Source organism: Larus michahellis, chromosome 4, assembly GCF_964199755.1.
Source record: "Larus michahellis chromosome 4, bLarMic1.1, whole genome shotgun sequence".
NCBI classification, from domain to species: Eukaryota; Metazoa; Chordata; class Aves; order Charadriiformes; family Laridae; genus Larus; species Larus michahellis.
This window is the reverse complement of record NC_133899.1, coordinates 17038427-17110515: the sequence shown is the minus strand read 5'-3', so window position 1 is coordinate 17110515 and position 72089 is coordinate 17038427.

Genomic DNA, 72089 nt, shown 5'->3' with positions numbered 1-72089 from the left:
TCAGAGGAAAAATTGGATGCCCGTTTTCAATATGAATGTTAATTAATCATTGGAATACCCTCGTATGTGGCAATTTCCCATTGCCGTTAAATCAAGATAAAACAGAGCATAACAGTTTTAGAGGGATACAAACTTCGGTAGTAGAATAATGCAAAAATCTAGGAATTGAAGTAACTAATCAAAATAGCTTTACAATTTTAAAACCAGTCGGTTTCACAATTTTAAAATTGCAAACTAGGGCTGCTGGGTCTCTGTTTCTTTATCTCCCTTTTGGTTCAAACACATCCCTAGTAAGCCAGTACATATTGACTGACAACTTGGTATACTGCATCTTTCCTCTGCTTATTGAAATCCTGAACTTCTTAGAAGCCAAGGCTCATCAGTTTAACAACTGTGGATTTTGAGGCTGACATGGATTTCAGTGGATCCTGTGGCCGTCTCTCAGTTTCTTCAAAAGTGTGTATCTGTCCCTCCTCTATCTTTTCCAAGCACAAAAATTAACTATGTGACTAGGCTGTAAAGGAACAATAGCTACACACATAGACAGTACAGGTGTTTGCTGACAAAGAGAGTGGTCCATCTTCCACATCCATCCGTCTCCTTTTTCCCAGTGTGACAGTTCCCTGCTTTCCTTTTACTCACTCTGCTAGCTTTGCTGAGCTGGCTCATCTGCCTGGGCATAAAAAGATATTTTTTTTTTTTCCCCGTACAGTTTAGTTTAGAAAGTTTATCAGTAGAATCTGTTCAGAAGGATGCCAAGACAGGCCAGCACAAGAGAAGAGGCAGAAGCATGCAGCTGAGAGCAGGAAAGGGAAAGGTGGATGGAAGAGACCGTCCTGCAGCACTGAGCCACAAATCAACTCTGAAATCGCCTGTGATTGTGCCCCAGCTGTAGTCACATGGAGTGTGCATGCTGCTTCGTGATAGATTATGTTTTCAGTGCTTATGAAACTCAAGCTACCCGTAGACTTTTTTTGCTACTGCTGCAGCTTTATATAACTGTGGCCATTACTGTTTCTTTTGTCTTTGTTCTCTGGAATGTTTAAGAGAGTTGTGCACATGCTGTTTAACGAGATTTATTTGGCCTGCAAGCTGCAGATGGGCAGAAATCAAAGGAGGTGGAAGTGGACATTGACATGACCTCCAGCATGTTGTTTATGGAGAACATCCTTCTAGTGATGTATGACAAGTCTGAGGTCAATGATTAGTATCTATTAGCTCTTTGAAAAATGGAGAAAGCAATAGTTCCTGATGGTGCATGTTTTAGATCTGGTTAAAATGGAGAAGCCTGATGTGAGAAGAAAAAAATGCCTCAGTGTCTATGTATACAATTACCACATATCACCAGGGCATCTTAACACTCAAAATACTTAGGCACCAAGTTATGTTAGTAGGAAGAACTGTGGTCTAGATTCCTTCTCCCCTATCTCCCCTCTGAAACAGCTGTATTTGATTATTTATTATTATTCACTTCTTCCTCCTTTTTCCTCTAAATTCTCTTCATTTCTTTTTGTTTTTGTTGGAAAGCTAAATCAAAGAGGAGATTTACATTCAATTCTGGACACAGGGAGTGATGCGGTAACTTGCCCTTCTGCAAAAAAGAATTGTAAAGTCTTATGTGAGCCACCTCATGCCAGCTCTCCTCCAGTCCAGCCACATCGTGAAGAAATGGACAGGCTTTCCAAGAATTTGTGGAAATTCCGATATAATATTAGCAAAGTCCCTGTAGTTGTCTAGAGCAGCTGGCAAAGTGATTTCTAACTTTCTAAGCACTAATGTTAAGTGGTACTGCAACGATATTTGCAAGGTTCAGCAGTCTGTTCATAGACCTTTTTTTTCGATGTAATTGCGTATAGAATTGAAGTAAAACAGATTGGTCATATAACACCTAAGGAATTGTGAGCAAATCCATGTGTACTTGAAATGGGGGCAGTCAGAACTGTCAAAAAAATGTCTTTTTTACAGCTTTATTGGTAGGAGAAAAAATGTCTTTTTTCACTTAAAAAGGGTTGCCTATTCTTCAGAAGAAAAAAGATTGAAAACTTAATTTGTAAAATTTCGAAGAAATAACACAAAATATTCCTTTGCTTCTATTATTTATACCAATGATGAGTACTTGTACAGAAAAAGTTAGTACAGAGTCCAAAAGGATCGTTGTCTTTAAAATGAGACAACAGACTCTTTATACCAGCAGATATATCTTCAAAATACTCCACCACACTGTACTTGTTTGAGGAGGTTTGTCTCCAGTGACAGCTACCCTTTGCAGTGTCTAAGAGAAAAATCTTTTAGGAAAAGCGATGATTTGGACTTTGCGTAAAAGATATGAGAGGCTGCATGAGTTGAACAGATGGGAGCCTGCGATGCCTCTGTGTCTCTCCGACAGGCTGTGCTAGAGGACATGGTCTAGCAGAGCAGCTCTCGTAAATTCTTTTGAAATTATTTGAATGCACTTTCAGGAACGGAGGAGGGAGAGCTCTATTGTCTGTGAAACTGAGACTTGCACGGAGAAAACCGTGTTTGTTTACGGCTGGACTGAGACATAAAACGATCCAGGGGCTCCAAGGCAGCTAGTTGCCAATATTTCCTCATGTTGCTTTGGAGATGCAGCTTGATAAACAGAGTACCCAAAGTTTTATGTAACTTTCCATGAATCATTTTCCTGTTACAGAAAAGATTTTAGTTTGTTCCCCAGTGGCTCTACTGCAACAGAGCAGTGACATTTACTCTAGGGAATACTATGCGTGGGGTGCCTCTGTGGGAATGCGTATGTGTGTGGAGAGATGATAGTATCTGTATTTGTATGCTGTCATTCAGGTGTTGGCATCTGCGTTGCCAGCTCACTGCAGTATTCTCTAGGATTAGCCCCTAAATCTTGATGAAGACCTCCTGTCTTCGGAAATCCTCCTCCACAATGGTTTTCAGTGCTTTAGGCAGGCATACAACTTTCCTTTCCCATTCATAACTTGGAGTCTTATCCTCTTTTTTTCTTTTTTCCTTTTTTTTTTTTTTTATCACTCTTCTTTCACAGAAATTAAATGGCAGTGGCTGGCTCCAATCACCACATTCTCTCTCTGCTTAATTTCTGCTACAAAGTTCTCCAGTTCTTTTATCTGCACAGCTGTTTTTAATGGGCTGTTCAGAGAAGGAACTGATAATGGGCACTTTGTGCTGTTTGGATTATCACTAGTTCTAAGGTTGGCAGCCAGCATTGGCAATATGCTCTTCTTTAGGCAGTGTTTTTTTTTAGCTGGACAGCAACCCAATGACACCAGACAAAGCTGCAGCAGCAGCCTGACTAGCAGCAGCCTGCTGTCTACCCGCTCTGCTTCAGCAAATACCCCAGTGGCTGTGGCTATCAACCTGGGAACTGTTTTCCTTCCTTTCCTTCTTTCTTAATTTTTTCCCTTATCCTTTATCCTTGGACTTGTCTTCAAGGGAACCTAAGAGTTAAGTTGAGATTCATGAAGCATCTTGACCTCTAGACAGTTTGGATATCTCTACAGTTCTCTAGAGGAGAAAAGTGAGAATATATGAGAAAAAGAACATGAAACAGAACTTTCTGAAGTAATAATTTTCTTCTCCTGATTGTTAATATTGGCCACCAGCTTAAAACAAGGACACATGACGGAGTTCAGGCTTCTTATTTCAGCCCTGTATGGGTACTATCTTCATTTTAAAAATTACTATGCTCTTAAGGTCAGGCCAGATGTAGAGTTGCTATTGAGTCTGCTTTGTGGCAACATAAAGCAGTTTATTCATCTCCCAGAGTAGCTTAAAATACTAAACCCATTAATTTAGTTACATGAAAAAAAACAGTTAGATACTAGTTTTGGAGCAGTTTCACGGGGTCAGCCACTATACAGTGTGTCTTCAGTTGCCAGGGATTTCTAAGAGCTGTTTCTTTTCTGTAGTGTGTACTCTAGTTCAAGTACCAGGGAATTTTACTCACGCAGAGTTAGTATCTTGTTAGTTTCTGAAAGTGCACTACATTTTATCTGAGATGGCAAGATTTTCTGATTTCTGTATGTGTTTGTATGTATCTAGGTTTCCCTATTGCTTAGTAACTTTATTCTGATTTTTATTATTTTGGAAATAGAATATATGTACATGCAGTGCTGCAGCTGTAAGAAGTATTATATTACTACTTAGTACTAAATACAGAGTTGCAAAAGCCTCTCGTCAGTTTCTAAGAAAAAACTACATCCTCTTGAAAAACAGAAAAAGAAGGTTCTATTTGTTAAAAAAAATATTAAAATTTATTACCAAAAGGGAGAAACACCCACAAATAACTGATGTTACTGCTCGAGAAGTCATTGTTCCCTTCCTGAATTACCAAAAATATTGCAAAAATTTTTCAGGATTTTTCCATAACACTTCTTGGAGAAGCTACCTTTTTCATAATGGGGAAATAGGGAAGTACAAAGTGCAAGTACCTGAAGGAGATTAAATAAACCTAAAATAACACAAAAGGAGTTTGGGGGAAAAGAGAAAATTATAATAAAACTGTTGTAATATCACCATCTAGTACATTTGAGAGAACCTTGTTACCAGTACAACCAGCACATTGCTTTAACTTAAATCCACAAGAAAGTATGCTTATTTTTCCAGAAGAAAAAGATCCGTTCTCAAAACCAGCGTGAAATTATCATGAAACTCAATTTCTGAAAGATTATCTGCATGGTTTTTTGCATGTGCATGGAAACAAAATTTTTGAATATAACAGTAATATTTAGTATTTTCATCACACCTTCCATCTCTTGAATTGCTTTGTATGTATTAATTGTCATGACACCTCTGTGAGTTAGGTAACAATGTTAGAGTGAATTGAATAATTCACAATGAATAATTTATTTGAAGAAGTTAGTCCCTTGGTTTGCTCTCAGAATATCCATGAGCATCTTACTACTGCTAAGACTTTAAGCATTTAAAGGTTGGGTTTTTTTTCCTTTTTGCATTCTAGCAATGTTTATTAATTACAGATACTTCTGTTCAACTTTAAGCTATTTCAGCTACTTTTTGTGTGCTTGATGTGATAAAATAAAACATTAAAATAAAGGTAAGATTAGGAAGATGTAAAAGAGATGAGTACATCCTAGTCACAAATCACATTTTCCTTTTGTTCAGTCTCCACAATTAATTTTTCTGTGATGTGTCGGATCCTCACGCCAAGGCACTCTAGGTCTTGGGACATACTTTTTTGCATCAGAGAGATGGGAGTTTTCCCTCACTGGTTAAACTTGCTTTGCTCTAAAATGGAAGAGCATTAGCTTGAAGTCAGGTAAAATTTGTAAAGCCAGCATGACAGATACAGTGGATATAGTTCAAAGTCCAAATATAATCTGGTAGGCAGGAAGAAGTTGCTGTCTCTAAAACCCTGCTATTTATAGCTGCTGCATGACTGGAACAGGATATTTCCAATCTTGAAGAGCAGTCATCAAATTCAGCTGGTAAAAAAACTCCAGAAATTTTATTTTTGAGGAAGGAAGAATTGAGAAGAGGGAAGGAGGAATTTTATTGCTACAAGCATAGCATTGATCTATTTAAGATTCTCATCATTTTATTAGTAAAGAAAATAGTAGGTTCCCAGATATTCCTTGAAATCAAGGGCCTGATGGAAGCCAATTGAAATCAGTAGGGAAAATGTCTCCAAGTGCTTCAGTAGGACTCAGATCAGGTCTTCAAAGTATGAACAAGCAGTAATCAAGAGTGACTTTCCACTGAAGAACTACAATGAAAACATGAGCCACACTTAACTGTAGTAGGATATAGTAAGAGAAAGTGATTATGATTACTGGATTTCATAATAAGTTTAGAAATCTTTTCCTGCTTTGGTTTAAAAAATGAATAAAAAATGACAAAACTTCAGGTGTTTATAACCCATATTTTATAGTCTGAAGGAAAGTTTTCCACATCAAGTCAAATACAATGCATGTGTTTATATTAATGACACTATATTGTATTGTCAGTTTCAGTAAACCGATGTTATTGTAGACCTAATGTATGGAAAGTGTCATGAATGAGGCTGCACAAGGGCACACACTATCCAAGACTTCTTTTTTTTTTAAAAAAAAGTTATTTAACTTTTAGGAACACTAAAAACACAAACTGTGTCACATAAAATTAGAAATCAGTTCATAAAATAGTAATAACTGACCTGCACAATGTAAATTTCCTGAAATGTGCACTCATGTTGGCAGCAAGTAACAGCTAATGAAGGGAGTTTACAGAGCTGATTAACAAGACCCTATGCTTTTTATTAGACTCATTTTGTTAATCCCTAAAATTAAGGAATTCCAGGTGTATGGAGCCAAGTATGCAAATGATTTCCTTCCGTCTAGCTGCTGATTTCATAAAAGGTCCTCCAAACAGTGAAATAAAACACAACATGCATAATGTGGAAAGCTTTACTACGTATGAGAGAACAGTCTGGCTTTACAGAGTTAAGCACGGTGTGCTGTAAACTCGCCACAGATACAAATTTGAACAAAGCTGTAAAATAAGTATAAATAAGTAAATTAAAGGAATGAGTAAAACGAAAGAAAATAAAAAAGACAAAAGAAAAAAAAACATGCCTTCCGTTTACTGGTTGTCAGTTCAGCTGTTGTTACAGCTGAAAACAATATACCTAAAATTAAGCTTTTCAGAGTAGTGTAAGACATACAGATCTCTGCTGAAGCAGAAACAGATGTAAAATGATAAAGGGAACCATCATAATCTGCTAAAGATGTACCAATTAGCCTGGTGGTGCTACGGTGCTGCCTATGCTTCTCGTGTACAATTATACTTTTAAACTGGCTTATTAGCCTATAAGGTATGCAAATACCTAACTCACTGTTTAATTTTGGGTATACAGGCCCGGCACCATTAAAGTCAATGATAAAACCCCTCTGACTAAAACAAATATACACCCTCGAGCTGCTCATTACTTTCACCTCCTTTCATCTTGTCACAGTTCGGCAAAGTACTTTAGCATGTGAGGAGTCCCAGTAACTCTTAAAATTAACCCTAGCTTTTGAAATTCAACAGGCTATAAAATACTCGCTACCTTTTTGGGGCAGACTGCTCTGCTGCTGTATGACATTATATAGATAATGCATTTCCACATTGAGTTTTAAAAGCTTATAATTTCTGCAAGTTCAACATTATATGTTTCAGGATGCTTTTTTTCTATACAGCCATGGATAGGCACTGTCCATTCATCTGAGAATAGTCCTTATTTACCTCATGGGACGAGTGGGTCTATAAAACATGCAGGAAGGGGAAGAATTTCCAGATTGGCAAGCTGTGGTTTACCTGGAGTCAGCAAAAAGCCATGAGGCCAAATCCTGGAGATTCAAGACTAAACAAGGAGTGAGTTCAGAGGGAGGTAACATGCTGCTACAGAAGCGTACTCTTTATAAGAGACAAAGACTCAAGAGTCTGAGATGCGACTGGCAGTGGCTTTGACAACGTAATGCGAAAGGTCACACAAGTAAGTCAGCTGTTAGTCTCTGGTTTCTGGAGTCCATGATAACAGAAAGAAAAGCCCCTGTACCGCTTCATCACATATCCTATATTCTTGACAATGAACTTACTTTAAGGATTTGGTCCTAAGAAGGCATCCTTACTCAGTTAAATGGAAGAAATCAGTGGGAACATCCTTGTAACCTGAGCTTACTTACAGGCATGTAGGACTGGGTGTTTAGGTAGGTACTGGCTAGTGAACTCATCTTGCGGGGAGTGTGGCAAGGTGAACCGATGGCATCTGATACAGTCAAAACTATCTTCCTGGGAACGTACTGTGTACCGTGTCCTGCAGCTGCTAAAGGCATCTAGGCAATCATCTTGCTTCAGTACCATATCTACATGTTAGACTGGCTATGGATTTTCCACAGAGCAGCCCCAGGAACGTTACCTGTGGGCATGAACTCTCTGATCTTCCAGTTTCATTTTCCTGATTAAATGACATAGAGCTCTCCTCTATGTCCTATCAGTTTAAATACTGCATGTGATGCTCTTGGATTGTTCATCTTGGGTAAACAAATGTCTTCTTTCAAACAGCTTTTTCAAAATCTCTCAGTCTCAGGACACCACTGTTTTATGTACTGGGTTGGGGGAAAAGAAACAAAAATTGGTTTTGTGTCTTACATAATGTGTGTGACTGTGGTTGCTGTATTCCAGCTTTGGCTCTAACGTATTTCAAAATTACATTTCTCTAGTGATACATTGAAAAAAAAAAAAGTATTTACATTCCAGCCAGGCTCACTCAACTTTTTTAAAGGTGCTTAAAAAGAGGAAATAATTACATTTATGGCCCCTTCACCATAACCAAGCAAAATGGCAGTGATGTAAATGACAATATGGCCATGCGTGCTCTTAACACACTTGTACTATTCATGTGCTGTTATATGAGACACTGCTGTTTGCATCCTCAGGAGCTAGCAGAGCTTGCAGTGCATTTCCTTATGACAAGAAAAAAAAAAGATAAAGAAAAATAATTGATAAAGGTAAATATTAAAAGGCTGTTTCAGACTTTTGAGTTTGTTGTATGTTTGTTGACAGAGCAGACAACCATAAACCGTGTGCTGAGGTTTAAAGGTACTGACCTTTATAATCAATCCCAATATCTTAGAGTTAACCACAAGTTGAGTTTGCTGAATGTTCAGATATGGGTCCAACTTTGAGTCAAATAGAAAATATTGTTATAAATCTTATGCAATTAAATTAAGTGCCATTTTTCCAACCTGTTCTTTAATAGCACTTGTGTGCCACTACTACAAATCATGTTAAAAAGGCTCTGGAGCAAACAGTTTGGGTAAAAGTTGGAAGTGTGGCATGTGGTTATTATTACAAATTTTGTCAGGGAAGAGTAGCTGTCAGGACTTGGATTGACAGTGAGTGAGCACACCACGTTAGCACGCAGGGCATCAGTTCACAGTCAGGGTTGCATAGAACATGCCAATGCTTTTTTTGGTCCCCCAGGAAAGCTGTAGGAGGATGTGATGAGAGGCAGTTGTGAGTGAGCATTCTTTGACAAAGGTCAAATGCAATTGTTTGCCATCTGCCCTTTGCCAAGTGGGTTGTATTTAATCTCAGCCATCATCTTTAGCAAGCTGTACCACAGAACTGTATGACATACTGTGATAACAGTATCTTCAGATACACCTCTGACATGCTAGGATATTCTTTCGGGTTGCAAATGAAACATTTTGAATAAAAAACACAGGTAGGAAAAAGCTTCCATTAAATGAAATCGGTAAGTTTATTATTCAGCCTATCATAAATACAAAAGTAATAGCAGATTTCAGCATTCGCCATAAATTCATTGCAAAACTGGTATAAAGAAAACCTTTTACAGCTGCAAGAAATACGTCACTCATCCAACCCAGTGGTAACAAGAGTAAATACAGCTCAGAATCGTATTATCCAATGTGCAAAACAAAGAATTCTTTCATAAACTCACCCAATTAGTCCAACTAATGTACATGTTCAAAGTCTAGGCATTACTCAGACATATATGTACTATTATACTATAAGAATTTTGCAGAATGACAGGAATTATTTTTTTTTTAAAGGAAACTAAACACAAGGCTTGGATACTTACCATTGACATTTTGTTTTTATTTTGAAAAGACTGAAAAAAAAAGCTTGATCCTTTTGTCACTTATACGCTTGTTCTCTGTTGAGAGACATGAAGCCAATGGACTTATTTACGGGAGTATGGAGGATACCAGAAGTTGGCAGCTCTAGTTCCAGTTAAAATATGTTTATCATTGTGTGAACAAAGGCAATGAATTGTGGAGTTCAAACAGATAATCAGATTCCAGTTTATGATTTTGAAAACTTCAGTCAGACCAATATCTAATAAGGAATCTGTGAATAGTATAATCTTAGTAACTATGTGGATAGGTGCTTTTCTATCCTCATGTGAAGCTAAATAAGCATCTTCTGGTGCAGACGTTCCTGGGACTCAGTTTGGACCTCGATAATGAAATGTAGGTCCAAACTTTGCCAAGAGCCGCGATCATTTGCAATCTCAGAAATGCTCAGATCCATTCCTGCCCAGAGTATGCTCCTGTTCCACTCCATCTGGAGGGCAGCAAGGCATCAACTTGCTCAGTGAGTCAAGAGGCCCATTTTAACCTTCTCCCAGTGTCACACCATCATTGCAGTGCCCATCTCTCACAGGCATGATTTTGGGATGGTTTCTAAAGATGTACTTTACTGACAGCAGCCTTTTTATCTATGGTTATATATATACATACATATAGATATATATGGTTATATGGTTTCACGACTGTCATCAGGTTTTCATTGGCAGAGTCGGTGTGTACTAGCTGTCCTCATAAAATACTGGGCTAAGAAGGGGGCTATTTGTGATCAAAGCTGACCTTAAAGATTTCCTTTCAAGAATTTGATTTCACCTAAAAACAGATCAAAGAATTTTTTCTTTATAACAATATTTAGAGGGTAGCAACTTGGCATTCTTCTTGGCTTTCACCTTTCTGCATAAATTTCTGAGTAGATTAAGCCACTACCACTCTCTTGAGAAAAATGCATCCCCAGGAAGCTCAGACTGTGTGCTCTCAGCATCACTTTTCATACCTCTCTAAGGAAGAATTTCAAGGAAAGCCACTGTGACCTGTCCCTTTACTAGTTTCATATATTTCTTTATATCCAACAAAGCCAGACACAGTTATTGGTCTTGGCCACCTTTCCCTGCACCTTATGAGACATGCTATCTAAACGCTGTTCCTAAACCCTGTGTCTGACTCTTCTCCCATCATACAGTCTGCCAGCTTGAATCAGTGAAGATGAGGAAGATTTTGTAAACAAAAGCTGTTTATTTAATAGTTGAATATAGATTTAATATCTTATTCTTGAAGACTTGGGGCCTACAAGAAAGCTGGGGAGGGGCTGTTTGCAAGGGCATGTAGCGACAGGACGAGGGGCAATGGTTTTAAACTAGAGCAGGGCAGGTTTAGATTAGACATTAGGAAGAAGTTCTTTACAACAAGGGTGGTGAGACACTGGAACAGGTTGCCTAGAGCGGTGGTGGAGGCCCCATCCCTGGAGACATTCAAGGCCAGGCTTGATGAGTCTCTGAGCAACCTGATCTAGTTGAAGATGTCCCTGCTTACTGCAGGGGGGTGGGACTAGGTGACCTTTAAAGGTCCCTTCCAACCCAATACATTCTATGATTCTATAACTTGGAAGCAAATTATTAGCTCTTCAAAGCATCCTCTGCCCAGCTTGATGCTTTATTGTGATCAATTTAACATATGAAAATATTGTTGAACCTAGACTCAAGGGGATTATTTCATTTTATAAATTATAAAAACCTCGCTGTATTTCTAACTCCAAATAAGATTGTAGTCTTATAGTCAGACAGTAACAGTTCATGGTAGGATGCATCACGGATAAATAATTTAACAAAGTATCTTTTTACATACACAGAGAATGATAGTCAACATCCGCAATGAGCTACCAGAAGCAGCAATAGTAATAACAACCATTTCAGGAAAGTTACAAAAATATGCGGAAGAATGAAGTAAATCTGCTAGCTCTAAAAATGTTCCAGGCGTGGACTAGGCGCAGACTTTGGTCTCCTTTCATGTTATAATTTTCTGGGTTTGCTTTCTCTGAAAGACTCAAGCATATATTCAATCAAACTCACTGCACTAAATCTGCTATATGGTTATCTTGAGCTTTAACTTCAAAGTGTTTTTACCTATTAAGAAACTGATTGTTCCTCTGTAATTGAAAGAGGAAGAAACTATTTTCAGAGTATGAAGATAACAAAACTGTTTTACTATAACATGACATACATGTTATAATTTATATGCATTGGCTCAGGTTCTCCTTCTGCTTACCTGGTCTGGTGCACTCTTCTCATATACACGTGACCTTCAGATGGTGGAAAAAAATCCCTTTTAGAAGGAGGACAAACTTGCATTATTACCAAAGGAAAAGAATCCATAGATATGGCGGTGTGATTCAGAGGTTAAATTCAGTTTCTGCCTTTCATGTGATATAAGACACTCATCCATAACTCTTGCAGTTCATGAGGATGCTGGAAATTATCTCAAAATGAGTGTTGAGAACAGAAGAAAGGCAAGCTGAAATGAAGCAAATAGTTTAATTCCTCTACCTAAAATTTTAACTTATACTCTATTTGACTTTTCTTGTGTTTTATTGTATTGCTTGAATGGGTAGCAAATCATATTTCAAGATGTTTTAGAACACCTGATTACCTGTGTTCTTGCAAGTTGTGAATCCAGAGATTCAAGCTGTTGCATTGCAGCTTATTTCAGCATTGCATGTCATTGGCAAAATACAACCGCAAACACAGCATGTAGGTGGTAGAGAACCTTTGGTGTGTAAACTGGAGTTCCTGTTTTCAGAACAAGGAGCAGGTTGTTTTTTGGTTAGAAAAGATCTTTATGCCTTCAAAACAGCCCTCGTTAGAATAGGTTTGATTGACTGTGAGCCTCTTTCATTATTTTTTTCTCTAGTTCTCCTATAGGCAAAGATCAATTGATATCACACCTGCCTGTTTAAAAGTCATGAGAAAATCTCTACTGATTGCAGCCAGAATTACAGCCTGACACAAATTACCTTGTATTCAAGAATGCAACGGTTAGTCAGAACCACAGTGTTAATTCTAGCACAAGCTGAATGCAAGCTTCTCAAAACATTTTGTACAGTAGCTAAGAAAGAAACTTGAAGAGTATGGGATTTGCAGAATAGTCTGATCGGTCTAGAAATACTAATGTCTGCTCTGCAGGATGAAAAAAAAAAGTGTTTATGAATAATCATGGTGCAGTAATATTTAAAATATTACTCTATTTCCCTCTTTTTAATAAGGAGAAAATCTCTGTCAAATATTGTTTCGGTAGGTGTTAGCTGCTTAGTAATGCTAAACTGTAGCATTTTGTGTCAGAGGACAAAAACTCCCAGAGTGTACATGAATGCCGGTGATGTTTAGGTGACCTAAAGTTTAACAGCTTTAGCACTAGCCCTGTAAATGAAGGAAAAACAAAACAAAAAATACCTCAGAGTATGCATTAGCTGCCAAATCAGCAGAATTGTAGTTATTTCAGCAGGGTTTTTAAAGTTGTTAAAGTTATTTGTGTACTGAGCATTAATCCTCATGCAAACGAACAACATAAGCCATTCCAGATAGAAAGAAAATGAAGTTGGTGTAAAAACTCTTCCCATGGTGTAGGTCCTGTCAGTGAGTACGGGTGACAGTGCCAGGTAGATTAAGTAAAACCAAACTGACTTCTTGTTAACACTAACAGACATTGCAATGTAAATATGGAGCTATTTTGTGCCTTCTTCAAGCATAACTATTTTTAAAAATGTGTTGAACAACTTGGGGATTATTGTCTCATGTTGAAACTCATTATGAAGTCAAGTGGTAGGAGGTCATCCAAAATCTTTTCTAGCAAAGTACATCGATAGCACAGCATTAACAAATAGGAAATAGATTTAGAAAAAGAAGATTCTCTGGAACAGGAAGAAAAGAAATCCCATTATGCGGCTACACAGCAATAGAGGGCTTCATCCTGAGATGTTGCACGTCCACTTGGTCAGGGTCAGCCCCAGATGTGCTCAGCTCACAGCTTCCCTGCCTGTTAATAGTCTGGTGTTGCACCCCAGAGAAGTATTGAATCAAATCTATTGAATTGTAGCAGCTGTTGAGTAGAAATCCCTTTCAAAGTGTTTTGGGTGGTTTGGTGGCCATACTATGCTATACTAGGCAGATTTTATAGTCTATTAAATAAAAATCAGAACCATGTCTCCCCATTGAAGAATTTGCTCTACTTGCCTCTAGGATACCACACAGAAACTTTTCTCCTTGTCTGTGGGACATCAGGAGTGCAACAGGTGTGTAGAGAGGCAGCTCTGGCTATTAGCAGATATCTGAGAAAAAAAGGAGATTCCTTTTTAAAATTAGGTACAGCTTCAAAGGTTTTGTCTTGTTCCTTTTCTCGCCAGGAATCTGGCTGCAATCCTGTATGTAACTACTCAAGTTATTGGCATGTGTTCCAGGTTACAGAAAGTCTCAGTTGAGGTTACGAAAAATCATTTTAGCACCTACTGTATAAGTGTATGCGACTATTATAAGTAGATAGATGTTAAATTATATTTCAAATTTAGCTGGTTAATACAAAAACTATTATTAACGAACATTTCTTCGTGTTCTAAATGAATGATTGAGTGTGTCATTAATTTATTTTATGGCAGGAACGTGACTAGAGGAAGAAATTCTTGGTGACTGTTTGGATAGTAACTACAGAGATTTAAGATTTGATTGACAATCAAAATTTCTGTTAACCAGAAAGAATTGAAGGAAGAGTCTAATCACTGACAGAGAAAATCCATTTGCTTCAACATATTAAACAAATGTTTCTTTGTTATAAAAAGGAACATCTTGTTGATTTCTAAAGTATTCAAAATAACAGTTTTAGAGAATCTAATGGTTTTTTATATTTAGGCACCATGAAATTGATTGTTCTGAATGCCTTGAAAATTTAGTCATATGAGTAACTATACACACACTGTTTGTTCTATTAATTTTGAAGAATTACTTACATGTGCACAGTTATAATTTTCTTCTGTTATGAAAAGTTACCCTATATCATGCAGCTGGAGCCTGTCAGGCTCTCCTCATTCATGCAAAGACCAGGTAAGACAGTCAGGAGGTTTGGCCTGCAGCGCAGGAAGGCTTTTCTCAAAGCCCGCTTGCTTGAGTTTTGCTGTAGGATCACCTTTGATCGCAGTTTAAGGCCACAGAGAAACCTTCCTCTCCCTCACCTCTGACACCTAAGGGCTAAAGCTTTTCCTCTGAGCAGGCTGGGCTCTGCCCACTGGTATTGCGACTGTCCCCCTGCAGCTGAGCTGGGATGTCCCCCACCCTGGGAGGCTCCTGTTTGCTCTGAAAGCCCTAAGAAAGCACTTTGGTGCTTGATAGTTTGGCCTCCCATGATAATTCCTTTTTGGCTATTTGGTGTTACTATCTGAAGTGAGCTATGTTGCTGGACTTCCTACAGCTTCACTAACCATAATTTAAAATTTTCATAATTAACAAAAAGCTATTTTCTATTATTGTGGAGTCATACTGTATTCTCAAGTAGAGTGGTACTGCACCCTCAGAGTACGTTCACCCTCACGGTTATAATGTATTTTTATCATCCATACAGAGCAAATTGTATTGAAACATGAAAATCTTGTCATAAACATAACTTCAGTTCGAAGGAGAATCCTACCTTTCATTTAAGGCTGAAATATTAGACACATTTTCCTCTGAAAGCGTAATTTAAAAAACGATTGGAACGTTTCCCTCATTGTGCATCTAGGATCCTAAACATTAACCTGTGCCACATCAGCAAGATCACCTTACTTCTTTTCTCTTACAGTAGAGGGAAAGGGGCAAATTTCATTCAAATCTGCAGTCACAGGGACTTCTGAATAATATTACAAAGCTCAGACATTGTACTCAGTAAAAATTCCCGCTGTCTTTAAGACCCATATTGCTCTGAGACCCTTTACAATAAATATATTGTATGTCCAAATGATTCTGAACTAGTTTCTGGTGGTTTCAGGAGGTCCCTGAACCAACCCACAGTATTTGCCAGACACCACTCTTTGAAGCTGCTTTTTAACATGACAGACTTAATTCAGTTTGGCTAATGAGTATCTTGAACTTGTCTTGATCACGAAGGTGATTGCTAAATTTATCCAAACCCATCAGTCAGTGGTAGTTTGCCTGATAGGAGAGTGAAATAACATTCCCTGGTACCAGCACATTTGTTACATAGCAGTAATTTCCTCCCCTGACACTGGACAATAGCACTGCCTGATGTGTTTAGGCTCTAGACAGAGAAAAAATGATCAAAATCCATACTTTTTGCTCAAAACTTCATATTTAAAGTCAAATCACAACAACATCTGATTAAATTTTAGGGTAGTAAATAAAACAAGGGTTCAATATCAACTCCAGCCATCAGAGTATCTAATCACCTTAGCAGATGAATGGATTAATTGAACACGGCATAAAACACTGAACATTTTTTTCTGTTAATCATTCACTGATTCACCTTGAGGGTAGGATAAGTGGTGGATTAACCTAAACTTAATTTGTTCATTCTTAGGCTCCATACTTGGAAAGAGCCTTTACTGTGTTCACCCAGTGATTTACTCACTGGCTGACACCTTATCCTTTCACAGGACAGACAGCTTTTCAGAATTTAGAAAAATATCTGCCATGTTATATAGACATCTATACGCTGGAGGTGTTAACACGTCTAATTATTTTATGATGGTAAACTCACTTTATAGTTTGCTCTTTGATGTCAGACTTCTTAAAACTAACAAAACTATGTTCTACTAGCTGAAGTTTGGGAGTAAATATTTGCAAAATCTGTCTGGTGGTGTATTGTCTCAGCTAAAAGGGAAAGCTCAGCACCAGTGTCTTTGAAGGTAGTTTCCATGAACCTGTTCAGCAGCTAGCAGAGTGCCACAGCTGGCTATCTTATCTCATTTTACGAAACAGTGACTTAACTTTGTCATTTGCTACAGTAGCCAAAGCAAATAAATATCGGTCATGCTGTGAAACGCTAGGGTTTAAAGTCACTGCAACTTCCCACAATGAGTTCCAGAAGGTATACCAACCAATTTCCATGGAATATATGTACTGCCAAGGGTAAAGCCATGGGGGTTTTAATCACCGGGAATCTGTATAATGTACTGGATGTGTGGGAAGTCCCACAGCCTGCCTGAGCTCCTAGGAGAAGCAGGTTTCCTAACTGGTATTTCTGAGGGAATTCACGAGTGTCTTTGGGTAGACAAAGGATTCAAGTGACATCACTATATCTTATCTGATATATATTTTAAGCTATCATTTTAAGGAGATTTGGCTTCGTTGCCAAAGACTGGTCAATAAATAAAACCACATTATGCCGTATCATTCAAATCATAATTAACTGCTCTGTATTCTCTAAGCACGTATGGTAAGTTAACTAGTCTATGCTTTTGCTAGAAATCTCAGTTGATCACTTATTTTATGAAAAAATAATCCATGGCTGAACCTTTTTCTTTTGAAAGTTATAAATTAAAATCAGTGGACCCTGTTAAGTGCAGCTTCACAAATTAATATGAAATATAGTGCTTTTTCATAAGGTTTGAGAACCAGATTTAAAAGCATATTGGTGTTTGTGCACAGCAGGCAATAATGATCCATTACCCTGCAAGCAGAGGAGCTAGCAGCAACACATAAATAAGAAGCAATTGGACCATCTGCTTTGATTTCTGCAGCATCCCCAGAGGATGTGAGCAGGAGCTGACACTTCTCTCCATCTGCCCTTACATTATCAATTACAGTTAAATTATGCTGCATGCTACAAGGCTGGCAGATATGGATTGTAGATTGTGGCACCTGAGAAATATAGAGGAAAATACATATGTTGCAAGCCAGCTGTTTATTTACAAGTTCTTGACGTTTTTCCTCACTTTCTTTGATGCCTTTTTCTAAAGCTTCTAATAGACATCTCTGCTTAGTGATAGAGAAGAAATTAGGCGTAACAGTAAAGCACAGGCACAAGATATTCCAGTTCCCTGTTTTACGGTTGAATCCTGAATGGAGCACAAAGCATCGGGTAGAGCAGATTTTAAATTTCAAAAAAATAAGTTCTGAGTACGTCTGGGTCAGCCACTCTAGCCAGTGTTTATAAAGCACGTTAGAGCAGGAGGGCCAACACACCCTGTACATTTTTTGTAGCTTAGAAATCACGTGTAAAACTGTAACTTTTATGAAATGTTAAGTGTTTATGAAAGCTCTGGGAGTGGTAGAAGCTGGAACTGAGGGCCACGGTTGCTGTGTGCTGCGAGCAAGCGCTCTGTGGAAGTGTCTTACCGCAGCCCATAGGAATGCTGCTCCCTTTCGACTGGGGATAATTTTGTTGTAAGTTCATTCAATTTTCGACCTGTTTGATGGATGGTTGCCAGTCGTGCTGAATTGCATTTTGGTTTTGCGGTGTGGTATTCTGGCCATTGAAGCTGACATATGAACACTACTTAACAACTTTCCTTTTGCCCTGACTGCAATTGGAAGCCTGGCGCATTCATCAATCGCACTACCCACTTAACCAAGGGATGCTCCGAGGCAAACGCACACCAAACTTTGAACATTGTGCCTTTCTCGTAGTTTCTAACACTACTCCTTGCGTTTTCTCAATATCATTAGCGCTCCCATTAAACAAAGCCTTTAGCAAGTGCTACAAAATAATAAAATTGATTACATATGTTTTAATAGCCTCTTGCCAATGTTGCCTGATCAGTACAGGCTATTAGAACACTGCACAAGACAGAAGTTAACAGGGAGGAAAAAAAAGACTCTGAAAAGACCAGAAAGAAAAGCTTGAACACAAACTAGCAAATAGCATGCAGCAAAGAGGAGCTGAAAAAGGGGGATTTATCTGCATTATGACTACCTGTTATAATAAGCAATTTAAAGGTGCTTTCGCTTCCTGAAATTCCAGCAGAGGACTGTCATGGGTGAGCTTTGGGAATCACAGAAAGGAAAGATGGGCTCTCTTGCTATACATGGGCTATATTCTTGTATTCTTACAATTCTATATATTTTACTTGTTTTGCCTTTGCCTATTGGGAGCATTTGGCATTACAGTAGTGCCATCTAAGGAAAGTGTATTGCAGGCTCTGCCTCCTGTGTCTTACTCTATAGGGCTTTCTGGAGGCCACTCCACCCTCTCTGAAGCCAAGGGGTTTTGTTACCTTCACTCTAGAAAGCAAAATATTTTGCTCCTTGGTTCTCTTCCCTGAGTCCTCCGAGGACTGTCCTTTCCTTTTGTCATTGTTTCTTGCAGTTGTGTGTTTTTGTACCTGCCTCACTCTGCTATGGCTTCTTCTCCCTGAATTTGCCTTTTGAGGGTTTTGTTGACAAGTCCCCTTTTCCAGGGGGGGAAATGTGGTTCTTACTGGCTTCACACCTGTTCCTTTCCCTACATGTTAAAATGATATTACTCTCTCTTGCAATGTGATTTGTCATGTGAGGGACATGAGAATTGTCCTTGGATAATGAAAGACAGAACCCTACTCAGGATCCCAAGATACTGGCAAAGTTGCCTTATTTCCTCATTGAAGTGGAATTTATCAATATGTTTGTAACAGGATACGTTGGTATCTGTCTTGAGCCTGCCTGCTCTAGCAATGTTGTTATCCTTGGCATGGACATGTAGGAAATTCTCTCATTACCAGCCCACTGCTACTGAATATGTCCTTGGAGAGGCCAGACCTTCCCTTCACTATCAGTCACAAAGCCCAGACTAAAGCAGCAAGCTCTGGGTCCATTAGTACAGTTGTTTTAAGAGCTTTAAAATTATTGTGAAATGAGATTCTCCCAAACTTCAGTACTGTATTCTGTGTGTTTATGCTGACTTTATGCTAACCTGAGAGTTTCTGTGTGTTCGTCTGTATCTGGCCACTTGTTCATGCAGGCCTACGTAAAAGGTTAAATTGTGCTACTCACCAGTGACTGAAATTCTTGGATGTGAGGTTGTTTTGAACACATTGACCTGCAAGACTTGTACAAACCATATAAAATGATTGTGATGTAAAAGTTTTGATTTTAAATGAAAGTGTCTTAAAATTAATTGAAATTGTCTCAGGCTCCAGACTTAGACCGTTATTACCAAACAATCTTTTTTTTTTCTGCTTTGTTGCCATGAAAGGTCAGTATTTGTTTTCTTCCTTTTTTTTTGGGGGGGGGGGACGGGCAGGAGGAGAGAGGGAGGGAGGAAATCAGAACAGCTCTGTAGTGCTATGTAGTGTCTGAATTCTATAACTAATCACCATCTTGCAATACCTTTGTAGCAAACTGACTTAAAAATGTTGGATTTTTCCAATGGAGCAATGATAAGAGTAAGAAACCTGTAAAATAGAAAGAGCAGCCAAAGAGTCTAAAGTAAATTGAAGGCGTTTCACATTCTGGATATTGCTCACAATAAGCCATTAATAAAAATATCTGTGAAACCACTAAGAAAATTTTTACTTTCTTAGTCATCACTTTAAAATAAAATCTTTTTTTCCTACCGGTTCTATGAAGTAGGCTTTTGATTTGCATGTTTATATACAGCAGATAACTATGTGAAAAACATTAGTTTTCTAGTTTACATATGCGGTCCATAAAACCGGAGTTACTAGCTCAGTGGGTAATTATTTCTATGAAATTATTATAATAGCTTTGAACAAGGATTTACATTACTATGGTAAAATAACTAACAGTTATGTATATTATATTTCATTTTTCAGCAGCAACATTTGTGTTTTGAAAGATTGTCCCTCAGAAATTGTATATCTTTTGGACAGGGAGGGGCAATAAACGAAGCCGCATATTGTTTACACTTGCCTTGTAAAGAACAATGCAAGTTATGGATCTGTTACTTAGCTGAAAACTCACTGAATACAAAAGAATGAATCTGCCATCTTTTTAAAGAGCTTTTGATAAGATATTCGGTTCAGGTTATCAATCAGATAATCTTAAAGTAGGTGTTTTGTTTAAGTAATAAATTAGAAGATGTTTTGTGAATTGTGGAAGGTAAATTCCGTCTGTCTAAGCCTAGAATGGAGGTTCAAATGCTGTGAATATTGTATAATGTCTCTGTCTCACTAATGTCTCTGTGTACGCTATAAATAGAAGTAATAAGAATGTCCATAAGAAAAGCTTCAAAACTGCCTTAATATAAAGCTCAGTAAATATAAGGCTTTTAAGACAAAAGTCATTCCAGGCCTTTTCACACTGCTAACCCTCAACGACAGGAAGTTGGCTAAATCCAAATGCTCTAAGTTCACTTCTGGCATCAAGCTTGGAATCCTTGAACTCAGTAATCAAGTTCCTGCTTTTCACCAGAACTGGCTCCTTGCAAACCAGTGCTGAAGCACCCAAAAAACAGGAAGGGGAATGGTGGTACATCCTTAAAGATGGAACATAAAAGAGTCCAAACTGACAAATGTCAATATAAAAATATTCCATGGTTGATTACAATTAAATAATTCCATTTCTGACAACCCGGGGACCTGTCTGGCTAGCAAAGGAGGGTCAGGCTCCCCACGGACACCGGACCCCTTGGCAGACCAGCTGAATGGGATGTCTGGGTCCTTGGGTATGGTGGGTGGTACCAGACCCACAACTTGTTGGAGCTCTTAGGTTATTTGGCTTCCTGCATTCATCGAGTGCTTTTAGGGTCCTAGCTCATTATAAACTTGGCAGAGCGCTGTAAATCCCTTTCCCAGGCAACTCTGAAATGGTTTTGGTTTTAGATGGAATGTAGCAAAATATCAAAATCTCACATCCTCCATAAAATGGAAATAACTTCGTCCACCTATCTCAGCTCAAGGAGTAAAGGCTTTGTTTTCACTTAAGCTTATCACCTCCCTCCTCCTCCCCCCCCTTTTTTTTACATAAACAGAAATTAATTCAAAGAATGCATGTGTTTCTAATAGCTTTTGATACAATAAATGACAGAAATGGCAGATATTGTCAGTTCTAAACTTGCATATCTAGAAAAGGCATTTAGAGATGCTAATAAACCATTTTATTTCAGTTCAACAAGTGTCCGGTGCATTTTCAGGGGAAGAGTGGAACTGAAAGGTACAGTTTCCAAATCTGTGCTAACGACATTAATAGTGCCTTTTGTATTTCAATTGCTCTGAACTCTGAATTCTCTCTCATGTCAATAGCCTATCTTTTTAAAAGCCTACTGATTAAGTAAATAATTTTGTAGCATGTGAAAGTCCTTGTATTTAATTTGATGGGATGGGAAGCTGCATCTTCCCCTTAAAGTCTAATTAACATGGAGACTATCTTCTCTGATGAGTTCATAAGCTGTTCACAGACAGTTGGGATGTAGCAACTTTGCAAGACACTGTTTAAAGATCTCTGACATCTGAGAAAGCCACAAAATCCAATAATCCTACTTTCAGAACTCCAGGGTGTCCTCTGAGATCAATCTCATATCTAAACATCACATAAAGGGACTGCATTGCGTTATAGACTGGTTTCTATTGAACACAAAGTAAGAAGCAGCATTAGACATTCTTGAAGAAGAGCTTTTATCAGGGGAATAGAAAAGGTTGTCAAATTCTGAAAATTTTACCCATGATTAAAGCCGTACTATGAAAATTGTTACGTTTTTAACAAAGGTCAGCTTATCGTCTGTCGAGGTCTCTTGAGAGTATCCAGCAAATTATTTATTGGGAATAAAGTTGAGCAGCTTTCATGTTTATCTGTGCACATGAACAGAGCTGGCATTAATTCTCTTGTCTCTAATCACTGTGCTGTCATGTCAAATATCCTTTCAAGTAGTCTTGGGTTCTGGTTTCAGTTGTGCTTTTGGTCCACTTACATTTAAATAAAATTTCAAGGCAGTTTTAAATACAGTGCAACTGTCTGAAAAAAGGTTATGTAGGATGCAGAATGTATCGGTGTTCTCATTATCCTTGTATCTGTATTTTCATGTGTAGTCAGGAAAATTTTCAGTTTGCCATGTTGATATTTCACAGTGAATTTTTCATAGCGTTATAAGTGGATCTAAGCATTAAAGATCTTTATACCTGCTCTGAAACAAAAACAGAACTAAAAAGGAACCGGTGCTATAATTTAAATTGGGCTGTTTAACCCAATATACCAGCCATGGTGTGGAGTTATTCCAGAATACCTCAGGGGAACATGCTTCAGGAGCATGTTTTACTTTGCTCCCAACAAGAAAAATTCTCACGCTGTTGGCCACAGCGTAACAGGGCACTGTAACTCAGCCGTACATTTGAACCCGTCCACCTGTGTACCTGTTTGCATGGAAATGAAAATTAAATTTTCTTCATTTGTTAATTCATTGAAAATTTTAAAGACTTTTACACGAAGATTCAATCAAAGTTTCTAACATCTAGCTTCATTCCACTTTTGAGCGGTAACAAAATTAGTTGTTTTTTCTGGATTTTTTTTTTTTTTTTAAATGGCGTGATTCATATGATTTTGTTGCTTTTCTTCCTTTTGTTTTCCAGAGACGAGTTTCTCTGCCTCGAGTCTACATACTAATTTTGGCAAAATTGCTTTTGCAGTTTAAGTTGTTGCATTCACTACATAAAACATTAAAAGACTAAACCATATAGTTTATATATATCTAATGAAGGATTGCAATGGAGCTTTTGAATATTGGCCTTTCAGGTAATCTTACAATATTTAATATAAAGCTCTAAATTCTTAAATGGAAGGTCCAGATGCAGTCATAGACTGAGCAAATGCATTTGTGTGTCCGTATGATCAAACTGTATCTTTTTATATTTCTATGTGCATTAATAACGAATGTAGTGGTGTTCAAATACCACAATAGTGCAGATACGTTGCTGGGATTATTAAAGCAGTCGCGGTTTTCAAATACGCAATAGTGAAAGGCTTCTTGAATGTTAACCTCTGGATTTCTAATATTTACCTCTGAGAAATAAGAGGAGTTTGTCTGGAAACTACATTTGAACATTTGGATTCTGCCTCAAACTTCTAACATTTTAAACGTCCCATGTTGGACTCCTCCCTACTTTCTAGTCCCTGCCTGTTCTCACTGAGAAATATCAGTGTTGAGAGACACAACATTTACGAGCAAAAGGAAAGGAGCAGTAATAGATGCAGTAAATTAAGTAAAAATATTTTGTGTAGAGCTAAGAATGGGTAGGATTGTGTACTAACTGTGCCAGACCTCAAAAAAATACTTGTTTGATGTTTCCTCTGGGAAATATAAGTTGATGTAAATAACGAGTAGAGAATAATCAGAGTAAATAAGTTTTTTTTTTTTCTTAAACTGGCAGTTAGTAGATGATAGCAGTTTCTAATTCCAGTGTAATTCTGCTAGAATACAGAGGAGGGGACATGTGCATACTCTGCATTAAAACCTGTCCAGAAACACTGCGCTGGTAACACAAAACTTCTGATCAGCTGCTGCAAGGTGGCATTTGGCTCATAAATATCATACCTAGATGTCTATTCTGTATTTCTTACAACTGCTAAAAATTTTAGGCAAATCAGGTTTCATAACTCTGAAGATGATTCTCAAAGCACTATGAATTTGCTAGTGGTGAGGATATTCTGCTGAAGCATGTATCTCATTTTAATATCTTTAATATTGATGATACACACATATTTATCTACCTGCACAAACATGGTGCTGGGGCTTAGAGTTCTGAAATGCAAATTCAATATTTGTACTGTTGCATTAGAACATTTGCTAAGAAGTACAGCTCCAGGTACTATGGTTGTGGGGGGTGTTTTGTGGCGTCTGTATTGGAAAACCAAACTGTGACATCCCTTTTTTTGCTTGCAGAGGAGTAGATAGAATCATGTTTCAAGACATTTTAAAATTCTCTTTTAATTCATTGTAATGGCTTACATGTATATTACACTTTCTACTTTATTCTTTGACTTGAGTCAATACGTATCCAATGTAAGTGCAGCTCATTTATAAATAAATTGATATTCTGTCCCTCATTACCTATATTTCTAATGCATTCTGATACATTAGTAAATAGACTTGTCTGATTAATCATTAACACATGAAAAGAATTAGCTGTCTACTGCCAAATGGAACTATTGACAATGATAATAAGACCAGCTACTGTATCATCTGGAAGCTGGTGTTTTACAGGAAGGCTGAAAATGGGTGGTATTCCATTCGTAAACTGAAACTGAATGACAGAAGTCATCTGTCTGTGTAAAAGAAAAATAATAATTTCTCCATATGCCTTCATGTATTCCCACCACTAAAATACAATAATGCCTTTGTACCAAGGGTATTGATTGGACTGCTTTCATGCCATCTTCAGTTTGTTATTCAGACTGAGGAAAAAAAGATAAAATGTATTTTCCTTCAAAGCAACATGGGAAAGTTTCTAGGATAATTATGCACAGAAAAAAAGAAAATCAAAACCCACCATGAATATTGTGTCATCTTGCTACCATAATTTAGCTTAGTGCATCTAGAAGGGTCACCACCCCAGCGTTTGAAACTAGTTGTGTGATTTTGTTTCCTTTTTGTTAGTACCATTTAAAAGCAGGATTTAAAAGCAGGATTTAAAAGCATTCCAGTACAATTGCCATAAATATGCAAGTTAACGAGATGATAAAAGCAGCAATTTAATTTACCAAAATCCTGTGAGTAATTTTATTATGGTTAGTGCAATATCTACACTGTCTCTAAATATTTGTAACAGGTGATGAAAGGCTGCCACTGTCCAGTGCAGGACTCGCGCCTTTCCTCAGACACTCAGAAATTCACATCATGTGGAATGTTTATGAAATGCTGACAAGAAAGCTGAACAGAATTTTATTAAAACATCGTTAGCCTTCCAATATGTTCTAATAATGCACAGTTACCAAAGGTACAAATGTGTTAACCATATTCTGAATATTTTTAATAAGCACTGTATGCACTTAGTTGCATCATAGTACATGCAAGAAAATGCAAATGTCTTGAGCAGGATTGCCTGAGCAGGATTTACCCTGGAAAAGCAAAATGATGCAGAGGCCACTGGGTTCTGCTGTTCCTGTTCATCCTCTGTATGATCCACAGGGACCACAGGCGGATCCAGAGCCTTGTCAGTGTTTGCAGAAGTCTAGCATAGTGGCCTTGGAGGTGCTTGCTTGCTACCCCTGCTTACGAGTGGCTCTTCTGCTCCTCATCCCTTACAAAAGCTCTCTGGGCTTGTTATGGCCACCTACACCTACCCCGACCTACTGTCTGCTACGGCCTCCGGCAGGGCGGTCAGACTGGGGATCTCTTGGTGCCGGCACCAACCTGTCACACATTTTCACCTACCGGTTTCCCAGGTCAGAGCTGCTTTTCTGCAAAAGCCCCTGTAGCCATTCCTGAGCCCTCCTGTTATCTTTTCTCTCAAGCTAGCAAGACATAAAGAGACTCAGGGAGAGCATAAGTAGTCAAAATGAGAGTTGTTCTGTAAATATTTATTTTTTTTCTTGCATTTTTGAAGAACTGGGGACAGCTGTAATTGTTGGAGACTCATTTTACAACACCTTTTGAAAATTTGGACCTTATAGCCATATGATGGAAAGTAGCATCTTCATTTTTTAAAATTTAAAACAACTGTTTCATATGAAGTCCTTTTTCATGTGATGTTGATTAGGCAAGTAAACATGAGTGGTGTGCCAACATAGATATGATAAAATTTTATGTATCCGCGATAGCTAAAAACTGATAGGGACTCCACTAAGAAAGTAAACAATATCAAATGTAGAATGTAAAATATTCAGTCCCTCGATCCTTTTTGAGGGCCTGAGGTGTGATAGTGCGTTTTGGTTCCCCCATTAGGAACAGCAGCTGATACATTACTGCAGTTTAGATTTCTAATTTGTTTTGCAATGTTTTGGGTTAAGAGTGTGCAAAATGCTGCTTAGTTAGCGTACGTATGTGGAAGTAATAATTTTTGGTGTGATTCAGTTGTAGATATGAATGCAGAAGTGGTATGCAGCAGGCAGAAATGGTATAAAAAATAATATTTGTAAATATGTCATGTCTAATATGTGTAGGATTAAAATACAGCTATAGTAATTAATGTATAATCAGACACAAAATACAAATAAAGGACAGGAAGCAACAAAAACCCCGACCTGTGGGGAAAAAATAAAAAATATGACAGCATATATATGTTTGGGATTTTTTGTCTGCGGGAGGAAGTGGCAGACAGAAGAGTCAAATATAATTTGCAAAGGAGCTATTTTCAGATCCTTTTAAAATTCAGTTGAGAAGAATACATCCGTATGTTAAATTTAGGGAAATTGAAAAGACTACCTTTGTTCAGAATAAAGGCCTGATCTGCAATCTCTTTAACTATTGCCTTATTTATACCGAAGCATGACTAAGGCCATTTATATTAATATGGATCCATGGGATGGGGCTGTGAAGTTTGCTGCATTCAGCTTTGTTACTACCATATTTATAGTGTTTAGATTGCACAGTATCAGTGCTTCATAGGTTCGCTTACCAGTGATTTTGCAACTCCGTCCAGGGACCTAATTAGCGCTTGAATTTGCAGTTCTCTTGTAAGAAAAGTGCTACATTTAGCATAAGTCAATGGGACTTTTACTTTTGCAAAGACCCTTGGATCAGGCTGTTACTGTATACAAGAAATATTTCAGCTCGATGACCTTCTCTTTGCCATGTTTGAAAATGAAGCAAAAAGAAGGTCATTGTTTTATGAAAAATATTAAAAATTCATTATATGTTTTGGTTTCTGCACTTGGATTCCTGGAGTAAATAATACTAATGGTATATTTTCAACATGTCTCTTAGCAATTACTGTATATTATGTAAATACTAGCAGGTAGCACATACTGTAAATCTTGCAACTGAAGAAATATTGACTTGAAACAAACTCATTTTAATTGAGAAACAGTGAACTTTTTGTGCCTTTTTACTGGTCTCAGATTCATGGTGTAACAAATCCTTAATTTCCTAAGACGGTACACAGAGAAACCGTAAAATGCCATTCTCAGTGTTCAGGGAATAAAGCAAGCAGAAAGACATTTTTACTAAAATAAACAACTTGACTAAAACGAATGCTGTAAAGTGCAAGTGTGAAAATCCCACTTTAATTGTGAAAGAGAAAAAATGCATCCTCACTATGAATAAAGATACAGCTCCAGCAACACGTACAGAAGGGAATAGAGTAGATAAATACCAATATACTGCAGCAATGTATGTTCATAGAAGGCAATGACAATGGATCATAAGTTTCCATCATGACTACATATTGCCTGTCTTTTCTTACTCAATGCAATAACGTTGCTGAATGCTTTAATGGAATGTGTTTTCCACCAAATTACCTCTTTCCAGTACTATTTTGGAAAAAGAATACTCTGGAGTGCCATTTAGTGTGTCCTAACTCAACACATTACAATAGTATGAGTAAGTATGTCTTGAACACAGCCTGTTCTTGAGCATGACCTCCTCTGTGCACAGACCCAAACACACAGTGTCATAGCTGGTACTTGTTTAGAAATGTGAGCAAGGTCTGTGTTGGGTCGTGGCAGTGGCAAGCAAAGACGAGGGAATAGAAACAAGGAGCGTGTGCAGTTCCAGGGGCTTCGGCAGACTTGGGCACACTTACACACCAGGGAGTCGTACCCCTTTGAGCACCACATGAAACAGTGCACATCAACAACTGGGAAAGTGATGTTTTTTTCTGATATTGTTGCAAGTTGTGACAAATTCCTTATTTTCATCGGTTAGTGACAAAAGGGTCTTGTTGAGCACATTTTGGAAAAAAAAAATCATTTATTATTCTAAAACTAGCAGTTAGATGTCACAAAACCAAAGGTCTTAGTATTTATTTCCATAGAATTATTTATTTCTACTTCCCTTTATCATATATAAATACCCCAAATAATATGCCAGATTCGTGTTTATGTGTATCAGCTCTACATGCTTCTGATATTCTATTTGTGCCAAGGGAAGGAGGCAGAGATAAAGAGAAGAAACTTTTGCAGTCATGTCACCACCAAATTTCCATTTGTTGTAGTGGTGCAGGTACAAGCCCTAATTCACTTCTCCACGTGTTGATCATTATATGACACTGAACTCTCAATGGAATTAGTGAGCAGTAAGGTGCTTGCTCTGTGCTTTCAAACACAGATTTCTGAAGGACATCACATCTAAAAGCTTTTATCCAGCTCTGATATTTATTAGGTTTCTCTGTGTGAAGTTTTAGTTTGAATTTCTCAAAGGGATCTTTGTTAAATATTCCCCTGTCAGCTCACCAGTAAGTCATTAAATCAATCTAAGTAATGTGGGGTTGGGGTTGTTGGTTGGGTTTTTTTACTCCTTTTGGTAATTTTTTCCTTCCTAAGCACAGGAGCTAATTATGGTGCTGAGTACCTTTGTCTTCCAATGGAAGGTGACAACATGGCATACAATAAGATTTTAAGTAATACTAAATGTAACGACTTAAAAACCTGAAGGTTGCCGTAGACAACTGTGTGTCTAAATATGGAACTAAAATATGTCATTGCGTGGTTCAAAATCAGAGTTTCTCCTGCCGCAGAATGTGTAGGGCTACACTTACAGACCAGAGAATGTATCATAATAGGCCAAGTCTTTCTACCTCACTCTTCCACCTTTGCTATCCTTACAGTGGAACAGGAGCTGCCTATTCAGAGCTGAAGTAATTTCCCTTTTGTTTTAAAAGACTGAAATAACCTTGTATTTAGTGAAATGTCCCTTGCTTAAAAAGGTAGCACAGACATTTTTAAATGATGGAGCAGCAACTTGGCATCTCTCTAGATAAACAGTTATTGGAAAATATGATAGTGAAATGTAAAGTGCAATTTATGATTCGGTGTAAATTTTATATGCAAAGTAATTTCATTTACTTGATAAAAGATATTAAATATCTTTATGATTAGATTACGAGCTTCTGTATCAAAGAGAGTAGAATCTTATTTCTGAGGAGTTTGAGGAAATTCAGTGTGGGGAAAAAATCCAGTGGGGGAAAAATACTACCCAGTGTAATAGTATGACAGTCTATTCTCATTTTGCATATAAAGGTGAAAGACAGAATTTCTAAAAGCTGGTGAGGAGGAAGCCTGGAGTTTTAGGCAAAGGGTTTGGGCTCCTCTTTCCACTGGTGGTTCCAAAGGGAGTTAGTAATTTTGCTTGGGAGCTCTGCGTACAACAGGAGAATGAGCTATTCTAAATATTCATCCTCTGAGTATTCTCTATACAAAATGTAGGAACAGTGCAATGGTAAAGGTAGCTATTTAAAGCAGAATAACTTTGTTTTGTGAGATTTTGATTTTATTATATGTCTTGCGTCAACATATGTATGTTATGTGTTTATAGCAAACATTCAGTTGTGCCATTATTCTTCGTCAAAACTACTACAAATATGGTTTTTATTTTAAAGGTTACTCTTTTCATTATAAATGGATTAGTATTTTATTTTATAATCCCTAGCAAATGTTGTATAATGAAAAGGCTAACCCTTAAAATAAACTAAATGCATGTTCAGTGATTAAGTGGTTTGCTTATTTCCATTGATAAGACTATACAAAATACTTAAAAGCCACATGGACATTATTTATGAAGCTTATAGATTGCTTTTCAAAGTTCACCTGAATCTGTCAAAGGACAGGGATCCTTAAAAGTTTTACCAGATTAGGCTAAAGTATTTTAAATTATTTGTCCTATTTTTCTGAGTGATATGTGTAAAATGGGGTAGAATGTTCAGCACACCATGTTTTGTTAGTTTTCTTTCAGTTAGTAATAGTTAGACCATGAAAAAAGCACTTTAAAACTCCTCACGTTCTAATATATTGTATTCTCTGGTATTTTTGAAAATGTAAAAATAAAAAATAAAATAAAAATTAAATACAATGAAAAAATGTACAGTAGGAATATTCTTAATAGTAAAAGTCACATGAGCTTTACATGTATTTTTATAAGTTTATTTAAATACATGAAAGGTGTGACTCAACATAAAAAGATATAAAGTATCTGCAATATTGGATAATACGATTACAGATTTATAGTAACTTTAGGCTTGGTATCATGGAAAAAGATGCAGGAAAAATGTATGCCAGTATCCTTATACCAAATTTCATTCATGACTATCTTCCATACTAGAACCTATGTGACTCATTCACTATTCATCAGGAATATGCTACTGATCAGCAACTGTTTTGTGGAAGTTTGTAAGAAAGCAACTGGCATTATTCAAAGCTGGAATTTTCCTGTAAAATCTTGTAAGAGGCAGTGCCTAAGTTTACTGGAAAAAAAACCTTTTAGTGACTCAGAATTATCCTCCCAATGATCCTTAAAGCAATACTAGAATAAAATGTCAGCAGAATTTATTTCACTACTGGGTGCTGATCATATTCAATTAGATTAATTTCACGTGATTAGTCCTCTCACTTTCAGGTTCACCTCACCCCCAAGAACAGATGAGGTGTGTAAATGTTGTTAAGAAGTTGCTAATGGGGAAAGTTCTGTTCTCAGATGAATGAGCCGAAATTTTGATTCCTAGCTCTGCTAAAGGCAATGACAAATCTCTTATTCACGTAAATACTTTCTTTAAATAGCTGATGGTTTATTTATCTGCATGCGTAGGGGAAGTTTAAATAATGTTCATAATTTTGAACGTGGCATGTAGTATGCAGTTTGGGATGTGCAGTTTCAGTAAAGGTGCTGGTTTAACTCATCTAATAAATTTGGAAAAAGATTCTAGTTTTGAACAATGTCGCTATATTTTAAAATAGAATGTGCTGTTTCAAAAATAGTCCTAGCTTGCAAGTCACACAGTCCTGTAAATATATGCACATGAAATATCATATAAATACCTAAGGATCTGGAATACTTCAAATGCAATTAAGAAAAAGGCTTGATGCATCACAAACAGTCCTGGAACGTAGCCATTCTTTGGATTTGCCTCTTTCGGTTGTCTTTAGGTTTTAAACATGACTTCATATCTGTAGATTTTTTTAGCAAATCAAACATAACATATGTATTTGTATGACTATCTGGACTGCTTATGGGGAATATTTACGTGACACTTTTCTTTCTTAATTCCCCTTTCCTTTACTTTCCTCTTCTACTTACATTTAACAGAGCCAGGATAGAATTTGCAGGGAGGAGGAGAATTCACAAAGTACGTGAGTTTGAAAGAAATACCCAGCATTATCCTATTATTATTATACAGCAAACACTAGCTGTAGATTCAACATCCTTGTGAGTGTTTTCTTAAAGCAAGTGTTAGTTAGTTTTAGAAACATTTATTCTTCTGTTTTTACAGGAGAAAATAAAAAATAGTAGAAATGACCAGTCTAATGAGATTCTGAAGAACAAAGCATAACAGCCTGGATATAGTTGGACTGAGTCTGGCTACGACTTATTTTGCATGTGTAAAAGAGCAGAATTCTATATAAACTAATACTTAATTTAAAAAACAAAAACAAAACCAAAACAACAACACTAAAAACTCAACAAAACAAAACCCATAATAACAAAACCCCGCTCCAAATCCTTTTCCTTCATTATCTTTTTCATTTTCTCATTAGTGGAAAGAGGCAAGGACTCAATGAACTCTATTGTGAAGAATAATGGCCAGAATAGAAAGTTGATAAATACAATGATTTTATGCAAATAAACTTACAAAAACAAAAAGACAGGTGGGGTTTTTTTTACCCAAAGCACATAATGAGCGAAAAATACTTATTTTATGTAACTAAAAACTGATGTCTGGCTATAGCTTGAAAAACCCCAGAGAATGCCTAATGGATTCTGGTAGGTGGATGCGACTCAAGTCTTGAGAGCTTCATAAAGCAATCCTTGAGATCTCCTTCTAAATCCCCGAGATCCTCTTCTAAAGAGGAAGGGCAGCAGGACTGTCCAGGAGAAAAGACCAAAATAATAACAACCATTAGTTCTGAGCACAGATGGAAGCTAAAAGGCACTTGGGATGCAAAGTGACCACAAAGGCATTCATCATACCCAACGTACAAGCTGTAGAAATCATATGAAGGACAAAAATAAAAGTATTCAGCCATGGGCAAACTTCTGTGCTGTGGGAAACAGAATCACTCTCTATCATACTGCCAACGGCAAAGTGCTAGGAAGGTAGGAGCGTTAATATATCAAGTGATTGAAGACATGAAGTTCTCCTATGAAGAGAAAGATGCATATAGGGTGACTTTGAGAGATCCTAGGCAAATGCATGTGAAGTACATGTACATGGCAGAAGAAAGCTTCCAGCTATTTCCCTTCCAGCTATTCCCATTAAGAAAGCACACTCATATCAATTCAGGTCTAGATGGATTATGGAATCCTAGCTACAATATACTGCTTATCAGCAGTAGAGATTTAATAGGAAAGCATGGCCAGGTTTTGGAGAAAAACAGTAACACCTTTCTGAAGCTACTGAACCAGTAAGTAGTTTATGAAAAAATTGCTAACTAAAAGCATTATTATACAGAGGGGTCAGAACAGAAGACAAAAAGTCAGGGCCAACAAGGGATTTTTTGCAATGTCAAAATTCGATCATTTAACATACTTGTTTAAGCATATTATACCTGTTTATTTTCTGTGTCTGAGTAAAAACTAGAAAAAAACTGAACAGCTTAGAGAATTAAAAAAGTTATCTTGCAGTTCTGCTGCTCCATAGGGAACTTATGTGTTGGCTACCTTCATGTGAATAGATATTGCATGAATAAAATGTCTGTTGCTTGAGCTGTCATGATCTCTTTGACAATTTGAATGCTGGGCAGCTTTATTTTTTTGGGGTCAGTTGCTGAAGGTGAATAGCAGTTACAGTTGTGGAATAATGCAACACTGACTTTGGCATTTCTTACTGTGACTTCATAGGCGCTCACCATGTAAGACAAAGCTGAGTAGTGATGAGTGCTAAATATCTGTATTGTATTCTGTAGAGCACCACAGGGATATGCACACATCTCAGATTTTTTTCTATTTCATTTATTCTAAGCTATTTAGACAAAGGATAAACCAGTCAAGGTTATTCTCAGTCAAGCCCTGTGAATAATCAAGTAGTAGTATGGTTTGCCTTCCCTTTTCTTGCCATGGTGGCTTGAGGTATACCTTCTATTGCTTCTTCAAGAACTCAGTTTCTGAGACTGCACATCTGCTTTCTAAATATGCTGACATAACTCAAATGCACGAATGAATATTTGAGCAAAATGGACATTAAATCTGAGACCTAGATCTTGTTAGGCTACTAGCAATTGCAGAGTAGACACAATCACTTTCTGAAGAATAGAGTGTAAAATAATTTCAATACTGCAGATGAGTTATTTCTAAAAGCGAATCACTGTATGAATATTCACCCTACAACTTATAACTGAAGAAAATGGGCAGAGGAGGAGATGGACTTGTAGGTTTCTGATGATTGCAGGTCTTGTATAAAAAGGAGGATAACTATTACGAAATCTGATCGAATCACAAGATGCTGTGTTTCCCTACTAAGAATTGTTTTTTTCTGTATTATGTCCCACTTTTACAATATAACTGTAATTTTTAAAAAAAACCCAAACAAACCTGATTCCATAAAAAAAATCAAATCTATTAAATTTTACTTTTCAGAATCTTTCAAAGATATTTGTGCAGACAGTACTAGGTGGAAGAAAAATCCTAACATTTCAGTTTTCATTGTTTTAATTTAAAATTTCTTGTAGTGCTTATTACTTTTGATTCATTTTGTTAGCAGTTCTCTTTCCAATAAATTTTCTTTCTGTCTCTATTAGTTCCTCTCCACCTAAAAAAAAAGAGAATTGAACAAAAAAATATTCCCGTGACTTTCTGAAAATTCGTAGCAAGACATTGGAAGACCAGATGCTTTAGTCTTATAAATTAAAAAGGCATTATATACAGCCAGCTGTACCATATAAACTCAATTTTATACCACATTGTGGTGTTCTGTGAATCGTTATTTGTTTTCAACATCTGCTCAGACCTGTCTGTACTTCCCATGTATTAATTATAATTAATCATATACTAGAACATATCTTTGTTTGAGGTTTGACCCAATAAGAAAGCTATTACAGTATACTTACTGGGTGTTTGCTAAAAAGAAAATTGTATTCTGTTTATGCTTTTGCTGATTAATGAATATTGCTTCACTTTCCTGCATATTTCTTAGCTTTGAAAAAAAACTTAATTGTAGGTTAATTTATGTAAAAGCATTATGGAGAATAAATTCCATATGAATATCCTTCTTTTTTTTTTCAGTTCCAGGTGATTATTCGCTTCCACATGAGAATGTTATACTGTCTGGCTCTTTGATGTATGTCCCTTCTTATTGGCATTTCAACATTCTTCTACTCTACTATTCTAATTTTTATGGGAAGTTACTAAATCTTCCTCTAGGCACATCACTTAATGAGGCCTTTGCATGATCTCCAAAACCAATTTTGGTTTTCTTATGCTAAGGTGACACAATGAATTAAAAAGAGAATACTTTAAATTCAGAGTTAAGTGTTTCAGCTGAGTCTGCGTTTTCCGGTGTAGGTCCTGAATAGCTCCTCAGTTCAAATTAGAAAATCCAAGGGTAAATCCAAACCAAGAACTTTGAATAAAGCAAAGCCAGAGTGACATGTTCATAAGACACCACAAGTACCCTAAGACATGTGGCAATATCCTAGAGGGTGCTCAGAGGCAAGATTCCCATTCCTTTCCCGGTGGTGTAAGTCTTCATGTTATTTCTGAGGGACTGGTAGCATCTCAGAATGTCCCACGTCCGGATCTGCTCAGCCAGCATCAAGAAAAAGAGACTCGGATTAAAACAGGTCTAGGGAAGGGCTGCAAGTATTTGTAGGAGGGCAGGGAGTTTTCTTATGGGACAGGGCTAACTGAATTCGGCTTGCTTAGCCTAACAAAACAGGGACTGACGGGAGATACAGAGCCAGCATTGTGGATGGGGAGCCGTGAACTCCTATAAACTGACCAGGAATAAATTTAGACTGGAAATACAAGAGGTTTGTCACATGACACAGAGCAGTTCTTTCCTTGGACTGTGACCCCTTAGTTTTCTTTGGGAAAAGCTATCCCTGATAGGGCTGGGGGGTTTATTAGTCTTTGGGGGTTGGGCCTGCAGTTGCTGGTTTTCCTGTCTCCCTGTAGTTCATGAAGAGGACATATTCCCTAAGACTGGGGCTTTATCAGAAGTGGGCTGGTCGTTTAAATACTTTCCTCGCTGAGGGTTTGCTATCCTATTTCTCTGAAAGCCAAATAAGGTAGTAGGGAATTATTCTTTCCCTATATTTGGCTACAGCTGATGTATAAATAGTGGATAAAAGAAGGTATGTGGCAAGAAGTAATTTTTAAGAATTGAACGTGCGTAAAGTGTGTAGGTTTTTCCATCTTTCATTCACTTCATTAAATGCAAAGCAAGCAAAGTTTTAAAATAACTTTAATAAGTGTTTAATAGTTCCTAACACATTTGAATGGAAATCGTTATATTATCTTTTCCATGTAGGAGATACTATTAGGCAACGATTTTAAACTTAATATTTGCAGAATTATATCTACCATATAATACTGACTTTTAAAATTCAAACACATTTGGGGATTCCGAGAGCCTGATTTTTTGAATAGACATTTTTAGTTTCTAAAGGTTTTCACTACACTTTGAAACATATATGCATTAGGCTTAAAGGCAAAAGGAAGCAATGAGTGGTAAATTACTAGTGGCTGAAATAAAACAGTGTTTCAGGATCAAAGTGGGGGCCAGCATTAACACAAGCCTTTCTAAATTTTTGAATGTTTTCAATTCTACGTCTAAAATTGATGCCAGAAGAGTTAGATTATATTTATTTAATTTCCCCCTTTTTATCATCGCAAATGCTCTGAAATACACAGCGCGTAACACACTCTGCTTGTATTTCCCTGTGTGTATAGTCTTATGCCCAGTGAAAGCATGCGAGTCAGAGTAAAACTTTGTCTTCAAAAGTGTGAACTGAATATACCTGGTCCCCATGAGAAAGTTAAAACAGATGATATTAAACTGTCCAATATGGTGTCACTGATTAATAATGATCGAGTCTGTAATAACCATGCAAATGTAAACTATTCATTTATTCCAAATACGTATGAATTGGGAGAATGATATCTCACATAATCTGGTGTTAGTCTATTCACTGCATCATAAAAATTAATTTGTCTAATTAATGACATTAGTCCTTTTATACATGCATAATTCATATTAATTGATAGGTCTGCCTGAAAAGAGTACCTTTTGGAAGAAAAATGATCCTATTAGTGTGAGTTTAATCCAAATCAGGGCTGACAAAGCACGGTGCTTTCAAGGCTTATCTCCAGCTTTGTTAATTGTCATAAGCATTCTAAATTGATTATTCTTACATTAGCATGGGACATTTCATTCATCAATGTTTTGCTGTAAAGAAAATTTGTCTAATGGATTTGGGTAGCAGCACTAAGTGTGTTGGTCCATTTTTCCACTGTAGCTACAGGGGTATTCAAAGCATATTAATTCACTAATACTGAAAAAATTAACCGCGAAAATATATAGAAATATCATACAAAATTAGATTTCTGACACTGAATAATTTTTGTGATATTTCAATGGTAAATGAGTGCACACACTAGCACTTTTATTGCTCTTCTGTTTCACAGATGCCTTGATAAACAGCCAACGTTAATATTTCTTGTGAGCAATGTTGCTTCACCTTCCAGGGCCACAGGGGCACAAAGTATAGGATAAATTAGTTAAATATGCATTTTAAGGAGATGCTTGGAGGAGCAAAAATTATAATACAGTCAGGCTTTATAATGTACAACCTTATAGTTAGCATTTTAATAATTTATTTGCAGATGATCAAGTTTACTATTGGTCAACGAAACAGTTCAGACACAGACTGAGACCTTAGTGAAACAAGTGAATTCTAAAGTATTGTTTGCTCTCTCTGCCGGTTAAGTTATGATTCTGAGTTTTTAAAAATATATTCATAAACACAGCAAATACAATCTTTACAAATTCATCTGGTTTCTGCTCAGAATAGGAGGGATTGACTTTCAAAAACTACACTCCTTTTATAAGTATTGGCTCTTGGCAAACGGAATGCCCTTTATGTGCACTTTTTATGATGCTCTAGTTTCTTTTCCCCATTCACCTGATCTGTGTTTGTCTTGCACTTTCTAGCATTCTGTTAATCACTGGAAGCCACTGTGGAATCAAACCTGTGGCAGTGCCAAGAATTTCAGGAAGCTTTTTATAGTACTTTGTAATTGAAGGCATGCATCATAAAACGAATGGGGAGGAAGGGAAGATGCTGTCCAATAGAAGTTAAAGGCTTGTTCTCTCCAATTCTCTAATCAGTGCATATTTTTCCACTTTGTTGAGCCTATCACTGAACAGCAATCCATAAAATGGGGCTGTGCTTGACCTCCATTACTTCTGCTATCATTTAAAAGGACCCATGAAGGAAACAAAAATGCTTTTCCCTATTTCTAGTCATCTCAGTATTGGACAGTAGATTAACACTTCAGTTTAGCCTAGGAGTTCTGAGGTTCATTCTGTGTTTGTCCGGGGCTTTGGATTCTTAATACCAAAGTTTTTTCCATGCCTGTGCTGTTTTATCTTGGCTTTCTAGTTGCATGGGTCAGGTTGGAGATGTTTTTGTTTGTTTTCCTTATTTCAAACACTATAAAAAAGAGATTTGAGGTTTTGATCTTTGTATTGTATAATCAGATTCTCCTTCAGTCAATGAGAGCAACAGATACAAAAATGCAGCTGAGCAGCTGGCTGGGCTACTTTCCATTCTTCAAACACAAAACCTAGATAAAATTGAGCAGTGTTGGTTTGAATTTAGGCCTATGGGAAGGGATTTTACTCTTGCTGATGAATTTTATCTGGGAAGTGCTCTGTTTCTCTGTAATAAAACCCTGACAGTTATATTGTAATTGTACAGCATAGGGTGGTTCTTCAGTTTGCGCCAGGCAATCAACATAACCTTAAGCCTGATGTTACTTCCATTAAAACGCAGACACTTAAGAACTTATAGTTTATGCAGAAACACAATGGCAAGGACCACCTTTTTCTTGCCTCTTCTGTAATCCTGGCTCATTTCAGAAAATAAATAGTACAGCTTCAGTTCCATTTGAAATATGTATCCTAACATTGTAAATTTGATTCCTGTATAAAAATGCACTTAGAATCTATAAAAAACCCTTGTACTTCTCCTTCCTGAATGCCATCATTTATAAGTATGCTGTCTTCATTTATCACCTTTGACTTAGATCCAGTCTGATTTCTAAATTGTATATCCTAATAACCGAAGCTAGGATGGATTGCACCTTCTAGTTTATATCCATTCCTGTGGTCTAAAAAAAATCCCTTTGTTCCAATCATGACTGGTTTTTCACATCCATTTTTAATCCATATGCCAAGCATTCTCCATAGGGTTCAAATTTCAGTGAAAAAGGAACACTTCCGAAAGTTGTTCAGTTTGGTTTACAGTAGACAATGTTTGGGAAAGACAGAGATATTCCATATCCCAAAACTAAAATATACCAGATGTGCAGCTTTATTCTGGTTAAAAACAGATCAGAAAAAAAACATATATAATATTCTTTGTTTCCTAAAAGTAATTTAATATTGCTTTCAACAGAGAATATGATACTCCGATTTTATATAGTAAAAATGGAAAAGCTATATATCTATGATAAAGAAGGAAATGAAAACAAATGACCTGTGTTTAAAATCCAATAAAATTCAACAAATACCTTCATGTCTGATATTGGTTGAATACATACTTCCAAGTCATGTAAGAATTAATTACTGTTCAGGTAACATCATTTACCAGTGCCTGCATTTAACAGATTCCTCAGGTTGACATGGGAGTCTGGTAATTTTTATTATTTTAAAATGAATGGAACTAACAGGTTTTTACTGGTCATTCAAGGAAGTATTATTGGGTTCCAGTATGCCTCTCATGTGCTCTGAGTTTGAAGGATAAAAAGCAAAGGGGTAGTTTTTCTCATTAAAACACAACAGTGAAACGAGATACTCCTGTCTTCTTCCTTTACACCACAAGAAGCAGAACACAATATTTCCTCCAAATGCTTTTGTTTGTTAAGGGTTTCCTGTAAGTTTGATTGTTTTAAGAGACAGGACAAAGGAGGAGGAGTTGAACTTGTTGGAAGATGTTTAATGATCTTATAGTTATCTTCGAAGCGTCTGCAAGACATTGTTTTCTCAGGCTGACAAGAAGAGACTTTTAAGATTCACTCACCTTCAAATATTGGACATCATGGTAATGATTGAAGTATGGGACCTACACAGACTAAAAACACATAATCTACTAAAATGCTTTTCCTTGTCCATATAATTTTTTTTAGAGTGAGTTCAGGCTGTCTGAGCTATCCTCTGTGTTCTCCACAGTCTTGCTGTCTTTCATACAAGACACATGCATCTAAGCATATATATTACTATCCTTAGATTTCCAACTGTGACTTGCATTTTGGAAACTATTAGGTTTTCAAAGTTTGGAATTGGAGTTCTGGGTCAGCTGGTTGCAACTTTAACGTCTCAGCCATGAAATTCACATCCTGTTACAAATTTTGACTGCAGTGTTTAGAGATGTTCATATTTGGGTTTTTATTTTAGTCTTTTATTTGATTATAGTGCAATGTCAGGAACAAATAAGATTAAGGAACCAAAACGGTTCAGATGTTTTTTCCCAAGTCTGGCTGCCCATTGAATAAAAAACTAAACCCCTTCCTACAAGATTTGTGTTCCCGGTGGGTGTCTATGACAAAACCAATGAATTTACCGTGGAACAGATCCCTTACTGGATAAATCTATGTTCCAAATGTCAATTCTGTATGACATGTGTCTGGCAGTGTGTGCTAAATCCACGCAAAGTCCTCTTCCGTAAGCATTTTTAGGAATATTATTTGCAGGAACATAACAAATACTGGCTAAATGAAAAAATCAGATATATGTGTACTTTCCAGAAATACGTGGGCTGGGGACACAGCCTGGTGGCTTTCTAGCTTTATCAACCAAGAGAGGGAAGGAAAATCCAAGTGTGTTGCTGTATAGGCTGCCCCATTCCTGTGTGTATCTAAAGGCAAAGGAAGTAATGAACGGAAGAATCATGATAGAGAACAGGCTTGTGCTTAGGGAAGAAAACACCAATTAAGTCTGTTTCGTCTATGTTTATAAAGCCTTTGTCTCCAAAACCCCGCAACTTCTCATTTTAACTGGAACGAGGAGAGAGAAAGGAGTAAGAATAGTTCATATTCTGCATTCTGCTCTCCAAAAGTTAATCCTGAAAGAAAAATCTCAAAAGACCATGTTTGCATCACCCCTGAGACCAAATATCTGTATTTGTTCTCACGGTACAGCTCTTTGTGATGCCTTGATTTAATAAGACTTGGCTCAGGTTCCTAATGGGAGAGTCTTCCATGTAAGGCCCAGCAACTGGCTTACTCCCACTTTTTCTTTAGTTACATTCTTCCTCAAAATAAATCATCTGTAGGCTGGTGAGAGGGAAGTGACCGAGCAGCCTCATATAGAGGATCTTCCTCTACAGCATCATGGATTGTTTGTAAGTTTGCAGACAACACCAAGTTGGGTGGGAGTGTTGACCTGCTTGAGGGTAGAAAGATGTTGCAGAGGGATCTGGACAGGCTGGATCAATGGGCCCAGGCCAATGGTATGAGGTTCAACGAGGCTCTCTACAGACCTTGTCGCTCTCTACAGCTACCTGAAAGGAGAGCGTAGAGCGGTGGGGGTTGGTCCCTTCTCCCAAGTAACAAGCAATGGGACAAGAGGAAACGGCCTCAAATTGCACCAGGGAGGTTTCCAATGGATATTCATAAAAATTTTTACACTGAAAGGGTTATTAAGCATTGGAACAGGCTGCCCAGGGAAGTGGTTGAGTCACCCTCCCTGGAGGTATTTAAAAGACGGGTAGACACAGTGCTCAGAGAAATATTTCAGTGATGGTTTTTGTCAGAGTTAGGTTGATGGTTGCACTAGAGGATCTGAAAGGTCCCTTCCAACCTAGGCAATTCTGTGATTGTATGATTGTCTGTAGCTGTTAGGTTAGACTCTTTGGATTGAAATAATGACATTTCTGAAATCAAGTAGTGATATCAGTGCAAAATTGCTAATCAATTATATAAATGAATTATGTTAAATTGGAGGTGTTCCAATAACCTTCCAAGTTCCAAACAGGTTACTGTTGATGATTTTCTTGGGGCCAGCAGATTGGGAATTCTAGGAGGATAGGCTTGTGGGATTTTTAGTGTTTGGGTTTTTTTACCATGTCATTTCACTACAATTTTAATTTTGAGCCAACAGACACGATGAAATCTGTTTGTCAGAAATATAGCATGGCTTGGCAAAGTGATGCAGCAGCTCTTGTGTACATCAGGTTATTGCTTTAGAATATGACATGCTAATTACACCATGCTCTGTTACAAATTAGTGATGCCATCTCTCAGTCTATGAGAATTATTATGAAGTGCTGCTGCAGATAAAGGGCATTATGTGACCAAATGTTTATGATCATCCAGAAGGAGATAAAAGGTTTGCATTATCCAGGAGACAATCAGATTTTCTCTGTCCCAGCCCTAAATGAAATACCATCTTCTAATATGTTGATGAAAGATTCTTTCCCATGTTTCCCCTCCTCCCCCATTCCTTTGTAAAGCAATTTCAAAGTAAACAATGGCCTACCACCAAATAAGAGTTTACTAAGAATAAAAATTGAATTTGGTCTGCCTGTTGACAAGCTGATTGATTTGTGAGCTCTTATGACTGAATCCTCTCCTAAATGTGCTCTCATTTATCATGTGTAAGATTGTTTCAGAATCAATACCAGCTTAACACAGAAGCATTTCTGCCATGGACATTTTGAAAACAACTTGCCTTCTCAATATTGCTGCTAATTTTTTCAGGCAGAATTATCGGAACAGTTTAATTGCGCTTCACAAGTTAGCACATGCTTATACTAGGTTCTGCTTTGAAAGGATGATTTTCAAAGTAACTTCTATATATCATCTTTTTAAGAGAACAAAAATAGATTAAAATTGGATTTTCCTTCCTCTTCTAATGGGGAAATCAGATCGAACTTTCTCTAGTTGTTAAATGTGCCCTTTGAAAACCCATTTTCCAAAAATTGGATTTCTTAAATTAGCTTTTTAACATAATTATTAGCATTCTATTGGAATAAGTACCAGAAAGCAGTCTGGGAGAAAGCCTGCTTGTGGATACGCTCCTTTTCTTCCCCAGTGCTTGGAAGAGTTTAAAGTTACTTTTCTTGATTAAACCTCCATAAATTACATTTTAAATGATGGAGAAAGACTTTAAAGTAAAATATAGTACAAGGAACAGAGGAATGAGGAAAGAGAGGAACACGGTAAAAGGTTCAGAGCTCTTCAAGTGTTATGGTGGGCCTAGTGTGCAACTCTGCCTGTGCAGAAAGATGGAGTGTGTCACAGCTTGGCTCTGCTCTGTCCCTGCTGTCACAGGGCAGGCTGCTCCAGCGGCAATGGGAGCGTAGCATAGGGAAGAGCAGAAGCGGGTCACACTGGGTGCCAGACTGCCAGCCGGGAGGGAAGACTGGGCAAAGGAGTACTTGGTGTCAAGTATCTTCTGTCTGTCTTCTGCAGTCAGTATGATTTTTCGTATATTTTTACACCTTCAAACAGTACTTGCATAACAAGCAGTCTAGATACGGCAGGGTCGATTTGGGAAATAATTGAAAAGTTTGTTCACACCCCAATTTCACCCGAAAGAGAGATTTCTGTTGAGCCCATTTGAATTTGGTGTTCTGAAGGACTTTACCTCCAGACGCTGCCATTTGTGCTCTCAGCTGGTCCCACCTCCTGTCTGTTGATCTCAGTGCTCAGTCTGCTTCCGTGAGTCAGAAGCACTTGCTTTAGTTGAGCCTGTAAGGCACTGGGCTATGCGACAGACCCAGAAAATGGCCATGCTGTCACTTAGGAGCATTAAATGCAATTTTAGAAAGGATATCCTGTGTCATCCAGCCCACGGGCATTTCACAGTTTCCCACATCATACAAACCTCCTCATAGACGTGCCATACTCAAAGATACTTTATTTGAACAAAAGGCCTGAACTTCTCAAGACAAAACTGTCCTGATCAAAATTAACTTTTTTACAAACAAAAGTTTATTCTATGCAAAAATGCATATTGAATACATAGTTATATCACATTTAACTATTCTTATACTTCATTATATTGTATTTAATATATAATTATTCTTTATTTATAGTTAGGTATATTTAAATCTCATTTATTTCACCAACGAAAGAAGAAAAAATGTCTTTGAATTTTTCAGGGAGTGGCTTAGCTTCTAATAAAACAACTGGTTATTCATAGAGCCTCATGTGTTACGTTATTCACAGTCTGTAAATGTTTTTTACTACACTGCTTTACACTCTGCTACCATGTTATCTTGCTCACACAGAAAGTAAATCAGAAATTTTATTTTTAATTGTGTGACTGCTCAAAAAAACTTCCAGGTTTCACCTTGATTTTTAGATTTCTGCTGAGGTGGTGGCAAACACTGAATCGTGAGTGCACTGAGTATATGCTCGGTCTCCACTTAGACCAAAACATTTTTCTGTAGCTTAAATTAAAGCAGGACACTATCATAAGGTTGATTTAAATGGTATCATGGCTAGAAATTAAGTTTATGGAATAAATTCAGCATTCTGATGGAAAATAAAAAAAATAAACATTGTGCTAAAACAGTTGAAGTTACCTGCAGGTAATTAATACTGGACAAAATGATCATAAATAGAAAACAAAAGAGAAATAAGCATTTAAATAAACATGATTGTTACTGTACTGTGCAGTATAAATTTGAATTAGATCTGGGGTTCAGCGGTGGCTTAATTGATGCTGACAAAACCTAAATGTTTTGTAGAGACAATTATAAATTTTTTTAAAAGTTTCCACTTCATGCTAAATATGTATCTGTTCAGCTATCATTCTCCAAAGGAGTAGTATTTTTTATGAAATATCTGTAACAACCTATTTTTGTACCATAAAGTGCTATTAGGGCTTACCTCAGAGTGGGAGATGATGATAATGTATACATGCAGACAGATAAATGATTCAATTCTTACTTACAAGACCAGCTGACAGTGATTGCTTATGCTCATTTCCTTTATGCACACTATGTAGACCAGGAAACTCCAGGTTTCGTGGCCTTTCATGTTCTCCGAAGTAAATCAGTCACTCACATAATAATTATTAATTATTTCATGTTGGCAGATTGTTGTACTGGTTTATGACAGCTGAAAGTACCATAAAAAATGCAAAAAAATACAGCAACCGATAAAACAGCTCCAGTGATAACATAAATTTGTAAATAACTAGCCAGGTAAATTGAGATATTTGTTGTTGAGACTCAGCTCACTGCAGTCCAAACCTTCAGTTTTGTAGATTATGAAGCTGAAGGTACGTAACAAAGGTTTTGGTTCATATTACAGTGGATTTATCCAGGTCATATTTGGGTCTCTACCCTGTATATTAAGAACATATGTGGTTAAACTTTTATTATGCAAGATATTCACGAGTCGGTTGTGAATTTCTTGCATTGTGCTGACTCCAATATTTAATTTCAACTTCAGCCCTCTCAGAGCTGTGGTGTTTGGAATATTTCTGATTTTAATCTGAGCTCTTTATCCTGCTGTGCTTTCAAACTGGACTCCTAATCACCTAGCTGAGTTGAACTTTTCATCTGGGGAAGGCTGCAAGGTATCCTAGCCAAAGATCAAATACTCTCAACTGCTGTGCAGCGTGGAAGTGAGCCAAAACGATCACCAAATGCATTGCGAAAAAGGAAAGGAAGCTGTGGTGTTCTTAATATTTTCTCTATTAGGAAGCTCCTCTGTAGCTGCTGAATTGGGGATATCTGCTGGGAAGGCATGGCCTCTCTGAACAAAACCACGGTACAGAGAGGATAGTTGCTGTCTGGGACAGGTTTTCCTCAGTGGCAGCTGGAGAACAGGCAAGCGCAGGGCTCATAGAGTGTTCCCAGCACTGCGAGGTCTATGAGAACTGACCCCGTCATTTCGGCCTTCTCAAGGACTGCCCGCCCCGTTACATGTTCTTCCCCACCACTAAGGTTTCTTCCAGCAGGGTTGATAAGGCGGAATAGAGGGACAGAGAAGGTATTTGGTCTCTGCTTTAAAGAGCTGAGAAGATTAGCTTCTGCAGTTAATTCCTTATCTGGTTGGCTAGAAGAGTAGTTTTTATTTGGAGGATCTGCTCACGCTACTGGATGCCGTGGGAAGAACTGGAAATGACAAAGAAATGTATTCTTGATCTTGGTTTGATAAGTCTCATTTTCCTTTCCTTTCCTTTTACTAACTCTTTAAAAACATGGTGTCATATTTTTATGGTTCCTGTACCAAAGTAGGAGTGCTGAGCTCTTGTGATATCCATGTAGCAATACTTGCAAGCAGAGCGCTCTTACCCATACTGCAAAGCACACTTTGTGCTTCTGTTCAGCTCTCAGCAACAAGCCACTGATGCTTTTCTCCTTAAAAAGGGTCTACAAAGAATAAATGAATTGTGCTATGAATCATACGGACATTGTGTATCAGTACTCCGGCATTATTTTTAACTGAAATGTTGCTGCACAAAATAAAAATACCTGGGTTTTTTTTAATTTTACCATAATGTATCGCTATAATCAGGAAGTTTATTCATTTATAAACATATCTTATCTTTAGCATCTCAGTCATATGCAACTGAGTTATCATTGTTTGTATTGTGTAGATGACTCATTTCCTTTTCAAGGATGTGCAAATCATATGTCATATACAGTATCTGACCTTTCTTGTTCCAGTGTCTGCAGGCCACCATTTGATTATTCCAAGCAATGCTTACAGTAATGATAACAATGTCAAGAAAAACAGTGTAGAAGAAAAAAAAAAGTCCCTTAAGGATGGCTGATATTAAATGCATGAAATATTAAAATATTACTGTAAAAGCAATACTGAGAAAAGTTTAAAGCAATAGTGGTAGAGACCACTTGGAAATGAGGAACAGCATGGGAAAAAGAGGAGTGTGAAGCAAACTGTCTAAGAAATACAAGTTTTTTCCAGATGAATTTCAAAACATGAAAAGCCTGCCTTTGTGAAAATGTTGATTCAGACAGGGAGGCTGCACCCAAGAAGGCAAACCCTATTCCTGCAATGCAAATGTGCCGTGGTTTCAGATTGCAAATCAGACAATGTCCTTTCACGATTTCCCCTCTTGAAACAGATTACCGAAGTGCTAATCGTTCCGTGTCAGTGGTTGTCTCTGGTAACACCTTTGAAGGGACAGGGATAAGGTAAAGGGGTATCCCTGGCAGTTAGCGGAGTTTTACCTTTTTCCACGTGTCTTCTCTAATGATAGTAATTTGCAATGCCATGGAACTACCAAAAATATGCCTTTGGAGGTGCGTGGTGTTACCCCAAATGTAACACTGCTTCCTTTGGGGTGTCAAGTGTTGGCAAAGCGTAAGGTCCTGTACAGACACAGACCAGGGAACCCCCAAAGTCACTTTTCTGTTAGATTTGGTAATGGGTATCTGTGATAGCCGAACAGCACAATATGCAGATTGTGTAGCCCATAGTACCAAAAGAAACTTGAGTCCTGCTGAGGTCTGCACCAAGTGCCAAAGAGGTCACTAGCTCAAGTGTAACGCTGAGCCACGAAGGGAGCCAGCTGGGGTCAGGAGCTCTAGGTGCAGGACACGATGGGGTCTAGGCAAGGCTCCTCAGTTTGGCTCTGTGTCATACAAAGCAGCTGCTTTGTCTTCAAGGACAATCTGGCTGTGCTGATGGCATGGCTGTGTGCGTTTGGGGTGGTGGTGGGTGAATTTGGGCTGCTGAACACACAGTGGCGCCACAGGGGGCAGTTGTGAGTGCCTGTGCCCCCACGGCAGGCAGTGTGTGACACGGCCTCCCTACCTGAGGTGACAGTGTTGTCCCTAACCTTGCAGGGGGTTCCTGCTCCCCTTTCTTCTTTACAAGCATTGTTTTCCACAGGGCACCTCTTTGGTTTGGTTTGTTTGGTTTTTTTTTTAATATCTTTTAACTTCATTTCCATTACTCTGACTCTGTTTTGGTGGAAAATCTGTATTCCTTTTTGTATAAAATCTCTGTTTATGACATGTGTCAGGATAGCATATAAACTCCTGCTGAATCCCACCTGTACTTTTAATCTTCTTGGAACTAGAGTATTTTACTAGCAATGGATGTTATTGCAATGATTTTAGTGTGTGTGGTTTCCTAATTTACTAACCTTACTATTAAAATTAATATTTAGGTTTTATATCTTTCAAATGCGAATAATGATGTTAGTTATCTGATGTTTATGTCTTTCAGTCACGAAAATGTTCCTATTTAGGCTGTAACAGGCCACACACATGTAATCACAATAAATAGCATCTAATATGTTTACAGTAGTGGAAGGATGAGGTTAACTTCTGTTTTTATATTGATGGACTCAGCTGGACTTGGAATACTATTGTTTACAATTAGCTACATTTTTGTTGTTGTGCTTTACCCTCAAATTAAATCTTTATTTCATCAACTAACCCTAGGGATTCCCTGTTATAATCAATGTAATAAACAGCATTAGTTGATAGCCTATAGCTGATGTTCATTTGTAATTAGGCTTGTGTTTAAAGAAGAATAATTTTCTAAATTTTGCTGCAATAATTTTCCTTTAGATTTATTTATGAAAGGCAGGATTAAAAGTTGACTATGGTTTGTCTTGTCTCCACATGTCTTTAAAGCAAGGTCACTCGAATGGGACAGCGTTTTTCGATGTCTTTTTTTTTAAGCATAATTTTAGAAGGGAAGTTACTAATAGTCAATATGGGCTGAGCATCTAGCCACCAAATACTCATTCAAAAATCTGCTCTACTACTTTGTCAAATGCTTGTTAAAGGCATGGCTAACATATTGACTACCCACGTAAGACCAGAGCATATGGCAAGTATCAGTGACACCCTACTAAACGGAAAAAAGTAGGAGCAAGATGCAACAGGGCAGGGCACAGATAACAGCCTCCAAGTTGGGTTTTACTTGATGAAAAAAAATGGCCAGAGGCAGAACTCCTGCAGGACTGAAATATAAACCTTTAACAGCAGTTCTCAGAATGCAGGTGACCCCCAAAGCCTTTTGTGTACAGCGAGCAAAGGGACATCGAGGGAAAGCTGCGTTGCAGAGGGCTTATTAACTTTACCCATTAAGTTACCCTTCATTGGGTAATTTTTGAAAATTTGTAAATGCCTGCCTATGCAATATTAATTTAAATCTGATGAGGTGACCTGTACAGTTCTGATCTCTGCTGAAAGTCATAGTGTAACAAGCCTTAACTTCTAAGGCAAGGCAAGGCATGAACAAAAGCACTTCAGTCATCTGAAGGAAAATAAATGGAAAGAGTGCTTTATAAAGTATGTTCTTGACTAACCAAAAGGAAAGGCAAGCTGAAAGAGGTCCCAAACTTTGGGTACATTTCATAAACATTAAGCGTAGTTTTCATAAAACAGAGCATGGTAAATCTGTGCATTTCAGATTGGACCATTGATGTTTAGGAAAAGAATAAAAGGAGAAAGGAGCTGACAAGAAAGCCGATAGATTATTTAGGTATGGGTGGTTTAAAGCATACATCTGTGTGAAATTCAAGGGAGCCCTGAGCAAGTCGCTCTGGTAGTACAAGTCATCCAGCTTGCACCGTTAGTACAGTGCTTTATTTCAATCCAGCTTGTGCCATGTAGATTTACTCTTTGAAACAAGATTAATTTCCCCTAAAACCACTGCTAATACTCTCAAACCTCCTGCTTATGTGACTGGTTTCCTGCATTTAACTCTGGGAGGAAGTGTCGATCCACCCCTTCTGAGTCTCTGGTTAACGCTCCTTGCTGCCAGCTAGTACTCCGGCTGGACAAGCTGAGCTCAATAATAAATGAGCTTTAGTTAATAAAGAAGAGAAAAACAGTAATTGAAAAGTAGAAAGGTACAAGAAGGAAATTCATTAAGTTTTGTAGTATGGGCCGTTACACAACCTGTGGGATGCAAATTGATTATCCTTATTTGTGTGGTTACTCATATGCATTTTATTCCAAATTATTTATGAATATTTAGACAAAATATATGTATAGAGGAAAGACTGATAAAATAAGTTGCAAGGTGCAAAGTTTATTGTCTTACATAAGAAAGTTACTGATGGAAGAAATCAATATGTTGCCCTGGACCCAGAGTAGGGTTGTTGCCCCTGAGCTGTGAATGCAGGATACATTTCACTTGAGATACTTGAGAAGTTTTTCCTCCGAGCTAGCAATTCTATGTACGTATATGGGTCCAGTAATATCTATTTCTCTGTGACTGTGATGATTTAAAAATCATGGATCAGGATCTCCACCAGTCTTTCCTGATTCTGTTTTGATTCGTGCGGTGAGCATGCACACACACATTTATATATATATTTATACACAAATGCCTAATGGCAGAGAGGCAGGGCATAGGAGACTGGTAAAAAAGCATGAAGGGTTTTAACTGGAAGTCATAAGTTCAAATAACTCTGATACTGACCTGGCGTAGGTACCGTCTTGCCTAAGTGAAATGACTGGAGTATCCCCAGTGGTATTGCAGAGGTGTGTTTATTGTATGAATCGGGGGGAGGTTTGTGGACAACAAGCTTCTAAAAGTTAAATGGAAGACTTTAGTCTATGTGGTTCCTATTTAGGATCGTATCTTTAAGTACTAAGATACAGGTCCTCAGAAGTATTTGAGAAACCTAACTGAATCAAATGGCAATCAAGTACAAAAATATGAGTGAGATGCTGGAATGCCTTTTGGAATTGTTGGAGATATATGTGTAAATACAGTTGCCTTGGATCCATTTGTGGTTATTGTGCTAAAGCTGGTTTTCACACTTGTGGTCCTATCCACGACATGGAAAAACAGGGATAATTTCTTCTTCTGTGAAGAAACTCAGAGTGAAAAAACATTTTTCTGCCCAATAAGAAATTATCCTTTCATGTGAAGTTGTATTTTTGAATTCCAGCTATGCATAGGAACATCTTATTATTTCAAATTATTAACCATTAGTTTGAATGAAAAATATGTTATATGATTATGGCTATGACCAGACTGTGAAACTCTTATTTGCACTGAGTAGTTTTCACGCTGTGAGTAGCTGCCGTGAAGTCAGTAAGGGGTAGATGGTGACTTACATTGGTGTGCAGCTCTTCACCTCAGATTCCTGGGAAGACAGTGGAGCTGCACATGTGAGTAGCTGCTCAGTGGTGTAAATGAAAGGGCTCGCAATCTGACCCTCAATGACAAAGTGCATCAAAATCTGGGCTTGACATTTCAGGAACTTTTAAGTGAGAATAAATTAACCACTTTATGCCAGATATCCACAGCAAGCCTTGGAGGCCTCGTAATCATGTGAGGAAATGCGTGTCTCAATATGGGAGGTTTAAATAAAAATAATTTCATTTGTATTCAGGTAACATTTTTATAGCATCAATTTTATGATAAACACAACAGCTGCAGCAAGATTGTTTTTCTTGCTGTAAGGCACAGTAGAGAGTGTTTGCCAATTTTCTGTCTCAAAAAAGGTGTCTTCACATCTTGATTTATCCCTGAATAATTCAGCAGAATCTTTAATAACAGACTTGCATGTTGTAAAGATCCTAAAACATGTTACAGCTTAAAGAGGCAGGAAGAAATTGGATGCCATCATAGGACCATGATTTATAAAGAGTAGTTTTAAGGATATGTTGTATATTGTTTGGTTTATCACGACTGACTTCTGTGCTTGACCTAGGTCAGAATCTGTGACCCTGAAACAAACTATATTCCCTTATAAAAGGAATACAGAAAGAACATGCTTATCTATTCCACTTAATTCATTCTCTGCCAAATACATTCTTTCTCCAAATGGCTGCTTTCATGGATGGGAAGGAAAGAATTAACACAGGGGAGCAGATCTCCTGTATCTGCAATTTCATCTATAAATAAGGAAAAGAGCTGTTTTGCCACGGCACGTAGGAGGTACAAGAGCACCAGCCCCGGTTTTACATTAGGATTAGTTAAATTTTTTGAACATCGTTTAAAATAAAAATAACAAGGGCTTAGATGAAGACCAAGAGCATCTTCAGTACTGAAGTAATACGTATTTCTATACTTTTCCAAAACTCCCATACTTTCAGTTACAGTACATTTACAGTAATGGTTCCTGTCTCAATGAGGCCCAATAGTCTGGAGCAGTGAAGGCAAGTTGTTTTGTCACATAGCCAACCCCTCAGCTAGCTGAGAAACATGAGACACACCAAATACCTAAGAAAAGACTGGGAGTAGTTTGTACATGGATGCTCCCAGAAGAATCTGCTGCTCCAGGGAAGGATAGAAGGACAGTTATGTCCTAAGGTGTCCAGGCTCACTGGTACAGATGGAGATGTGCAGCTGCGTTACAGTGCCACTCTCAGCCATGGAAGTGCTTGGGAGTGGCATGAAGTTTAAAAGCCACCAGCTTGGCCATCCCTGATTCTGGATAGAGAGTCACGTGAGTTCAGTAAGTAACTTAAAGAAATTATTCTTACGGTGCCCTTACTATTTGAACAAGCAGCTTGGGTAGATGAAATAAGGTATGGACAGGATATCTTTTGTTGACAAACACTCTAACATAGGAAGAGCAGAATAAACATTGGCTTGCAGCTTTGTCTCCGAGTTGCATGCCGAACACTAATCAGCATAGCGAGGTATTTTCCTAAACCCAAAATGGCTGCACAGCCATTAAAGTAATCGAAAATCTTTACAACGAGAACTTTCACAAAAGGATATGTTACATGTTAATCAAACTTACGGCAGCTGCGAGAAGGGATTGTCAGTTTCTTTTATGACGAAAATCCACATGGGGCCAATTCACAATGCTGGCCAAGTTACAGGTGTCACATGTGAAAAACGTGTAGTTGGTTTAAGATTTAATTAGGACTTTCTTCTCTGATCATAACACTTTAAAGGAAAAATACACTTAGGATTTAATTTTCTTTGAGAGTGGTTATTAATTTGATGTGATTGATGTTAAATGGGAATTAAATCATAAATGTGATTATGCTTGTGGTTGGATGTTGTCTCAGCAGATTGTTTCTGCTTGTCACTTTTGAATGACTGGTGACGTGATATGGCATGTTGATTTTTGTTATTGCTTAAAGATTTCACTTTATCATCATTTGTCAGGAAACTGATTTTCCTCTTAGTCCCATTAATATTAAATCTGTCATAACTAGATTAGGATAGAATTGTTATCTACTGAACCTATAAGCCCTAGGCTAAATTTTACTCCCAGGAAAAAGACAGCGCAATAATACAGAGGGGAAAACCACCGACTAACAAAAAGCAAAGCCGGAATGTGAACACTAACAGATGAGCGCAGTATTATTTTTCCCCTGTAATTATGGTGTATATTTCTGTTCGCTCGCCTAGAACAGATTTCAGAGGTGCTTACACCTGAACTGGAAACTCGCTCTTTGGTGGTAGAATAGGTAGGAAAAAATACTAAGATGAGGCATTCAAAGATGGGATAAGAATGCTGTATCTTTTAAAGATAGTAATTTACAGGTTTAGAGAGGCAGACATTTTGATTTTCCTGACAGAAAACTTGCTTTTCGTCAAAGACAGGAGAGGACCATACACCTCTGTGGGCACCCACTCCCCCCCCACACAGACATTTTGGTTCAGAACGCACCTAGAGGAGTTGCAGGATTTCTGTCAACTTACAGACCGGACCCAATGTCACTAACAGATGTGCTGCCCTCTTTCATGCAGAGAATTGTTGAAGATTGTTTGGTGCAATACCCTTTTACAATCAGAGTCAGGTCTGAAGCCTGCTAGGTCAATTAAATGGACTTCTGTGGTCTCACATCAAGCCTTACATTTGTTGCTCATTTGCACTAACCAGTATTCTTCTCTGGTACTTATTTGATGCCCATTACTGTGATATCTGAGAACAAAGATCATTGAGAACAGATACTATTTCTACCAGAAAACAGAATTTTGTATTGTAGGAGCAGAAGAATCCTATTAATCCACAAAGCACATCAGGGTACGTTCCACACAATGCAAGCCATGTGCATTCTCTACACAAGCCACAGCACACAGCGGAGATAGCTGGGGCATATCCCTTAGTCTGAAAAAAATAAAAAGAAAAAAAACAGTGGGGTTTTTTTCAGAAGTCTGGAAAAAAACCAACCAACCCAAACAGCTATTTAAAGCCAAAGTTTTGCTTTCTAGATTAAATTTGGATATAAAATAAGTATAACCTTGAAAAATGTGTGAGGGTTTTATACACGGTCCCTGCTTTTGTATTAGTCTCAAGCCTAGTATCCCAGTTGTTAGAACCATCTTTATTATGGACAAATTTATAGGATTTAGACATCTCCCTGCTTGATTGATCTGCCATCTACTATCAGTCTTTGAGCCACACTGTGCAAGGCACGCCATCAATTGCAAATGACACACAGCAGGGCAGATGTCTCTGGATGCTCTGGTTCCCGGGTTTCTGAGAACCACTGCATGATAGAATATTGTTAAATGAAAAAGGTAAACTGAAGTTGATTTCTGTTCTGACAATGCCAATAATTTACAGGTCTTCTAAAATACGCTTTTTAGACTTGAGAAATTAGTCAAAACTAAAGCTTTCTTGCAAACGCTTCCATTTAAAAAAAAAAAAGCCTTTTTTGGTGATAAAATTTCACTTTAAAAGTTCCTCTTCGGTGTTAATGATTAGTAACAAAAAAATTCAAAGGCGAGAAACTCCAGCAACAAGCAGAGGAAAGCAACACCCCAGGAACATGAATTGTCAAAATGACTGGTCTGACAGATTATTCAAGGACCTTTTCCACAAGAGAACCCATTTTCAAATAAAGTCTTTTAATATGATACAGTGAGACTCTGAAATTCAGCACGAGGCATGTTAGACTGCAGTTCTGTTTTGTTTAGAAGATCTGTGACTTCAAATGTACTGGAGTAGCTTTTGCTCGCATGTATTAGCTGTATTAGAGAACCAAAGAAGGAAGGGATTAGATTCTGCACTGTTAATACAGAAAAGAGGAGAAAAAGCAATTGAAATAAGTGGAATTAAAGGGAGTAAAATGAGTCAGAGATCAGAATCAAGCCTTTGTTGAAAAAGCTTATGATGTTGAATATTAAATTAATCTAATTTGCACTGTCTGATGGTGGCCATTAGTGCCTGAAGTAGAGGCAATGAAATGCTAATGTGATTAGTTAGGAACACTAAAAACAACCAGTACATTTTTCCTTTGATTGTCTGTGTGTTTAAGAATATTTCATTACTTCTGCTTCCTTTGAAATAAGGGTAAGATATAAATCATAGGCACAGATATAACTAGCGGTTGTGACATTTTGTTACAGAGTTTAATTACATGAATCATAAAATATTGCTACAATTTTCCAAACTGTTAAACCTTAATTAATATGAACCCACAGGGACCACCTTGATGGTTCATAATACTCTGAAATCTCTCCTCCTACAGTAGTACTTCATATGGTTGAGGAGTGCTTTATAATTTACAGAGAGTGATCAATTATTAGAAATGAAGCCAGACAAATTAATTTAATATAAATGGGGTTGTATGGGGTTTGACTAATTCTTTTTAATTACCTATATGTTATTTTTTCAATAGTCTAACAGAGGGAACCATTATTCTTCCCCATGTACAAATTCATTAATCTCATTACTCTGCAGTATTAATATAATTTTATCACACATTCCAGAAGTGGAGCACATTGACAAACCATAATGAATCACAGCATTAGTGTACTATCACTACATTAATTTCAGGACATGCCTAGCTCATCTGCAATTTACGTTGAGACTTAGTATAAAATGAGCTGAATAAGCATGTAATTATGACATCTGCTTCTTTTCAGGTACCTCTTTGTAAATCAGTGACAAAGGAATAACAGGTTTAAATATGTGTTAACACTCTGATAGCATGTATAATTGCAATATGGCAATGTGTAATGAAGATTAAATTAGACTGTAGTGTACCTGACATATGCAAGAGCATAATTGAACCACAGTAATTGTGGAATGAAAAAGACTATAAAGTACTAATATTTCAATTCAGTAAGGTAAAACCAGTGTAAAGAAGAAATATTATTAAAATGGTGATGCAAACAAGTGCATTATTTTTATACAGAAACATTAGCTATGTTCATAATTTTTATCTTCAGTACACTTAACGTGCTCTTGGTGTTAGGTAAAGTTTTCATAGACTCTACTGTTTTGATCCTTTTTGGATTTCGGGTATCTAGGCCCTGGTCCTATACTTCTCTCTACAACAGCAGATGATGCCCATCACGTACTATGCGGTACTACTGGTGCGTGGGTTTATGAGGTACAGGAACTTCCTTTCAAAGTCAGATCTACTGTGGAGAGCACCATTCATTCACTGAAGCCGTGTCCCTGAATCAGGGGTTTGAGGAAGGTTATGTGCTTTGTCCTGTATATGAGACACAACCCAAAACGTACGGGAGATCAAGCTGTAAGCCAGAGGGTACGGCAAATTATTAACTACATTTGAACTGAAGTCATTATCACATAACAGGTAAAATATTTATTTCAGCTGTGTATCGTGTTATATTTCAACTTCAAATCACTTGTGGAGGACAATTAATTGTAAAGGTTAGTAAGAGAATAACAGGTTTTGCATTAAATACTCCTATTGGAACAAAAATACACAAAATCTGTGAATATTACTCCTGTGAAGTCTATGATGTTATACCAGATATTTACATTATAACCTAAATTATACTAGTATAATTTAAGCAAAAATGTCTTTGCTATATGAACACAAATTAAGACATTCATGTACAAAAAGATACTATATTAATTAATTTTCATTATTATATTATAGTAAATCATTCTCATTGTGAGAATGATTGCTGGCATCTCATAAAACACAAAAGCCTCTTCATGCTTATGACAGCACATAATATTTTAAATATAATCTGGGATGTCTCTGTCATATATTTATGTACATATGTGCACGCACCCCAGTGCATATATTTATAATGAGACCACACAGCGTATTTCTCCTGAGAAATGATGTGTCTAGGAATTCTGCAACTTCTTAGACTTTCTTCTGACAGCAACTTTTCTTTTGTGCTACCAAGTTGGAAAACAACGGTTCCTTCAAGTGAAACTCACAAAGGAATATGTTAAAAATAAATTTCAAGCTATATAGAAGGATTTCCAGTGAAGCCATCAGAGCCTGAACAACAAATAAAATAACACGTGACCTTCCAGAGAAAATCGTGACTTTTTTTAGCTCACGCTAGATCCCCCTCTTTCATAACTTTCTATGGCTCCTATTATACAACCGGCTAAATGAATTCCCTTGTGATAGTCCTATAAAGACAGGGTAAGCGGCCAGATCGGCCTGTGCCACAGAGCAGGTTTCAGCTGGAGCGCAGACTCCAGTTTGCTTGGAATTCCTCACGCAGGAAGTTTACTGAGCTTCCCATGGCCAACAGCCATGGAGTCTCGTTTGGGTTGGACAGGACCCTAAGAAAGCACACTCTGGCAAATATTTTCAGAAATTTCTCTTTGCAAGCCTTTCTAGTTTTCAGTGTCTAATCTGTAACTACATGTGCACGCTCATATACGCACATACACCCATCCTCCATTAATAACAAACACAACTTAAGCTGCTTTATCAATTTGATTTTGAGTAGCCAGATGCATATAGAAAGATAAATACTATTTTAGTCTTGATATTGGCAGACTGAAATTGCAGAGTAGCTCTTTCTGTAATTCTACTGCTTACACTTGCTAATTTGCATGTCTCCTATCGTGTTGGCTCACTGTTTTTTGGATCCTGGGTTTTAACTAACAAACTTTCCATCTGATGATCAATAAAAGCATTAATAGAAGTATATGAAATTAGACCAGAAAACGTTGAACTCTCAATTTAGTGGAATGGTGGAATTTTTTTATGGTGATCTTAGTCAATAAACAGAAATATTAGAAGAATTTAACTACCATTATTTTAGAAGAGATCATTGTAAACTTGGCCTTTTTTATGCTTAAAATGCTAAAGCAGCATTTAAACAAGACTTGCTGTTAAAACTGGTAAAAATAGTAATATAAGGGAGAATGGATTTTATTTGAAATAGTACAAACTCAATTGTTATCTTACAAAAGTACATAACGCTGGGAAACAGAAGCCTCAAAGATTTTTAAAATTATAAATTTGCTATGTAAATTAAATAGCAGTATTTTTATAAAGGTAATTTCATACCAATATAAATACAAGATTTGTCATAGTCATAATAAGGAAAATATAGAAGAACTGTAGGAGTTGTAATTTAAGCTGCAATTATGGAGAGCAGGCTAAATAATGCCATAACCTTTTTCTGATGTGCTGGAATTGAAATACCAAAAAAACCCCTAAGTGTTCTTCTAACAGCTTGTATGAATTATAATTTCAAACATTTTCCAAATTAGGTTGAAAAAAGTACCTGCTTCCACACAAAATTTATTTAGTCATCAGAGTTACAGGAATTACAATTACTAGAAAGTTTCAAACATTTCTTCTATTATCTGAAAATTATTAACCTATAGAAATATTTTAGTCATGTAATGTTGATGTCACCAGAGTTTAGGAAATGAGTGAGACTTGCTTTTTATCGGAATTAAGACTGAATAAATTTAAGGTTACTTTATTGATGTTGAAGGAGTTCTCCCCATAAATGCAGGCATTTTCTCCATAGTACACTTGCTAGTGCATTGTTTTATTCTGTTTCAAAATTTGCTGAATGGTAGAGAGGATCTACACATCATTTCCTTTCTTAGACCAGTTTAAGGCGTCTCACTTTCAAGAAGTTTTCCTGATATTTACCCTACATTTTTCCCTTTTTACATTAATCTTCTAACTCCTAGTTATACCTCATGAACATCACTAGATAATTCTTTTGTCTTATTTGTGTGTTTATATTCGTGAAATATTTATAGACTGTTACCATACCTCATATCCCCTACCTAGTCATTATTTGGCTAGTCTGTGTTACCTCTTTTAAATCTTTCCTCATAAATCTCTTTCCCTTCACTAACCCCTTTTGTTGCTGTTCTCAGAATTCCCTTCATTTTTCTAGGCCTCTCTCACAGTGAGGTGGCCTATGCTGGACACAGTGTTCCAGATGTGGTTGTCTTCAAATCCATGTCGACAGTGGTCATTACCTCCCTGCCCCGCACAGTGGTGTTTCTGCACAGACAGTAAAAATAGTTTTGGCTTTTTTTTGTGTATACATACTTCTTATTGCAAACTGATGTCCAATGTCTTAGTAGGCAACAGCATTAAGAATTTTTGTGTTATTGTTTCTCAGGTTTCTCTCTTCAAATTGGATTATACATGTTTATTTTCCTTGCATATATGAACAAATGAACCTACACACACACACACTGTTCCATCTCCATTGCCTAACACATGCAGAGCTGAGTTAAAATACTCTCCCTTCTCCCTCACCTTTGCTGATGGGTACAGACCTAAGTTCTGGGGCCATCAGGAAGGTATTGATGTTACCTCTATCCAGGATGTCCTGCCTCTTTTCTGAGTTCAGAAAGATGTGGGTTAAGTTATGATCGAGTCTTTAGGATACAATTCTACAGATGTTTGTGACAATATAGTTCAATTATCACAGCCCTGCCCTCCTCCTATCATTAAATGTCTGCTGCCTTTGAAGGCAGTAATATGGTTTGGGAAGCTCAGACAGACAAAAATAAATACATATTTTTTTGGTTTAATATGCTTACATTTTATCCAGATCTGTTCCCAGAACTGACTGACCGTGCAGTCCCAGGAATATGAGTGCTGCTGTAAGGAAGAGGGAGGGGAGGCTTGGCAAAGGCAGGGGCAAGCTCGATCCCTAGCTTTGGCTTAAATTGGTTTAAAATAGCAGAGAAACTGCTAACATTAACAGTAACTGATAACAACAGATGTGCACTATCGCAATCCCATGAAGAATTGTGATATTTACTATTGGTAAACAGCAAGTTCAGTCATATATTTTATTTTATATTCAAGTATCTGTGTTTAAATCTATTTTTATCCTTACCTTCAATATCCAAATGGTTTTATCCAAACCTTCAATAATTTGGATAAAAGCTCTTCATTATCATATGCTGAGATTTTTTTTTGCTCCTTGTTGTATATGTGCATTAGTACTTCACGCATATACATTTCATGGGTTTAACCAAGTGGGTTTTTTTTCCATTAGACAAACTTTAAAACAATTTTCGCATATATAGCAGCTTTAGTAAATTAAATCTATGCGAATTGATGGATTTTCATTACTCAAAGTAGTGGCCAAATTCTTAATTATCGCAGCTGTAATAATATTGAAACACAGAACTTTTCAGAAAAGCTTTATTGATTTTAATGCAATGTTTAGAAAACTCTGCTTTTTGTTCAGCAATAAGCCAAAAAAGAGCCTGACTTTTTCCTCTAATGGATTCAAGTTTTGCCTTTTTTAGTTCATAAGTTAGCACAATAATATTCAAAGTATTTAAAGATGTCATGATGACTCTGACTTGTTGTAGAAATAAATAAAGATGGAATCCATATGTTTTTCTTTTGATGGATTAAGGGCCATGTTTACAACAACATAAGTTTACACTGTTGCTGGCCTCAAGTATTCTGCAGACCTTTGTGGGTCAGCTCCTGCAGAGGCTCATTCTTACTCAAGAGTACAATTACAGTAACTATTTCCATGGTTAGGGAAACAGTCTGTTCTGAACAGAACATACAGCATGATGTTGATGTATTCTTTTTTTTTTTTGACAACTTTTTTGTAGTTGAGAACAATTTTTGTTTCGAATAGCAGTACTTTGGTATTTAGTGATTTGCTACAGCTATAGATTAACATTCCTCAAATATCATTAAAATATTTTGTATATGTTCGTTTTATTTTGAATGGAGGTAGATTGTTCTTGCGTCACAGGTAATACACAGGCTGATTTTGTTAAGAAATATGGAGTCTCATTTTGTATCTGCTATCCTTCCTTTCTCTATTTCTCTGTTTAAACAAATCTCCATCGCAATGCTATGAGCGCTGCAAAGGCCACAGAATGAAGCTGTAAGCAAATGATTCCCAACAGCAGTTCAGAGAATATATTTAGGAGTCACATCTTCACTGGCTTCATTTTACTGCTTTTGATTTTCTCTGGAATTAGCAACAGATTAATCTGGGTAGTATTTTTACAATGTTCATGATGTATTGAGATAAATGTTGAGCTCTTGCACATGTTTATAGGGTCAAGTTTTAAAATGTATATATTTATTCCTGTTAGTGTCACAAGGCCACAGTTTGAAGAGTACTCAGTCTTGATGAGCAATTCTTGGTATTGATGTTTATAGACTCCAGGCCATAACAGGAAAAAATATTTTCTATTGATCACTGCCAACTGTCAGCCTGGTTTTGGCCAAGCTTACCCCCAACAAGCATTGCTTTACTCCAACAGCCATATCAAGTTAAGTGGATGACTCTGTGTCTAGCACTTAATGTGGGTGTACAGGCCAGTTTGACAAACAGACTGGCCCAGTTTCCCAGCCTCTGGAATAAAAATCTGCCCTAGCTGAGGTTCTGTATCTTCTATGGCTAGAGAGCAGCACAGAGATGTTCTCCTTCCACAGTTCCCTTACGGCCTAATATGGCAGAAAAGAGAAATACAAATAATACAAACTGCAGAGCATGTTTCCACTGAAGGCTCTCCAGGAAGATCTTGGTGCAGGATATTCAGGAGTTTCCCTGCAGTGGTGTGGTTTTGTGCGTTGTGTCCATGTCATTCAAGAAATGGAAAGTGTTGAAGTAAACAGTAAATTAGAATCAGGAAAAAAATGATAGCACTAATGGCAGAAGATGTTAGCGTGCTCTGTATGTAATGTTTAAAATTACTTTGGAAATACTATATAGGAAGATCATAACTGTGGAAGCAAGCTGAGTAATGGAAAAGGGCTTTGAAAAAAATAATTGGTATTTCCAAGATAAAGAAAATGGCATTTCAAAGATATGAAAAAATCACTTAGCTTCAAGGAGAGGACATAAAGCCAGACAGTCTTCTGGGATTGCTCTCTATTTACGCATTTGCAGGTACTAAATATTTGATGACCAGTCTATGGCTTTTCAATAAGCCTTTCACGTTTTTGACAGGCAAGCCAAAACCTGGTTGTGACTCAGAGATACAGAGCCTGTTTCTGTAAGCATGCTGAGCACCATGTTCTTCCTTGCTATATTACATGTTTTCTGTGGTGTTGTTTTCAAATTTTCTCTGGAAAGAAATAATGCTAAATTAAAAGTTTGTTTATATAATTATTTTTTTTTTAACCTATACATGGGCATTTGCGCATGATGAGTTTGGTTTGAGCTCATTTCAAACGATTTACTTGGTGAATTTGTATTATATATGAAATTCCCATACGTATAAAGATTTTGTTCTTTTTTAATTGGTATTCTTCGTTGTTTTCAAAAGTTATTTTAAATCACTTTTGATGGTTTCGGCTACTCAAATCTTAAACAGATCAAAGGACATTATTCTTCTTCTTGCAGAACTTGTTACATTTACAAAAAGAGTAGAGCTACTGAGGTATTATTTTTCTTAGACGTAAATATATTATGGAATTATAAGTACCTATTTAGAGAATTAGGAGTTGCCTGTAAATGGTCAAGTAAGTTAAGTGTTCTTCTTGTGTTCTACAAACATGACTTCCCAAAAGCAGCTGCATTGTGCAATATTTCCTGGACCATTATCTACAAAATGTGTGGTCATTCATTTGACAGTCATTGCCTGGAGAAAATAGTGGGAATATTATTAATGGGCTTCAGCGTTTTATTATCTGCATGGTAGGCTTGCTTCAGCACAGGAAAGCTGTCAATGACCACATAACGTGCTGTTTGATGTGACACTGGGAAAAGGTTAGGTGGTTCCCACATTAGAGCAGTCGTTTCTGTTAGCACACCAGTACTCAGTTTTATGGTGTATTGAAAGAAGCCACTTGGGAGGCAGGCTTTGTCTTTAGAGACATGAGTGATAATAACAGGTTGCAATATGGAAAGCAAAAAGTCTTGCTTACATCATATATGAACAGAACCACACACAAAAATTCAGAGGTCAAACACTCAGCTGCTACAATTTGGCAAAGTCCAGTTAACTACTGAGGAGGCAAAAAGATACTGGAACATTAAGGAAAATGGATCCCCTGGTGACTTATCTCTGATATTTAAAACTAACTTCTGCAGTGCTCATTTTGTTGCTTTTCTTCATAAGTAACATTTATTAAGGCAGCAGTGGTAGGTGGGACAACACTAAGACCAGAATACTGCTTCCTTAAAATTTCCCAAACATGATTCTTTTCTGCTCTTCATCTCTTTAACGGTATTTTCCAACTTTTTCAAGATTTTTTGCAAGATTTTTGGGAGAGGGGAAATATACTCAGGTTTATATCTTTATTCCTTCTGCAAGGCATGCTGGGAGCTCAGCTAAATTAAATCTTGCCATTTTCAGTTACTTTATACTATACAGACTGCTGGAAAACAAATGCTGTAAATTGCAATCTCAGGAAATTTTGAGAGAATGGACCCACAAATGAGTCAGCTAAAGTAAAAAATTAGTATGTCAGACTGAGAATTAAAAACTTAATCCAGTGTTTGAATGTGTGAAAAGAGTCATAAGTGAAGACAAATGAGTGCCTCACCAGCCTTTCTCTCTGTTGTTTTCATGTACCACATAATCAAAGAGTTTTGAATTGTACACATAGTTTTTTGAGTGTAAAACTGTGGAATAGGTGTGGAATACAGAGCCTGAAAAGCTAGATTTTCAGTCAGGATATTTCACAATCTTTAGTCTTAGGAGCCTTTTCATTATAACATCTTGATTTCAGCTATTTCCTTTTTAAAATGTCACATGGTCAAATTTAGAAGTTAATAGAATCTGTCCAAGAGAAGACAGAGAATAGACTGGTATCATCTATGTCAATGCGTATACTACTGTATAAATGTAATATTTACCTGATCTCCTAATTATTTCTTTTATTGTCCCTGTTGTACATCATTTCTGAACAGTGCTTACAGAACCTATTGCAAATAGCAACTGGTAATTCCCACTTAGCACATAAAACTAAAACTTGATGAAAAAAGAAACCAGCCAGAATATGAATGATTGACTCCTTGCTTTGTTCTTTCACCAGTATGAATTACACCAAAAATTGAATATTTTATATTTAGTAGAAGTGAAAATAGCTTTGGAGCTATGTTCAAAGACACATCATGCTCTAGCTCTTTTGCGTAACTAGAAGAAAGTACGTGGACAAAAGCAGAGAGAGAAGAGAAATCCTATGCAGTGATATGTTGGTTGAGAGATGCAAGGAATGCCTAAATTCTCTTGTGAGGACAGCCACCTTCAAGCACCTGTTCCGTCTGGGGAAAAGGTGGATACGTGCATGCACACCGCAAGTGTGCACAAATTCTGGTGTAAACACCTGGCCATTAGAGCCCAGCACTCAAGCTAATTTTAGATGCCTCAGCCGAATTTATATAAACAAGAAATCCTTAAAAATGGAACTTTGATGAAGTTGGGTTTTTTTAATAAACATGCCAGATCCCTGCCCATGTTTGTTCTCGGAGAAAGCGTTATGTAAAATAAAACAGAGATAAGCTTTTCAAATACATTTTGAAAATTTACAAGTAAATGCTAGTAAGTGCCTCTGGCAGTTAGATCTGCAATATGGTCACCTTTGGCACTAAAATACAATTTTTCTTATTTTGTAATAGAGAAGGGACAGCACAAACAAGGAAGAGACATAGCAAATACTCTCTCTTTTTGTCTTGTTGTTTGGTTGGTTTAGTTTTGGGGTTTTGTGATGGGTTTTTTTAGCAAAAATTTAAAACTAGATTATAAGTGACTTGAGGAGAAAAGTCATATAATATATCCACAACAGAAGATGTCATTTGTTCCTATTAAAGCAAAGAGTAACTTGCAATCTCGGGAAATAGTTGTGCATGTAATCACCTAATCTGGCAACACAGTAATAATTTAGATTAGAAAGATCTTATCTTATAAAACTGTGGTTTTGTATGTCCTTGAACAGTCCAACTTCAGAGTGAGAGTTTATATCTCTCATGGTAAACTTGAGCTGTGCTGCAGGTGTTTTAGTTTATCACTGAAAGGAAATGACTTTTTTTACACCTAATTTAAACTGAAGCTATTCACAGTTTAAAATGTTTGGTAACAGTGACCTCTGTAATGACTAACACATTGCAGGTGGTCCGATAGCAGGCCAGTGGTTAATGTTTGCTATTGAAAGAGACAGAATTAAATGTCCACCCCAGAGTTGTTTTCTTCCGTTTATAGTATGAACGCAACAGCTGGCACAAAAGTAAGCCACAATTAAAGGGCTTCTGAAAAGTTGCAATCTGTTTAGTTCCTGCAATAGGAGAGCTTTCCTGTTGGCATCTATTAAAAATTTGTCATTAAATTTGAAAGCAGGAATCCTGGTAAATATCTGCAACCTAAATCTCTGTATTAGAGTTCTGATACTTAGGTTCCAGTCCTGCAGTCCCTGCTTAGTCCTTCAGGCAAAACTCCTATTTGTTCTGTAGTTACATGGTTGGGATCAATGAGGGTTTTGTCTTGGAGGACTTGAAATGCTTTATCAGACCTATGAAAGCTCCACCAAAGCTCTTAGCTTTCACAAGTAACCAACTGAGAAGGCAGTTCAGTGCTCCCATAACACCATAATCAGCAAAACTGGTGAGCCCGAATCTTTCGGTTTAGCTTACTTTCATTTTGACAAAAGTTAAGCATCTTTACTGTGCAGCTGCTGTGCAGTTATTCCAGATGTGTGTAGACCTGTGCAGTATCTGGGCCAGTCACAACCGCTGTCAAAAGGGACTTTGATTTAAACTTCAATTTCTTCGTATTGCTTACTGAATTCTAGTATTGCATAAACAGAGCTGATCCTGAATCCCTTTCGTACAGTGCAATTAGGGAGTCTAAATTAATTCTGGGAGCACGAAAGTACTTAGTAAAAATGGGTGAGAAATTTAGGCACTGTCAAAGGACAGCTTTCTACTCAGGAGCAATTCTGCTGGTTTTGCTATTTGCCTTGGAGTCACATAAGTTGTTACATGAACTTAAGACCTCTGAAAGTAAAAGTGAATCTGCTTCAGAAAAGATAATAGCCTTCATATCTCAGAAAATGTCTCTTCAGGAGGTTTCTTCAGCAGCAATTTAAAACAGTCATCTTTTCATAGAAGACAGGATAACGGACCATAACAGTTGAGGAGGTACGATACATAAACAGAAGTGTTTCTGAAAAGTATGTTTCAAATTATTTGATGTGTCAGATACTATCAACAAGCCTTTTATTCAACAGCCAGGATTAGGATTAATCATCACTTTGTGAACTAGTTCTTAATGAAAAATAGTCATCTTACTAACAGGATGCCTGGATAGGACCCATTTCACTGCTTTGCTAACTGTGCACAGATGAGAATCAAGGGAACTCTGTAGTGTTATGTGAAATACATCAGCTGACATTGCTTTTTGCTGCATGAATGAATGTAGACAAAAAAACTTCACAGTGTGAACAGTAGATAAAGTAAACTGAATGCTAATTGGAAAAGGAATTGGAATCCAGATCATTTATGTGTAGAGCCATAAGAGTAATCTCTTTGGGTCAGACTGAAAAACTGAAGTGAAAATTGGCTATACCAACCACTCAAGAGACTTTCATTATTTATTTAATTCTTTTATTCACTTTGGATTGACATCTAATATGGTTTTTAGGTTTCTCTTCTGGGAAGAGGGAAATTTGCGTTTGAATTCTGTCTGGCAGAGAGTGGAATTGAACTGATGCTCCGTGTCGCCTAAAAGAGGGCCATCCTCTGCTGTATCACCTTCTGCTAGATGTTACCCTGGAAGTTCTACTAGGTTTTATAATAGCTTTCTGAAAATGAAATACTTTTTTCAGATCTTTCTCATATTGAATGGTCATTCACACTGCATGAAGTACACCTTTTTCTCTTAAATTATCTCAGTTTGTGCAGTAAATTTCCAGTTGAACTAGAACAGGCTCCTTGTACAGCTGTGTGAACAAATAGTTTCTCTCAGACTCTTTCCTAACCCTCCCTCCTATACACATTCAAGATCTAAAAAGAAAGTACTATGAGAGATGTATGGCTAATATACATTTTATTTATTATTTGAGGATAGATCCAAGGCTTAATATAGATACTAGAAAAAATTGCATTAATATCATTCCTATATTCATAGCAGGTTTTCATTGTCAGATCTTTATTCTTTGATAAATAATTAGTTTTTCAAAGTCTTTTGATGTCTACACTTGTTCAAAATTATTCAAGTCCGTATGGTTTCTGACTAGGAATGACAGTGCGACACAGCTATCTTCTTTATTTATGTAGCCTTATATATTTTATATATCAATATAATTGTTCACAGTTTTAATTCCTTTAAGATTCTGTCATGTTTCAAATCATTTGTATCAGATGTATACAAAATTATAGAGAGAAATACGTAAATTTATCAGTAAAAAAATCCATCATTATTCTTTTCATAAGCTATACCTTGTATGGTACCCATAAAAATAATATATTTGTAACTTTTGTGGCTGTGTTACATAAATAACACACAAAATTAATATTTAGTCCTAACCCACCTATTTTTATATCTTTAACACTAAAAATTTCCATTTGCAGTTAAAGTCTGTACATATATTAGCAAGGGCCTTTATTGTCTTGAAATTAAAGCTTTTGAAGTTTCTTCCTCCCTGAGACACAAAAGAAAGCATATAGTTGACATCAAAGTGGAGACATACTGCTGACTAGTAATTATGGTAGCTTAACGTTGCCCAGTCCCCACCCATTTACAAGCCTGACTTTTCCTTTCCTCAGCATGTATTTATTTTGATCAACACCTTTAGAAATAACCGGACAGCCCAGCTACTTACAAAGTTTCTGCAAAATTTGGTTGGAAAACAAAATACTGTTTTAATAATTTTTCTTTATATATCATTTTGGCTTTTTTAAAACCTCATTTAATTACTCTAAGTAAGTTGTAACTGTTAGCTGGGTGTTGCCAGATGTGAAACCAGACACAAGGGTGAGATTTTACAATTTAAGCACAGCTGCTTAAGACAAAATCTGGTTTAGAGCACAAGAGATGGATTTAAAATACTACATTTATATTAAAAATAGCAGGGAATCATATGCAGGACAGCTAAAGGTCTTCTTGGTAAACTTATTAATTTCAACAGAATGCATCCAATCAAAGTCCAAAAAAGGCTTCAAATCCCAGCAAAAAACATTTTCCGTCAGTCTTCTCCCCCCATCCACAAAAGTAAACCCAAATGCAGAGCACTGCTCTGTTTTCAAATTAAAGCCTCAATGCTTTCTAACGTGTATATTAGTAAGGTGAGTGCAGGAACCAAGGAAGAAATGCCTCTGCATCTTAGAACAGTTTTAAACTTTTCTAAGTATCAGGATGATGAACTCAAAAGAAGTTTATTTATCTTGGGCACTTGAGTTGTACATCTTAAGAGAGAATAACTTTAGAAATCCAAGGGAGGGGGCAAAGGGGTGGGGGGCAGGGTCCTCCCCATTCTTGCATATTCTACTGCATTGGCCAAATAGTTGATATGCTTAGCAGAGCATGTAAGGTAGTGCAGAGCAGCTGAAATAACTCCGCACGGCTTCTGCGTGTTGACCTCTGTACTGCGTGTGTATGAGGAGAGAGAAGGAGCGGCACAACATTTATATCAATATTTTAACAAGAGATGTATGGGACTGGAAAAACCTATCCAGTGAGTAAGCCTTATTTTTCCGTAACTAAAACCAAAACAAAAATAAGTTTGAGGTACTTTCATCATAAAGTGTGTTCGAATACGAAAGCTGTAACAGTTTTACTAGCTTAACCCAAATCTCATGGGTACCATGTTTGCCTTCACTGTATTCCATCTTATGTTTAGGTGACAGGTATGTAACACTTTGAAGAGACATATTTTCCTTCCTTCTGAGTCCACCCTAAACCCAGCAGTGACTCACAACAAGAGCGAGACAATTTAGCTATAACAAAACCAAGACAATTTAGCCACAACAAAAAACTAGAATCTTCCATCTAGCTTGACTCTTTATTTTGCCTCACTTTTACAAAAATGATAGATAAAAATTGAATTTTTCCTACTGTTTCTCCCAAGTTGCTCTCTATCTGCCACTCAATGCTGGTCTCAGTCACTGCTTCAGAGCAGCAACCAACTGCAGCAGCTAATCGTAACCAGCAGTCCCTGCTTCCCCTGCCTTCTTACCAGGTCATTGCAACATTCATTTTTAAAGTGTGTTTTTTTCTAAACAGGAAAACAGTTCCCCAACAAAAGTCTGTAAATATTTTTCCCAGTAGTACTAGCAAGCAATATTTAACCTGGTACTAAGGTCATTCAGAAGAGATCAAATGTGATAATGCTGAGTTTTTAGCTGTCAAACTTAACTTTCTGGCATTTCCATAGTTCTCAAACATATAAGCATAGAGGAGCCTGCTTTTCTTGTCAAGGCCCACTCCTAATTTCTACCACTATTAATAGGTGTTGTACAGTCTTATCAGGGACATTATAGACCTCCTAAGCGTTCTATAGCGAGTTAACTCTCTTTCACATTTTTATTGATTACCTGTGCCAGATAAAATGGCCAAATACACACAAATCTGTGATTTGATCAAGAGATCCTGATGAAGCTCATAAGTTTTCAAAATGAAAGCTAAGTGTTTCATGAATACTTTCCAAAGCTGGCGATGGAACTGCAGAGTAACATGGGCAATGAGCGTGTTTATCCCTGTATAAAGCAATAACTAGTCTCTTCTCTCTGCTTGCTCTGTCTCCTCATCATGTCTTTTCACTTCTTTTCTGTTTTTTCTCTTTATTTTCTGTTGTATTTTTTTTTTCTTTTCCTTTCATTATGACATTAATTTTCTGTATGGGCCTTCTTGCCAGTAACAATAGTTATTCTGAAGTGTTATGCATTGTTTATAAAAGTCAAGTAGCCAGTGGAGTAAAGCATTTATAAACGTCTCTGAAAACATTTATAAACTTCTCCAAAAATCATTGTTTACACAATACTTATCAGTATGTCATCCATTCTATTTATTTACTGGTCTACCCATTATTGTCATCATGTTGATAGAAAAATATAAACCACCTTTTATTCTAATTTCTTAAGAAGTAGGGAATTACTGGAGTAATGCAAATTTAAACGTTCTGCTACTTCAATTAAGAAATATAGACTGATGGATGAGTTCTAGAGAACAACTCTTTGAACTTCTCAACTGAGGATTGAGAGGGGGCATCTTCCTACGTCAGCCTCCATTCAAAAATATTATCATCTCTTTTATTAAATGACAACGTTTGGTGATTTCCTTGCTACGTATTACCAACATGTAGAATGGACCATTTTCAGTGTTACTGCCCATATGCAGTTCACCTTAGAAATGCCTTCTTTTATTCTCATTCAAAGCAATGAAGAATATACGTAGTGTCCACCCTTTCCCAATAGTGTTACTATGCTCCAGAATTTACCTACCAAATCTCAGGTTTAACACAAGAAATCAGGCTATTGATGTGATACAGAACATTATCTGACTTTATAATAAATCTGCCAGAATTACTTGGTTTTCCAATTAGAAAAGCATTTAGACTTTTCAGTTCAAGTCTCTGTGACTATTTGACTTTATTTCCCTATACGTGATTTTTGTTTTTTAAAGGGTCTCTCTTCCAAACCACTGCACAGTACTACATAACTACTCTGACTACCTAGTGTAAGGAAAAGGGAACAGGAACCTGGCAATGGTCAGTGACTTTGCCTCTGTAGCGGGAAATAGCCTTCAACACGTTTGAAGATATTACAAATTTTCTTCAGATAGTGTTGTGAAATTGGACTGCTGACAATAATGTAACAGTTTAGAATGTCTTTATTTCTAGAAACTAAGTCTATTGCTAATTTTGAATGTGTCAGAACTAAACTCTCTTTTCCAAGCTTCATACAAAATGTCTGCTGACATTGAGGATATTCTATGCTACTCAGAACCCTAATTCACTGTGTGTATTAGGATGTCAAATTCCTCTCACATGACTGCCTCAAAAGAACACACTGATTATGTGGGAAGTCATTGTTGAGTAGAAACAAGTTTTTGTGATACAATATGAAGACTTATTATTTCTGACCAGTTAAGGAAACTAAAATCCTCGTATTTTCTTTTCATTCCCACTTAGAATAGTAACTTGCCATGCAGACTTCACTGCTAATTAAAAATATTAGTAGTGTTAGCACTGAAGACTAGCTAAGTAATTTGTCTTAGTAACAGTTCGTCCAAACCAGAAGCAAGAAGAGGGAATAATTTTAAAATTAATTACCTAAGATTATGCACGTCAATCTTATGATGAATAGATGGTACTGAATTCCATGAAATAATTTAGTACATAAGAGTCTATTAGCTAGTTAGAAACCATGACCCCATTTAACAGTTATGGACCACCATAGCATCTAATCTATATTAGTTGATTTGTATACCCTTTATGATCTGAACCAGATCCCATAATGTCAAAAATCATAGCTATCGCATTGAATTATAACCCATTAAGAATGCAGGATTGGCAAAATCAGATATGTTTTCTCAAGAGTGAGCTCTGTTAGCATATTTACTCATCAGTGAAAAAGATCATGCCCGTTGTATTTAAAAAAAATGAAGAATCCATCCCCAAGCACTTTTAAAATTAAATGGGGCATGGGGTGATCAGTTTAAACTACTTTTAGTTGGCTTTTCACTGCAGTCTGCATGAAAAGATAACTAATCATTATTTATATTTTCTTTTTAAAAGCTGAATATCAGCATATTTGTTTTGCCCGCAAAATTTAGATGATCAGATCATTTTAAACTGTATCATACTTCTAAATCCCAGAGCAACTCTATTTACCTGTGATGGAAGAAGAAAACTATTGATTCTACGTAAAAATCTAGAAATACATCCCTGAACTTACTCTATTTTTGCTCATTAAAAAAAACATCCAATTGTTCTTCAGGACAAAGTATGATGGGAATACATGACATACTTACAGACGTTAATCACAGAGCTTTAATTTAGCAAGACATGTCTTAAAACTATTATAATTACATATGACGCTAATATTAATATCTCACGCTTTATTTCAGAATCTCAGATTTTTGAAAATATAAGCTGAAAGATATCAGCATAGTTTATTTTATTTATTGTAACAAATAATATGATTCCTTCTGATGAGCTGCAACTCTGTTACCTAAATATGCCAGGCTAAACGTCAACATTTAACAGTTCCACTGTCTTCTGTTCTCACAGAAAAATCTACTAATAACTTCTTTTCTTTTCCTAATGGCTTCTAATACTTGTC